At 39.7% G+C, this 72089-nt stretch overlaps 2 protein-coding genes across 2 annotated transcripts in view; one reads left to right on the plus strand and one right to left on the minus strand.

Moving 5' to 3' along the window:
• Positions 1 to 93, plus strand: part of LOC139158921 (cyclin-dependent kinase 4 inhibitor B-like) — a 4185-nt gene extending 4092 nt beyond the window's left edge. Inside the window, exon 2 of the mRNA XM_070736256.1 lies at positions 1 to 93. This exon is cut by the window's left edge and continues 1227 nt beyond it. The gene's annotated coding sequence lies outside the window, so the exon portion shown is untranslated.
• A 26668-nt stretch (positions 94 to 26761) lies between these two features.
• Positions 26762 to 53849, minus strand: MTAP (methylthioadenosine phosphorylase). The gene is made up of 8 exons (XM_070742502.1): positions 53455 to 53849; positions 51107 to 51193; positions 50039 to 50097; positions 47803 to 47970; positions 42030 to 42132; positions 38110 to 38349; positions 29619 to 29741; positions 26762 to 28009 (listed from the first exon to the last, which is right to left on the minus strand). Exons 1-8 carry the CDS (start codon positions 53485 to 53487, stop codon positions 27971 to 27973), a joined length of 852 nt encoding a protein of 283 aa, XP_070598603.1. The 5' UTR covers positions 53488 to 53849; the 3' UTR covers positions 26762 to 27970.
• Positions 53850 to 72089: the final 18240 nt, after the last annotated feature.

Below are 72089 nucleotides of genomic sequence, written 5' to 3' on the forward strand. Positions count from 1 at the left end.
AATTCTATTTTTTTCCCTTTTGTATGCATCATTTGAGACTTTTTGACTGCTTTTCATAGAAGTACACTTAATAAATACACGAGTTGGCCTTAATTTGCATTACTTGTATTAATGTTAAGGTTTTCCTTCTATTCCATAGAACAGCCACAAGATACATAAAATAGTTTTCAGCTGAATCAAGCAAGGATGAATAGCATTACAATTCGATATTGGGGAAAATCTTTCAAGCAAAAGTGTCACAAACTAGCCCACCTATCTAATCTAGGCGTGCTGGATTTTATCTAAAGCATAGCAGGCTGGGGTCTAAAGTAAAGTCACAAAGTACTGTACATACTATTGAAAAGTTCTTGCACGGATACAACTGCAAATCAATACAGAAACAGATGAGATAATTTAAATATTCTAAAATAACACAATGCACCATTCTTTAGCTTGGGTGAAAATACTGGTTAAGGCACCGGGCTTTCTTCATTTCCGTAAACTTTCCCATATACGAGGGTCTCTATAGAAGCTCGCCTTGCAAAAAAAATTAAGGCGCCGTCAGGCTGAGGTGTCCAAGCGCGCGCAAACCGGGAAAGGAAACCCATTGAAAAGAATAGGTGAGCGCCTTTCTAGCAACCTTGGGCCGCAGTTGCCTCCTGGCGCAGTGGAAAAGTGGGGGCGGCGGGGAGAAAAGGGCTTTTTGTTTTCCAATGGCAGTGACGTCAACCAAACCAAAGCGAGGCTCCTCTTTACCTATCTCTGATCTCCGGACGAAGTTCAGCTTAATTCCAGGCATGCATTGAACTCCCTTGCTGTAAGCCGGGAGCCCAGCCTTTTTGAACTGCCCCAACGCTGGGTGGGAATATGAGGGTCACCCGACGGTCACTCTAAGGGGGTTAGAGTCCCTCCCGGAGGCGCAGAAATCCATACAGTATATTCTCCAGGTTCCTGAGTTTTTCTTAGCCCTGCTGGTCAAAGAAGCACATATAGTTATAGTAGAGAGGGGTGCGCTTCTAAGAAATCCGTTCTGTTTAAAAGATTAGATTGAAAACATATAGGGAACAGCTGATGTAGTAGCTCAGAGTCACGTGGAGCCATCTCAATCAAATAATTTTTGTATTACTCAGTAATAGGAAATAGGAGGCTATGCTCAAAGAATCCCACGTTGCGCAGATCCACAGAAAGGAGTAAGATTCAACCTGATTCCTGATTGATTCTCATTCCAAACCCGAAGTCTCTCCCGAACTCAAATTGCCTTACCGTTGCCAAGAGAAAGTGGACCTTCCGAGCTAGCAAAGATCCTCCCCTTGATCCCTGAAGAAACAGTCAGGAGACTTTTGTGTAGCTGAAACCCCACCTCTAGTTTGAGCAACTCTGCCGCTACAAAGCATCCCATAGTTCGAAGATGCCTGCTTTAGACAGACTCGGTTAAATTAAGGGAATGCCATTTTAATTTAGGGATCTCAAAGGATGCTTTTAAGTCTATCTCAGCTTTGTCATGGAGGTGTAAAAGTTATTAATGGTATTAGCATAGAGATATCAGAATTATATGTCACCCAAGTGCCATTCTAACCTCCCTGAAATATATCAGTGGAATGGCAGGCAAAGATGACAGAATTAGCAAAGATGGCAAAATTAATTTAGGGAAAGGCCAATAACTGCATTCAGTGAATGGTAAGCCCTTATATCCTTTTTTTCTAAAATATATACACTGCTCAAAAAAATAAAAGGAACACTTAAACAACACAGTATAGCTCCAAGTAAATCAAACTTCTGTGAAATAAAACTGTCCAGTTAGGAAGCAACACTGATTGACAATCAATTTCACATGCTGTTGTGAACATTCAACTTTGTACAGAACAAAATATTTAATGAGAATATTTCATTCATTCAGATCTTGGATGGGTTATTTGAGTGTTCCCTTTATTTTTTTTGACCAGTATATATAAATGAACTCATGATTTATGGAGCTGATGATTAATAAGTATACACTATGGCAAGAAATTATGTACCTTTAGAGTGGATAAAATATAAATATACTTATAACTGATGTTAAGAAGTGGGAATCTATTTTTTATAACCTTTCATTTCCCTTTTATCTTATTTCTTTGCATTCCCCCCCTTCACTTCCAAAAGTTATATTGCTTTTACTCTTTTAACAATTTGTTGAAATGAACATTTGGATTCTAAATTCCTTTCTCCACTTCTTAAAAGCACAGTGCTTAAACCAGTATGACATTTCCTGAGACAAGGGAGAAAATTAGTTGGCAGGACATGTCATTGCCACAGGCAGGTAGATACTAGAGACAGTGTCCAAGAGGAGGGGGAAAATATAACCTTGTTTACATATGCATTCATTTAACTACAATTTGCTTAATTTGTCTAGCTACCATAGGTGTTGCCACCCCATGGTAAATCCTAAACTAATTTTATTGGATTGATTTGTACAAAAGCTAGTTTGGGAATAAGCTGAACGCTTACCAACTTAAATAAGCTTTTCTCACTTCCCATAACAAGTTTCTAAACTAATGACTCTCTCCAGGGCTGTTTTAAAAATCCACCATCTTTTAAAAGGGATCTTAAAAACTGCAGTGATTTGAGGTTCACGCACCACCAAGGACATTCAAAGACATGGTGGATGGATAGATAGATATGGGGTTTTTTTCTGTTGAATTTTCAAATCCCAGTAAGGGCATGGCTAGCTGATAAAAGCAAAATAGCTTGAAATAGATCTATACCCTTCCTTCTCATTATCAGCAAAACTATGTTACACCCACATATTTAGAGAGGGGGGGGGGAGAGAGATGAGCGAGAGTGTGACTGAACTAGTAGTGCCATAAATCTTCCACGCTTCTGGGAGAAAATATTTATCACAATTTGATGCACTGCAGACATGTTGACTACACTGCTCAAAAAAAATAAAGGGAACACTTAATCAACAAAGTATAACTCCAAATAAATCAAACTTCTGTGAAATCAAACTATCCACTTAGGAAGCAACACTGATTGACAATCAATTTCACATGCTGTTGTGCACATTTGTACAGAACAAAGCGTTCAATGAGAATATTTCATTCATTCAGATCTAGGATGTGTTGAGTGTTCCATTTTTTTTGAACAGTATATTTTCCTAAGCACTACTGAGCCCCCGAAACCGTTCAGTGCAAATTCCTTCTTGATCTCACTTTAATTTTTAACTGCGTTTTTATTTTGGCTTCCCGGAATCAACAAGATTTACTAAAGGGAGGAAGGATAGTAGTAATGGGAAGAGGAGGGGGGGGAGGGAACAATAGCACCGATCTCGTTTCCGTAATTGCTCAGCCTCTTCGATGGAAGAAGAAGAGGGGAGGGGAAATTGCAACGCTCTCCCTAAAATGAGGTAAGAAGGCGTCGTCCAACATTTACTAGCAGTTTCAGGATTTAAGACGCGGCTTGCTTTTAAGTCCATCATCCGCGGGGGGGGGGGGGGGCGCACTTGTTAGCGTGCATTTGTCTATCCAGGGCTTTTCTCTCTCTTATTTGTAAGGTGGAGAATTTGGCGCCACTTTCTTGAGTCGCGAGGAGGAGGGGGGAGTCTTCTCCATAAAAGGAGAGAGAAGAGCACCGGAATGGGATGGGCAGGGTTTCCCTTTTAGTCAAGTAAAAGTTGTGAGACAGGCAGTTATTTCAAACCCGAGTCGCCAAAAATGGTTTCGGCCGCGCCTTCATACACAGTCAGTTTTTGAACTTGTGGTCCATGACAGGGCAAACATACAAATGTTATTCATTTATTGCTACTACTGTACATGTTTGGGCATAACTCCGAGTCTGCGGAGAGGGGCTGCATACAAATCTAATAAATGAATGAATGAATGAATGAATGAATGAATGAATGAATGAATAAATAAATAAATAAACAGGGCAGCTTATATAATGATGACAATCATTAAGTGTTGTCCCTCATGATTCTTGACAAATCTATATTTTATTTTATGTACACTGAGCATATGCACCAAGGCAAATTTTTTGTGTGTCCAATCACACTTGGCCAATAAAGAATTCTGTTCTGCTCTATTCTATTCTACTCTACTCTAGTCTATATTCTATTCTATTTATTATATTATATCATATCATATCATATCATATTATATTATATTATATTTAGTGCACCGTGCCTGAATTGGTTCAGTGTCAAGGAGAGTCGTTCTGAATCCCCCCAAAAAATGGCTGCAAAAAAAATAACTGGGGGATTTGGGTTAGGTGGATGGTTGAATTAAGCTGAGGGTGGGGGTTAGCATAAGATGGTACAGGAAAGTGTGAAGGTTTCTCCCTGTTTTTGCTTTATCCCTTGTGTTTCTGCCTCTTCTATTAGAGTGTGGTATATGGAGAAATAAGTCTTTCCAGAGATTTAAATTTGTTTTTTTGTTTAAATCTTGTGAAGCGTAGCCTGAGAATCTAAGGTTGCTTATCCCACTCTCCAAATCTTGGTGGTCACAGTTCAATCTGGCTTTTCAGAACTCTGTCAATCTTTGCAGAGGGAAAATAAGTCTTCACATTTGTGGTTGGGTGATTCAGTCACTCCTTTTGCACAATACACCAACTTGAGAAGGAATGATTCCTCCCCACCCCCCAGCAACTGAGTCCCTTGATTGACTGAAGAACTTTGCAAAAGAAATATTGTGCTGAGAGTCAAGGGGCTTGAAAAAGGTATAATTGGGGGTTCAGGAGGACCCTGTGGATGCTGGGTCATAAAGAAACTGGGGATGGGGTGCGGGAAATAGCATATTGTGTTAATAAAAATCAAAAACTATGAGAGTTACAAGAACAAATCAAAAAAGTTGAAATCAAATTACAAAATGATCCACAGAACAATCACATAGGCCAAGAAAAAGATACGCTTAAACATATCAATTTTATCATACAAGAGGATATAGCTATACAAATAAAAAGAGTAAAACAAAACCATTTCGAACAAGCAAATAAAACAGGTAAATGCCTGGCATACAAATTAAAAAAAGAGAAAGAAAACAAATATATCCAACAATTAGAAGATAATAAAGGAGTAACACAATTTACATTAATAGAAAAAAAAGATAGCCATGGAATTTTACCAGAGATTATACCAGAAAGAAGAAATAATGGAAATAGATATACGTAACTACTTAGATAAATGTAACCCAGAGGAGATAACAGAACTAAATAGAGAACTACTACATAAAAATATAACTAAGGAGGAATTAGAAATAGCCATCCATAAACAAAAGAATAATAAAATCCCTGGACCAGACGGAATACTGGCAGAATGTTATAAAGAATTAGGAAACATTCTTAATAACTTGATGCTAGAAACATATAATGAAGTACTAACCCTAGTCAAATTACCAAATTCATTGACTGATTCTTTGATAACTCTAATTCTCAAAGAAAAAAAGGAAAAGGAAAAAATAGCTAACTATAGACCCATCGCACTATTAAACACTGACTATACATTTTTTTCTGCTATAATAGCGAACAGACTTAAACCGATCCTAAACAAATGGATACATCTGGATCAGAATGGGTTTCTTCCAGACAGACAAATCCAAAATACTACTAGAATAATTCTTGACACATTAGAATATTATGAGTCACACCCCGAAAAACCCATGGCAATAATATTTATGGATGCACAAAAAGCATTCGACAATTTAAATTGGGAATTTTTATTCGAACTGTTAATCAAGATGAAATTTGGACCAAACTTTATTAGAGTAATCCAAACAATATATTCAAAACAAACAGCCAAAATAATAATTAATGGAGACACTACAGATACTTTTCAAATATTCAAAGGAGTTCGCCAGGGATGCCCCCTGTCACCCTTGCTTTTTATTCTATGCATTGAAACCCTATTAAACCAAATACGTAACAACAAAGAGATAAAAGGGCTTAACTCCAAGGGTCAAGAATTCAAATTATAAGCCTTCGCCGACGATATAGTTTTTATTGTTGAAAATCCAGCACAAGCGGGCATAAAATTAATGGAAGAAATAAACAGATATGGAGCTTTAGCAGGATTAAAAATTAACAAATCCAAAACCAAAATTATGACCAAAAACATGACAACAAAAGACAAAGAACATTTAGCTAGAGAATTAGAATTGGAAATTACTGAAAGAACTAAATACTTAGGAATTAACATATCATCTAAATGCATTACCATAAAACAGGATCATTATGATTTGTTACTAAACAAAACAAAATCACAATTAGAAGGCTGGGCCAAACTTCCAATTTCATTACTGGGAAGAATCGCAACAATCAAAATGTCCATACTACCTAAATTTCTATATCTTTTTCAAACAATCCCAATTAAATTAGAAGGAACCTTTTTTAAAAAATCTAGAAAAATTAATTTCTAAATTTGTATGGCAAGGCAAAAAAGTAAGAATTAGACTTAAATGGATCCAAGACAACCCAAAGCAAGGTGGACTAGGCTTACCCGACTTCAGAATATATTATCAAGTGGCAGTTTTAACATGGGTCAAAGAATGGATACAACTCAAAAGTATAAGACTGCTAGCTCTGGAGGGCCATGACATACAGACTGGTTGGCATAGTTTTATCTGGGACAATAAGGCCACCACACATTCCTATTTCAAACAACATTTGATTAGAAGGTCGCTACTAGACACTTGGAATATAATTAGGAAACAACATTACACCAAAGTAGCACTATAGTTCTCAAGTATGGAGGCATTAACCTTCCCAAATACAATAAGCCTAGGGAAAATGTTAAAATATTCACAAGTACTAGATAAAGAAACAAATTTGAAACCACTAACACAACTAAAAGAGGAAGAAATTAAAATAGACTGGTGGCCTTATAACCAAATAAAATCCAGATTACGGGTAGACAAAGAAAAATATGGAATCCAGAAAAGTGACATACCATTAGACAAAATTTTATTAGGCCCAAATAAAAAAACAATTACAAATACATATAAACTATTGCTAGAACACCAAAATCTAGAAGAAATTGTCAAAGCAATATAATAGTCTGGGCTAAAAATATTGGACATTCCATTCACTTGGATCAATAGGAAAAATGTGGCACACTAACTATAAAATGACCAGATCCACTTCTTCTAAAGAAAATGCAATCAAAATGTTTTACAGGTGGCACATGCCCCCAGCTAGGCTAGCCAAGATGTATGCTAACCTCAAACCCAATTGTTGGAAATGTGGAGAGAAACATGGCTCCTACTTCCATATGTGGTGGACTTGTATGCAAGTTAAAAATCTGGCACAAACTTCAAAAATGGATAAAATAAATAATTGATATTAAATTAGAAATGAAACCGGAAATATTTTTACTTGGTATTATTGAAAAAAATATGAAAAAAGAACAATATTATTTGACCCAACACCTAATAACAGCAACAAGAATAACCATAGCCCAATTTTGGAAAAACGAATCAATGCCTAATGATAGAAATTTAATTTTAAAAATGCTGGACTGCGCAGAAGCAGACAAACTAACATTGGAGCTAAAAGAGCAAGAAAATACAAAATACTACCAGATTTGGAAAAATTTCTATATATATACTGTATGTATGTTTTTTATATATTGGGGTTTCTTGTTTTTTAGTCTTTTTAAATGTATTATTGATATTTTAGAGTTTAACTATTAGATTTGTCATTATATATTGTTTTTATCATTGCTGTGAGCCGCCCCGGAGAGGGGCGGCACACAAATCTAATAAATAAATAAATAAATAAATAAATAAATAAATAAATAAATAAATAAATAATAATAATAATAATAATAATAATAATAATAATAATAATAATAATAATAATAATAATAATAATAATAGTTGAATAAAAGAACAAATACTAGTAGTGCTGTGTGATAAAGAAACAAATTAAACCAAAAATGGTCAAAGACTTAAATATAACCTTTTTCTACCTACTATATTCATATAAGTTATAGAGTAAGAAATTAAAACCTAGTATTATAAATTACATACTATATATAAAACCAATGGTTACAATACCGTAAAAGAAAATAAAAGGAGGCTGTCGATGAGTTAGCCATGGGGGGGGGAGACGATGTGTATATTGTATTTTTGTCTTTCTGTATCTGAACTGTGTGTTTGTATTGTCTATATGTAAATTTAAAAAAATATTTTTTTTAAACATATTGTGTTAATGAAATTTGGATGCTCAAAAAGGCCAAAATGGCAGAAATGTGGGTTGTATTGCACTTTTGAATCTGACATGCAAAAGGGTGATGCTTGCACTGTGGAAGTGCTGAAGCAATCCTGGCCTTTTTCTTTTTTTAGCTTCTTCCTTCCACTACCTTCTAGGGACTGGAGTACCAGCAGTTTAGGAATTTTGACTAATAAATAACAGAAAAGGAAATTTTAAAGAATTACCGGTAATCAATTTGTAACTGATATTACCATTGGTCCCATATATTCTATCACTATACAAGTTTAAGGTGGACAAAAAGGAAAATTATGCTTGCATTCTCTGTGTCCCAAAATGAACTACAGTGTTCCCTCGATTTCCGCGGGGGATGCGTTCCGAGACTGCCCGCGAAAGTTGAATTTCCGCGAAGTAGAGATGCGGAAGTAAATACACCATTTTTGGCAGTATCACAAGCCATCCCTTAACACTTTAAACCTTTAAATTACCATTTCCCATTCCTTTAACAATCATTTACTCACCATTATTACTGGTACTCACCATTGAATAAGACACTTAGTGATCCTGATATTTATAAACATAATTATTTATTAACAATATTTATTTTTTTTGTTATTTATTTGCAAAAATTATTAGTTTGGTGATGACATATGACATCATCGGCTGGGAAAAACTGTGGTATAGGAAAAAAACCGTGAAGTATTTTTTAATTAATATTTTTTGAAAAACCATGGTATAGGCTATTCACGAAGTTCGAACCCGCAAAAATCGAGGGAACACTGTATAATAAAATATTCTAAACTTGGCATTCATGTATTTTTTAAAATGTAAGAAATTACATGGAACCTCACCTTATCTTGCAGTTTTGGGAGAGCAATAGGGAAATAGAAAAGGCCTGTAGAAATTACTTCTTGAATTATTTCTAACCCTCTGCTTTAGTTTGGATAAGAACCTTTGCTTCATACAAATGCAGAGGTTTGAGAGGTACACAGGAACAGGAATACATGCTGCCACGGACAGTTCAAAATCGTTTGTTCAAACCATGTTTTTCAAACTCAGCAACTTTATGATGTGTGGACTGCAACTCCCAGAATTCCCCAGCCAGGCTGGGAATTGAAGTTCATACATCTTTCAATTGCCAAGATTGAAAAATACTTAAAATGCCTTTAATTCTTAAAAATACTGGTTTAAACTGTACTTAAAAGGCTTCTCTGTCCATTTCAGCGCATTCAAGTATTTTTCTAATTACTGCTTTGTTTGAGTGTATGTTACTTTGTTTCCAATTTTCTGCAAAGGTAATTCTAGCTGCAGTGAAGATAAGTCCGTGATGGTGAACCTATGGCACACGGAGCCATATTGGAGGGCACATGAGACTTTGACATGTTTCAGCTCCAGCATGTATGTGCACGCTGGCCAATTGATTTTCAGCCTTGGGAAAGGCCATTTCATCCTCCAGATGCTTCAGCCCCAGAGGCAAAAAATAAAATATAGCCCAACAAACAAAGAGGAATGTTTTTTAAAAATACACTTCTGGTTTGCTGTTGTGCTGTTTTTTGCACTCTGGAGGGTTCAGGGAATCTTCCTGAAGCCCTGGAGTGCAAAAAACAGCATGATGGGCAAACCGGAAGTGTGTTTTCCAAACTTCCGGTTTGTCCATTGTGCTGTTTTTAGCACTCTGGAGGGTTCAGGGAAGCTTCCCGAAGCCCTGGAGTGCAAAAAACAGTACAATGGCAAACCGGAAGTGCATTTCCCGAACTTCCGGTTTGTCAGGTGTGCTGGTTTTTTTGCGCTCCAGAGCTTCAGAAAGCTTCCCTGAACCCTCAGGAGTGGAAAAAACAGCACAACAGCAAACCGGAAGTACGTTTTCCCAAACTTCCGGTTTGCTGTTGTGCTGTTTTTTCCACTCCGGAGGGTTCAGGGAAGCTTTCTGAAGCTCTGGAGTGCAAAAAACAGCACAGCTGGCAAACCGGAAGTACGTTTTCCCAAACTTCCGGTTTGCCAATATTGACTTTTTTTTTCACCTACCAGGCTTCAGAAAGGTCTGTACGCATGCACGAGCATGTACATGCCTGGGGGAAGGGAAGGGTTGTGGGCACATGCACACGTACCCACACACACCTTTTGCCATGTGAACCAAAAAAGGTTTGCCATCACTGGTATATGTAGTATAATATATTGACATTTCTTATTCATTTTCAAGTCTAATATTCCTAATAGGAACAGTTCTGGTTTCAAATCAATTTTTTGCTCTGTAATTTCTTCCAACCACCTCCAAATTTTACATCAGTGGACACATCCACCGCATGTGGTAGTATGTTTCAGATTTGCAATTGCATCTCTAAAATTTGGAGGATAAATTTTGAAACATTTTGGCCAATCTCGGCTCTGGGTAAATGCCACCTGTAAAACATTTTGTACAGGTTTTCTTTGTATGCTACCGCTGCCTTAAATTTATAGTTTCTTTTCCAAAGTTTATCCCAGTGTTCTAATTCTACAGTGAAACTTGAAAAATTAGAATATTGTGCAAATGTTCATTTATTTCAATAATGTAACTTAAAAGGAGAAACTTAATAGATGAGAGATATTCGTAACATGCAAGGCAAGATAGTTCAAGCCATGATTTTTCATAATTGTGATGATTATGGAGTACAGCTCATGAAAACCCCAAATCCCCATCTCAGAAAATTAGAATATTACATGCAAACAATACAAAAGGATTGTACATAGAACAGTATCGGATTTCTGAAAAGCATAAGCATGCATATGTACACAGTACTTAGTTTGGGCCCCTTTTGCAGCAATTGCTGCCTCAATATGATATGGCATGGATGCTACCAGCCTGTGCATTGCTGAGGTGTTATGGAAGACCAGGATGCTTCAATGCCTTCTACTCTTCTGCATTGTTCTGTGTCATGTCTCTCATCTTTGTCTTGGCAATGCTCCATAGATTCTCTATGGGGTTCAGGTCAGGCGAGTTTGCTGGCCAATCAAGCACACAGTAATTCCCACGGTCATTGATGCAGGTTTTGGCAGTGTGAGCAGGTGCCAAGTCCTTCTGGAAAATTTAAGTCACCATCCCCATAAAGCTCATATGCGGATGGAAGAATGGAGAGCTCCAAAATCTCCTGCATTGACCCTGGACTTAAATAAACACAGTGGACCAACACCAGCAGATGAAATGGCTCCCCAGGTCAATCCAGACTGGAAATGTTACACTGGACCTCAAGCATCTTCATTCTTCCTCCATACTCTGGGTCTTTAGTTTCCAAATGAGATGCAAAAGTTTCCACAATTTTTATATCTTAGTAAAAAATTATATCATTGTGTAATCATTTTTCTCTCCTTTCCTAGCAAAAATTTTATCTAGTTCCTATTGTTTGACATAAATGTTATACTGTTCTCAATCTTTTTTAAACCTTATTTTAATTTGTAAGTAAGGCCAATACCAATCTATATTTATTCCCTGCTTTTCCAAATCTTGAATTGATTTTAAATCTCCCTTTTCATCTAGAAGTTCTTTATAGCATACCATTTTACTAAGATCAATACTATTTGGGTATATCTTTGCATCCATTGTTGATATCCAGTTTGGAATGTTTGTATTAGGTTTTTTTAAAAATGTTTTTCCTTCCTAGAGAAACCATGCCAGCCTAATTGAAAGTCATGACTCTTTAATGCTAATATTCTTTTATTTTTGAGCTGAATCCAATCTCTAAGCCATGTCAAGGTGGCTCCTGATAGTAAAGCTCCCAATCTGGGAGTCCAAAGCCACCATTTTTTCTACTATCTTGCAGGAATTAAAATTTGATGAACAGTTTTTTCCCCAGCCCATATAAATTTGAATGCTATTTTATTTATTTGGTCAAAAAATTTATTCTCTAATTTTACCAGTATTGTTTGAAAAAGATATTACAGTTTGAGTAATATGTTCATTTTAATCATTGAAATTCCGCCAATCAATGATACCTTTAATTTATTCCAGTTTTCTAAATCTTTTTGTATTTATCTTAACAAGTTATTATAATTGTCTTTTTTAGTTGTGCTGCATTTTGCCCAATAGCCATATTTTCAAATATTTAATTTTCTTAGCTATTGAAATGGACAAAATGACCATGGAGTTGAAAGAGAGAGATGATTTGGACTACTGTGAAGTATGGAACAAAATATACAATTGACTTGAAAATAGAAAATGATATAGTAATTAATGAAATTTTAATTGGAGTAATAAAATAATCTCAAACTTTCAGATATACTATATACTATATATATATATATATATATATATATATATATATATATATATATATATATATAAATGAAAATCATTGGATGTGGGATTCCAGCAGATATCCAGGAGATATGAGTAATTATTCAGTGATACAAGACAGATACATTAAAGTGTATTAAAAAGCATTTTCTTTAGAAATAGCACAGTCAAGTTAAACAGTCCAGTCATACACATTCAAATCAATCAATATCTCTCAATACAATAATAATATTACAAGCCTGTCTTTATCTTACATATCAGACATATATTACATCTTACAAATACATCAAAATTATCACAGAGCTTACTACATCAGTCACAGTGAATCAGCAGAAAAAACAGAGAGCAGAGAGAGCGAATCATGCTTCTGGCTCCCTCTTCTGGCAATTTTCAACACTACCTCTTAAAGCTGTAGTACTTCAATACAAATAAACATTGTTAGCTTGTTTATATATTGAAAACCCAATTCTTTGGTACAGAGTACTAACATATTGTTTTGTTATATTTTATTTTGTTTTCTTTTTTGTATTTTTTGTTATTTTTTTAAAAAAAGAAACTTTAATTAAAAAAAAATTTTTTAAAGTTCTGTTTGCAACAGTATTATACAGTGGCGTGGGAAGGAAGCAAAATATAAAACATGGTGGAGGAGAAAGAGGAGGAGATGATGATGATAGTATGCTTTCATGACAGAATGATTGAGCATCACTTACTCTTTCACACACTAAAATCCTACTTGCTACCCATAAAATGATCCCATCAGCCCAATTTTACCTATTGCTTTAAGGCAGGGATGTGCAACCTTGGTGACTTGTAAGACTTGTGGACTTCAACTCCCAGAACTCACCAGCCACCAGGGGTCAGCCCTTCTTTAGCTAATTGTACACCCTCAAAAGCACTTTCAGCTTAAGTGCTTTCTATTCCAGAGGGTAAAAGGAAGACTATCAAGAATCTGGTTACAAGAAATGTTTCTCACACTTGGAGCAATTCACTTACATTCTTGGGTTTTTTGCTTTTTTATGCATACATCATTTTGCTCTATCCTATCTCTAAGTGCTGCTACACTTGGGGGTCTCCCACTTTTTGTAAATTGCAGCAATAAAATAGAACACTTCAAAGAAGAGTTACAATATTTTATTTGAGGTGGTAAAAAGGGCTGTTTTGCACAATTTTGCTTTAAAACTATTCTGGAAAATAATAAGATGCCAGACCCTAATGGATTACCTATAGAACAAAGAATTGCAAGATAGCTTAGGAGAAGCAAATATATTTCCATCATGGGAAGAGGCAAACTTTGCATTGATACCAAAAGAAAATAAGGATAGGATGTGAATTAAAAATTACTGGCCCATATCTCTTCTAAATAGAGATTACAAAATACTGTATCAATAATCTTAAATGAATTCATACATACTAACCAAAATGGTTTCTTACCACAAAGACAAATAACATAGGAATAATATTAGAGACTTTAGAATATTATAAGATACATTGTGGTAAACAGGTGACACTGCTATTTTTCGATGCCCTAACATTCACTAATGTTAAATGGGAATTTATGTTATATCAACTAAAGTAGTACAGGGAAATTTGCTATAAAATTTTAAATATTTATTTATTATTATTATTAATTGGACTTGTGATACAGTATGTCACAAAAGTGAGTAACCCCCTCCCATTTTGTAAATAAGTATATCTTTTCATGTGACAACAATGAAGAGATGATACTTGGATACAATCAGGGGTGGGCAGCAGGCAGGACGGGGCGGAACACAGTTCCACCAGCAGAAATGAAGATGCATGCAGCTCCAGCTGATGGGAGGCTGTCACTTCCTGGATTACTGCTCTCGGTTCGGCTCCCCTTTTTTTCCCTGCTGCTGCTGCTGCTACTGCGTCTGCGCTCCTTGCTTTTTTCCCTCTTTCTTCCTTCTTGGCCTCAGATGAGCTTCTTCTCTCCTGTCTGGCTCCCCTCCAGCCTCACGCGGCCACCTCGAACCTGAGGTGCAAGCAGAAAGCATGAGTGGAAGTGGTGCTGGCAGCATTTATGCTTCGCCTAGCTACCCAGCCTGAGGTGGGGGGGGGGGAGGAGGAGAGCGCAGGAAATGCGAAGCAAATTGTCACCCCAGCGAGCGACACTGGTAAGTCAAGAACTTAACAGCCACTTTAAGCCATTCCTAACCTGGTCACATGGCCAGCAAGCCACTCCTACCCAGTGACATGACCATTAAGCCACACCCACAAAGTAAGCCACACCCACAGTGTGGCAGTAAAAAATTTGGCTGCCTATGTGTTCTGTCGGGCTCTCTGATAGAATCCTCCCAAAAATTCACAGGTACAAATTTCAGACACACACACGTTTGAAAATTCAAAACAATGTTCTTTATAATGAAAATGCACTTAAACTAAGCCCTCTTTTGGTATAGCAAAGAGCACTCATCTCCAAACAAACTGGTAATTTATACAAGTCCCTTATCAGTCCTGTGATACTTAGCTTGCAGCTGTGAGGCAATTCAAAGTCCTTCTTTCACAAAGTGAAACACACTTTGCTCTGGTTTAGTTTCAAAGCAGGGAAAAATCAGCACACAAAAAGTCAGTCAGTAAAGACGTCATGAAACACAACGATCAGTTAATCCTCCACAATGGTCAAACCCACAGGCTGCTATTTATAGCAGCCTCACTAATTACCACAGCCCCCACCAACCACAGGTGGCTTCATTTTCTTTGATAATAATCTCTCAGTTGTTGTTGCCTATGCATCGCTCTCCACATGTGTGGCTGTATCATTAACTCTTGTTCTGAATCCAAGGAGGGAGCTAGATAATTGATCTCCTTCTGAGCTGTCTGCCACACTCTCCTCCTCCCTGTCACTCATGTCTTCTTGGTCAGAGGAGCCTTCATCATGCAGATTCCGCAAAAACAGGCCTGCAGCATGTGGATGTCTCCCCCACATCCCACAGTCCTTGGGGCAGGAGCTGGGCCAGAGCTAACCAGAACACTATGTAGTGAGTATACAGCTTGTATAACTGTAAATATGCTGTCCCCTCAGAATAACACAACATACAGTCATTAATGTCTAAACTGATGACAATAAAAGTGAGTACACCCGTAAGGGATAATGTCCAAATGGGACCCAAGTAGCTGTTTTCCCTCCCTGCTGTCATGTGGCTTGTAGGTAGTATAAGGTCTTGGATATGAAGGGGGAGCAGGGGTGTTAAATTTGGTGTTATCGCTCTCTCTCTCATACTGATCACTGAAAGTTCAACATGGCACCTCATGGTAATGAACTCTCTGAGGATCTGAAAAAATGAATTGTTGCTCTACGTAAAGATGGCCTAGGTCCATGATGGCAAACCTATGGCACACATGCCACATGTGGCACACAGAGCCATATCAGAGGGCACATTAGGCATTGACCTATGCCACCTCCAGCGCACATGTGCACACTAGCTACATGATTTTCAGCCTTGGGGAAGGCCATTTCGCCCTCTAGAGGCTTCAGGGAAGCTTCCCTGAAGCCTCAGAGTGCAAAAACCTCCCAACAGGCAAACCGGAAGTGACAGTGTAACAAATCTAATATTAAAAACATTCTAAAACCCAACATTGGAGCCATACAACACAATCATACCATGCGTAAACTGTATAAGCCTGGGGGATATCTCAGTTCCCCCATGCCTGGCAACATAAGTGGGTCTTTAGTAATTTATGAAAGGCAAGGAGGGTGGGGGTGGTTCTAATCTCCAGGGGCAGTTGATTGTAGAGGGCTGAGGCCACCACAGAGAAGGCTCTTCCAGAAGTCATCCAGAAACTACTTCATCTTGCAAAAGATCTTTGTGCTCTCTAGAATCTCAAATGAAAGGCAGGTAGACAAGAGGTGAGTTCTGGATCCTTTTGCTGCCGGTTTGCTCAGGATCGTGCTGTGCGCCCCAGCAATTAAGAAAAATAGCTTCTGCGCATGCACAGAAACAAAAAATTATCTTCTGCGCATGTGCAAAAGCAAAATCCAAGATGGTGGCGCCCACAGAGACAGCGACAAACAGTTCTGTGACATCATTGCCAAATTACTAACAGTTCTAAAGAACTGTTTAAGACTGGTAGGAACCCATCTCCTGAGGTAGATCTTTGACTTAACAATTGTTCATTTAATGACCGTTTAAAGTTACAACGGCATTGAAAAATGTGACCTATGACCATTTTTCACACCCACAATCATTGCAGTATCCCTATATAGTTACGTGATCAAAACTGACTCATACTTACGATGGTCACAGCATCCTGGGATCATGCAACCCTCTTTTGCGACCTTCTGACCAGCAAAGTCAATGGGGAAGCCAGGTGCACGTACTAACTTAACGACTTGCAGTGATTCACTTGACCCCAAAACCGTAACAAGCCCAAATTATAACCCTGCCCCCAAAACAATCTAACAAACATCCATACTAGCAAACATAATTCAGGCGCGTCTGGTGTTAATATTCACGGTCCCCAAGCCTGTCAGCAAAGTCAGGTTTTAACAGCTTTTCAAAAAGCCAGTATAGTGGGAGCAGTGCGAATATTGAGGGGGAGTTGGGGCGGCAACAGAAAAGGCCCTCCCCTGCGGTCCCACCAACCTACATTGTTTATAGTCCAGTGTTTCCCAACCTGGGCAACTTGAAGATATTTGGACTTCAACTTCCAGAATTCCCAGCCAGTGAATGCTGGCTGGGGAATTCTGGGAGTTGAAGTCCAGATATCTTCAAGTTGCCAAGGTCGGAAAACACTGGTTTAGTCGACAGGATCAATTGTAGTCATAAGTCGAGGACCACAATTGCAGGAACACTATATCTCCTGTTTCAAAAATCATCCGTCTCATCCATTCCTTCCTTTTGAGATTAAATCACATCTATGTAATAATCAATAATACTGTATATGATCAGGAAATGGAGAGCCTTCCTATTCATTAGCAAGAGAAGTTATTTATATATTTATTTCCATCTGCATGACTCTTGTCTTCTACTGTGTTTAAAAAAAATAGTTACCTTTTATAGGACACATAACATATCGGCCCTGCTTATAGGAATGATGTCAACAGGGGATTCACAAGTTTCAAATACATTGAGCAATGTTCCTTTCATCAAAGAGCAGCGAAAACAAGACTTTGGGAAAACCCCAGAATTAACCTTTCTAATGGGCATGAGCTCTGCAGTTTACAGAAAAGTTGTTAAGCAATAGGGGTGGGGTGGGGGGCACAAACCATTGGCGTTTGGTTTGACCTGAGAATATTCTCTTTTGTTGAAGGACTTGTGTGTCATAGTTTTTAAAAAAATAGATATATCCTCAAGAGAATGGTGACCCCAAGTGGCAAAGGAAAGCGGTGCAGGTTTCAGCCTTGTGACTGTTTCATCTAAAACATGTCACACTGTTTGTTTATTTAATTATTTTATCATACAAATATAGTATTGTATTGTAATATGTTTAACATAATATAAGTATAAAGTAGATAGAGAAAAGATAAAAAAGACATTAGGATAGGAACGGTAGGAACGGTTATGCACGCCCCTTACAGACCTCTTAGAAAAGGGGAGAGGTCTATTGTAGATAATGTAAGGTTGAAGATTTTGGGATTGGGGGAAGAAACAACAGAGTCCGGTAGTGAATTCCAGGCATTGACCACTCTATTGCTGAAATGGTATTTTCTGCAGTCTAGCTTGGAGCAATTTACATTTAGTTTGTATCTATTGCATGCTCTTGTGTTGTTGTTGTTAAAGGTGAAGTAGTCGCTAACAGTCGCATGATTGACTCAGGAATTCTGGGAGTTGAAGTCCATGAGTCATAGAAGAGCCAACTTTGCCTATCCCTGCTCTAGTCTGATTGGTAGGGACTGAATTTAATTTGTTTGAAATACACATTCTAGTTGCCCATTTGACCAGTTTTAAATGAAGGCACAAAGAAGGAATTTAATTAATTCTGAGATCGTTAGGAATGGCTGCGACCCTGGGCCTGATCAGTCAGGGTGGATTTGGACTCTCCATGCAGCACACAGAGATGACCGTTCAGGTAAGTCTTCTCCTTCTCCAGTGCGCTGCTTAGAAGAGTCCAACATGGGATATACCCAAGCTCAGTTGTCTAGGGCAGTGTTTTTCAACCAGTGTGCCGTGGCACACTAGTGTGCCGTGAGACATGGTCAGGTGTGCCGCGAAGCTCAGCAAGAGAGAGAAAGAGAGATAGAGAAAGAAAGAGAAAGAAAGCAAGAGAGAGAGAGAAAGAAAGAAAGAGAAAGAGAGAGAGAGAGAGAGAGAGAAAGAAAGCAACAGAGAGAGAGAGAAAGAAAGAGAAAGAAAGCAACAGAGAGAGAGAAAGAGAGGCAGGGAAGCAGGGAGAGAAAGAGAGGAAGGAAGAGAGGAAGGAAGAGAGAGAAAGGGGGATGGAGAGAGAAAGGAAGGAAGGAAGAGAGAGAAAGAGGGAGAGAAATAGAGCGAAAGGGAGGAAGAGAGAGAGAGAGAATTTTTTTGTCCAAACTTTTTTTAGCCCCCCCACTCCCCCCCCGCTCAAGATGCCCCATTATTTTGTATATGTAAAAAATGTGCCGCAGCTCAAAAAAGGTTGAAAATCACTGGTCTAGGGCAGGAGAAGCCCGGACCAGGGGAGCAGGGGTGTCAGCAACCCTCTGAAGAACCCTTCTGCTGAAGTACGCCTCTGCCAATGTGAAAGAGTCCAAATGATAATGTTTCACAAACGTGGGAGGAGAAGATCACACAGCTGCTTTACAGATGTCCTCAACTGACACCTGCATAGGCCATGCTGCCGAGGTTGCCACACTATGGGTGCAGTAATCCTCTTGGAAACAGGTCTATCCTGGCTCCCGTACGCCTTGGTGATACTGTACATGCTTTAATCCAATGGCTCAATGTTTGTGACGAGATCTGAGAATGTAAATTTCAAGGGCTCTACAAACATCCAGTTTTTGCCAACTGGGTTCTAGTTGTTGAGTGGGCTGAGCACAAAAGTCAAGAAAGTCAACCTCTTGTACTCTGTGGAACCATGTGTTCGCTTTCGTTGAACAGGCAGGATCTAGACCTAGGACAACCCTGTCCTGATGATGGAAATGGCATAGATCCTGTTGAACTGAGAGTGCTGTCAGTTCCGACACTCTCTGGGCTGATGTTATGGCTGTCACGCTGAATATTGACAGCCCCAGAGACATTCTAAGTCATTCAGTAATTAAATAGTTAACAGTGTGTATTGTATAAGCTCCACCTCATTATGATGTAAAATCCTGCCACATGATACATGCATCATTTCCTCCTTCTTGAAAATCTCCATTTTAAAACTCTCTTTCTCTTTTGTCTTCAACGATGTAGCACACATAGAAGATGCCTCTGATAGGCATTAGCTATATTTTCTTATTTTCATAATAAAAGTAACTTCATTTGAAAGCTGATTTTCTACTTTAATCCATCGACTCTCAGGTTTGATTTATTATAGTCCACGCGGACTGTAATTTATCTACTAAATCTGTCAATGGCCACCAAAAAGGCCCTTTTGAGAGACAAATGACAAAGTGAAATCAACGGTAGTGGTTCGACTGGCTGAGCGGTGAGTGCTTGCAGGACCAGGGCCGGATCCCAGGTGGGATAGCAATGGATCACCTGTGGTCGAAGGCTGGCCGCACCTCTTAGAACCCCTTGAATGCTAGGATGGTGGTAGAAGGAAGTGTCCAAGTGAAATACGGTTGAAAGCGTAGCAACATGACTTCGCAATGTGTTGGGAGCAAACCTTTGTCAAACCCTGCCTGAAGGAAGGCCAGTATCTGGCGAAGTGAGGCCAACAGGAGGTTGAGCTGGTTTCGGGTACAGAACCAACAGTAAGCTGCCTGAGTAGCATTGTATATGCGAGTAGTGGAGTCCTGTCTGGATGCTTTTTTAAAAAAATACATTTTATTGATTTTTATAATATAAACAAATACACACAACACAAAACAGTGCACAGTGATATGTGCTCCCGCCACCCAACAACAATCACTCGATCCCTCCACCAAATGAGGGTGTACTAATTTATATTATTTTAAAACCAGGAACATCAACATATTTACAAAATGTAGAGTGATTCCAATATGTTCTTTATGGCTCGGTCTTGGATTCTACTAGCCATAAAACCTCTGACCTTGTCCCATCTTCCCATCAGTTTTTCCACTATATTTTCATCGATAATATTCATTTTAATTTCCATAATTTCAAATTGAATGTATTCCATCATGTACCGATACCAGTTTTGTATTGTCCATTTTGTTGCATCCTTCCAACCTAAATCTATTACCGCTTGGGCACTTTCTATAGTTGCTTCCTTAGTTTCTCTGAAATCACCCATATCCCTCCTCATTATTAGTAGAGCCATCTCCTCTGCAATCACCCATTTTATATTCAGCATCCTATTAATCTCATCTTGCATCTCTTTCCAAAATTTCTGTACTACCGGACACTCTCAAAACACTCTCCTGACATCCGTGCCAACAGTGCCTTAACATTCTTAGAAATATGCGCAAGTTGTACAGGTGTATAATACCACTTATGTAGTATTTTCCTTCTCATTTCTCTAACCCTTGTATTCCTAATTTTCCTTATACTCTCCACTATATTCTTCTCCTCTATATTCTGGATGCTTGAATAGTGGCGACCACATTGTCTGGAAGAGCATCTCGCTTCAAGATGACCCCTTCAAGTGCCAAACAGTGAGGTGCCACCATTGGGGGTCTGGGTGGAACAAGACTCTCTTGGCTAATAGTCAAGATACTACGCTCTCTACATGGGGCTACCTTTGAAAAGTGTTCGGAAACTTCAGATCGTGCAGAATGCGGCTGCGAGAGCCATCGTGGGGCTTCCTAGATTCGCCCACATTTCTGCAACACTCCGCGGCCTGCACTGGCTGCCGATCAGTTTCCGGTCACAATTCAAAGTGTTGGTAATGACCTTTAAAGCCCTACATGGCATTGGGCCAGAATACATCCGGTACCGCCTTCTACCGCACGAATCCCAGCAGCCGATAAGGTCCCACAGAGTTGGCCTTCTCCAGGTCCCGTCGACCAAACAATGTCGTTTGGCGGGCCCCAGGGGAAGAGCCTTCTCTGTGGTGGCCCCGGCCCTCTGGAATTAACTCCCACCAGAGATTAGAACGGCCCCCACCCTCCTTGTCTTTCGCAAATCACTCAAGACCCACCTTTGTCGCCAGGCATGGGGGAGTTAGGATATTCCTTCCCCTAGGCCATTACAAGTTATATATGGTATGTTTGTGTGTATGTTTGGTTTTTATAATAAGGGTTTTTAGTTGTTTTATTAAATTGGATTGTTACATGTTGTTTTTTATCATTGTTGTTAGCCGCCCCGAGTCTGCGGAGAGGGGCGGCATACAAATCCAATAAATAAAATAAAATAAATAAATACTGAGAGCTCCACTAAGTCTGCAAACCAGGGTCGACAGGGCCAGTGTGGAGCGACTAATATTTCTGCTTCTTCTAGTATCATCTTCTGCACCACCTTTGAGATGAGCAGGGTGGGGAGAAGGCATATAGTAGACCCCTCGGCCATGGACTGCGTAATGCGTTGACTCTCTCTGCCCCAGGTGACGGGAAGTGAGAGAAGAAACATGGGAGGTGGGTGTTGAGATGGGTTGCAAACAGATCCAGAACCGGTTCTCCGAATTTCTGTGATAAATCCCTGAAGAGGCACAGGTGCAGGCACCACTCTACTGGGCCCACTGTGGAAAGGGTCAACCAGTCAGCCTGCACATTGGATACCGCCGATATGTGTTCTGCACAAATAGACTCAAGGTGTTGCTCTGCCAAATGGCCTATCAATTCTGCCTCTGGATCTCATACCCCCTTGTTGGTTTATGTGGGAACGAGTTGCTACACTGTCCATCAAGATGAGCACCTGGCGACCTGTCACCAAATGTTGAAAGTGTCATAAGGTGGGGTGTACTACATGCAGCTCCAAGAAGTTGATATTGGGATTTGTAACCTCTGATGGTGACCAGCGGCCCTGGGCCATCTGGGAAGATAATAATAATAATAAATAATAATAATTTATTAGATTTGTATGCTGCCCCTCTCCGAGGACACAACAGCAAAACACAATGTACAAATCTAATGTTAAAACTAATTAAAAACCCTTCTTATAAAAACAGTCACACAACCTAACGACCCATACATAAAAAAAACATAGTAACTAAGGCAGACCTGGGCAAGATGTGGCCCGAGGGCCGGATGCGGCCCGCCTGCCGTCTGTGACCACCCTGCAGAGGTCGGTCCAACCTTTCTAGATAAGAACCGAGTGTTCAAGATATAATATATAATTATATAATATATAATATAATATATAATTATAATATAATTAATTCAGTTCTACCTAATAATATACAGTATTGGGTAAACTGAGTTAATTATATTAGTCCGGCCCTCTAAAACCATCCCAATTTCTCATGCGGCCCTATGGCAAAATTAATTGCCCAATGTATCAGTTTCCCCATGCCTGGTGACATAGGTGGGTTTTTAGGCAAGCAGGGTGGGGGCAGTCCTAATCTCTGGGGGGATTAGGATATATGTGCTCCCCATCCCATAGGCTGGCCTCCATCTTGATGGTCACTCTATCTGGCTCTCTGAACAGGCAACCCCTCTGCAAGGCTAGAGATAGCTACCATGTTAGGGAGTGCCAGACCTTTATAGGTAGAGGGATCAAGGCTGGTAGTGAAAGAGACACCACTGAGTGCTTCTGAAAGGTAGCCACGCCCAAGGTACAATGTCTATGCAGGAGAGGAACTTCCCTAACAGATGGGAAAGGAGACCTGTTGGATCTGTTGAACTTGGTGCACCAACGCTGCTATATTTTCCCTACTTTTTGCAGAAGTGGCCCATTTTTCTGCAAAACTGGGGTGAGTAGAGGGTCTGGGAAGTCTGCAGAGGTCCTAGGAGCTGGGGAAAGACAAAATGGTCAAAGCAATGGAAACTGCAGTTTAATGTTTCCAAATGTAAAATAATGCACTTGGGGAAAAGGAATCCTCAATCTGAGCATTGTATTGGCAGTTCTATGTTAGCAAATACTTCAGAAGAAAAGGATTTTGGGGTAGTGATTTCTGACAGTCTCAAATGGGTGAACAGTGCAGTCAGGCGGTAGGGAAAGCAAGTAGGATGCTTGGCTGCATAGCTAGAGGTATAACAAGCAGGAAGAGGGAGATTATGATCCTGCTATATAGAGCGCTGGTGAGACCACATTTGGAATACTGTGTTCAGTTCTGGAGACCTCACCTACAAAAAGATATTGACAAAATTGAATGGGTCCAAAGACGGGCTACAAGAATGGTAGGTCTTAAGCATAAAACGTATCAGGAAAGACTTAATGAAGTCAATCTGTATAGTCTGGAGGACAGAAGGAAAAGGGGGGACATGATCGAAACATTTAAATATATTAAAGGGTTAAATAAGGTCCAGGAGGGAAGTGTTTTTAATAGGAAAGTGAACACAAGAACAAGGGGACACAATCTGAAGTTAGTTGGGGGAAAGATCAAAAGCAACATGAGAAAATATTATTTTACTGAAAGAGTAGATCCTTGGAACAAACTTCCAGCAGACGTGGTAGATAAATCCACAGTAACTGAATTTAAACATGGCCTGGGATAAACATATATCCATCCTAAGATAAAATACAGAAAATAGTATAAGGGCAGACTAGATGGACCATGAGGTCTTTTTCTGCCGTCAGACTTCTATGTTTCTATGTTTCTAAAAAGGCATTTTTTGTGAAAAATGGCTCATTTTTTTGCCCATTTTTTACAAAAACGGGAGTGGTTTTGCCTCCCTTCAGCCACTTTGTCCAGGCTTCCCAGGCCTTCTGCCCACCTCATTTTTGCAAAGAACGGGCCAGTATTTTTGCAAAAGTGGGATGCGGGAGCGGGGCTTTCAGAAACCAAAAATGGCTGTTTTCGGTGTATAATGGCTGTGTTCTACTCGCATGAATCCCAGCGACCGGTTAGGTACCACAGTTGGCCTTCTGCAGGTCCCATCAACTAGACAATGTCACTTGGTGGGGCTTAGGGGAAGAGCCTTCTCTGTGGGGGCTCCGGCCCTCTGGAATCAGCTTCCCCCCGAGATTCGTGCTGCCCCTACCCTCCTCTCCTTCCACAAGAATCTTGACTCATTTATGCCTCAAGGCTTGGGGTGATTAGACTCTAGCCCTATGGCCGATGTTAGGATTGGTTGTTGTTTGAGTGGGTATCATTGATCTTTTTAAATAATATTGGGTTTTATAGATGAGTACATTTAGTTTTTTTAATTAATTGGATATAGACAATTACATTGTATTGTTCTTCTTTTTATGTGTTGTAAGCCTCCCTGAGTCTTCGGAGAGTGGCGGCATATAATTCCAAATAAATAAATAATAAATAAATAAGACCCGTTGACACTTCCACCCTCTTTTTTGGGAGGGAAGGTGCGCCTTATATTCTGAAAAATACAGTAGTTCCTAAACAATGGTAGAGCTATGGAAATAAAAAGGATACTTTGGTCCAACTTCAGCTTGCAATCTCCAATTGGAAACTGCCTCTACTTGGGTATCCACCAAAATCACCAGAAGGCAGCACAAGAAACAATGAATAGAAACTACTCAAAGAGAGAAGCATTCTGGAATTAAGGAGAAATTTCCTAACAGTGAGGACAACTAACCAATGGGCACGGTATTGCTTTCAGAAGTTGAAGTCATTTCAACCCTCAACTACAAATATTCTCCTTTATCAATTGCTACATGCTTCTTGGATGTAGGAAAAGAGAAGTTTCTGGGATGTTTTGTTAGGGATGCTAAAGATATGCGCTATGATGCGGTATATACAGGGTGGACAAAAAAATGGAATCACTTGACTTTTTGGCATCATCATGTTTGAACATGTTCAAATCAATCTAACTTGACATATTTTAATGTTTTTTTAATTATGTTATTTGATATGTTTTTTTAAACTACCTTTTTTCTGTAAAGAAATTTAAGGAAATTGGTTATAACCTTCTAGAAATGGCAGACCTCTCAGACTTTCAAAGAGGCCAAATTATTGGTGCTCGAATGGCAGGTGCTAGTGTTACAGAAAGTGCCCGAATGTTTGGCGTTTCAAGAGGGAATGTCTCAAAAGTAATGACTGCTTTTGAAGAGAGGAAATGTCCTCAGCCACAGCACAGGTCTGGTTGAAAGTCGAAGTTGTCTGAGAGAGACCGTCGGACTCTAAAAAATTGTTAGAGCGGATCGCAAGACCACAGCTCTTAAAATCACTGCAGAGCTCAATAGACACGTACAGAACCCGCAAAAACTGTTCGAAGGGAGCTTCACAAATCTGGATTCCATGAAAGAGCTGCAATTAGAAAACCTCTGCTCTCAAAGACAAATGTTTCAAAGCCTTTAGAGTGGTCTAGAAACCACCAGAAATGGTCCCCTCGAGCAGTGGCAAAATATGATTTTCTCTGTCGAATCAGTGTTTACCATTTTTCCAACCTCCGGCCATGTTTACGTTAAGAGACAGCCAAAAGAATCATTTCATCCAGACTGCCTTCTCCCAACCGTCAAACATGGCAGGGGTTCAGTGATAATCTGGGGTGCTATTTATTGGAAATCTCCCAGGCCACTGGTTTCCCTTCATGGAAGAATTAACAGCCATCACTATTTAGGAATTTTGTCCGACCAAATTCATCCTATGGTTTAAGAATTGTTTCCAGAGGGGGATGCCATCTTTCATGATGATAATGCACCAATCCATAGAGCAAGAATTGTTAAAGAATGGCACGAGGAACATTCTAATGAACTTCAGCATCTCATCTGGCCACCACAATCACCAGACCTCACATTATTGAGCATTTATGGTCGATTTTAGAGAGTCAAGTAAGAAGTCGATTTCCACCACCACTGTCTCTAAAAGTATTGGAGGGTGCTTTAATTGAAGAATAGGCTAATATTCCTTTGGAAACAATTCACAATTTGTATGAATCAATACCTTGGAGAATTGAGGCTGTATTTGCCGCAAAAGTTGGAGCAATACCATATTAAAAGATATTTTGATGATTTTTCAAGGTGTTTCCATTTCTTTGTCCACCCCCTGTAGGTCTAAATGCTATTGCTATTTAAAATGTCATGTTAAAATGTCATATTTCCCTTTCCACAGATTGCAACATCTCTCAAATGGTTTGATGGGGACATTTACAGAAAGAAAGGATAATATTATAATTCAAGAATCCAATTTTTCTTTTTCTTTTTAAAAAAACCTGATAATTTTTCTGCTGATTCAGAGCAACCTAAAGAACACCTAGGAGTAGGCACAGTTAGTTTCAAATCAATAAGACACAGAAAAGGTTACATTGAGCTTTATTTGAGAAAAGCAGCATTGCATCCTTTTTTGGAAACAGAAAAGGGGATATTTAACATACGTAACTAAGGCATAATTTGCAAGGATGACAACAGTACAGTGTGCATTTGTAAACATTCAACAGCGGCGTTCAAACAACATGAATATGTTGTTCAGACATGGTAGTTGTTTTTCAGTGTTTAAAATATTTAGGAAAAAAACAAAGGGTATTGGAGTCATCAATAAAAGTGGTTGCAAAACAGAGGATTTTTTCTCTCTCAAGTGACATAGTGGCCTTGGTTTAGAGGAGCTACCACAGCTATAAGGATACCAGAAAACCTCTAACGGAAATGGAGTTGCTCAACATTCACTATTAGCAACTGAGAGAATTCATGATTTTGCGTGGTAAAGAAATGTTATATCCTGCTTTTTTGCTATTTAAAGCCCCCTCCACTCAAAGCCATTCAATTAAATACAACTAAGTCTACCCATCCACCACAAACTCTTTAAAAAGTGTATAAAAAGAAAATAAAACCAGCAATTCACGAAGTCCAACATATGAAATCGAGGACACAAAAGAAAATGGATTTGACATTCGTAATAAAAGCAAGTATTTTCTTAAGAAATACATAAATACCGTAGCATGGCACTCTGCAAAATCTTAGCCAGGAAATCTTTAACAACAAAAAAGTGCAGTTGGCTCTTATTTTTAAAAAGTCAGTAATTTTCTATTAAAAAGGATAATAAAAATGCATTTAATCCCCATTCAGAAGCATTTCTTTGCCTTATGAAAATGCTATTGAACGGCAATCCACCACTATAACCACTCTGAGGGGGGGGGGGTTATTTTGGGGGGGGGGGGAGCAAGGGCATATAAATATACCTTGTTATGGATTTTCCATTTTTGAATTGAGTTATGAATGAATATTTGAACTACAGCTAATAACCCTCTCTTTTTTTAACCTTTCACATCAGTGGGACATGATTATCAAGTGTCAGCTATTGTGTTCAGTCTGAAATGTCATTTTTAAGAATTAATTATTTTTCAAATCTGCTGTGAACGTTCTGTTCTTCAGCCTTTGCAAGATCTTATTTGAAAAGAAGCATATTTATTAGCAGATAGGAATGAAAAATGCTGCATCCATTAAAGGCATTCTTTAACAGTAAACACGTCTGTCTTCTGATCTTCAAGTACTGCAATTTGCTAGGTTTTCAATGTTTTGGTAGCATAACGGATAACTGCACAGTGTTCTGAAATACAAAATCAGAATGGGGGGGGGGGAGGGGAGATGCAGAATTACAAAACAATTCTTTAATGTTTGTAATCACTGTATTATACAGAAGTTATGATCTAGCTAAATAAAAGCCCTACAAAATAGGGAGAGATTTTTGGTAACAGATAACATCCAGGGTATGCACAAAATTGGGGTGCCAATTAGGAGCCTTAATTCACTTCAACCCATAACATGAAGACTTTGTTGCTTGAATCCTACTTTATACATAATACAGTATTAGTGTTTTATGTTAAGATAACTGGGACAGCCATGTTAACAAGGTTAGGCAATGAATAGGCATAGCAACTAAGTCAGCCAATGGGAGCTAACCACTTCTGAGTCTGTGCAGAGAATCGAAACTGAATATTTAAGCTTAAGGATAGGCATGGCTCAGTCTGCTCTCTCCATTCTGTATTCTCTGTGCTTGTCTGCCCTGCTGAAATGAAACTAACTGTTCTCTGCTGCCTATTAACTGCTTGAAGAAGAATCTATAATGAAATTGTAAATTCATCTGTTACTATGCTTTTAAAGAAATTTACGAATCCAGCTGAATCAGTCATTTGTATGTGCTTCTGGTATTGATTTTACAACAAACTGTAATAATTTCTATGAGTCAGAGACCAATACAGGTAAACCTCGACTTACAACAGTTCATTTAGTGACCAATTGAAGTTAAGCATTCAGCAATATACATTTTTGGTCTCATATATGTTGACAGCAGCAAGACGACTGTATGCACGAAAATGGAAGGACATTTTGTCTCCCTCCTCAGATGAATGGCTACAGAAGTTGATGAAGTTGGCAGAGATGGCTAAATCTACTGTTTTGATCAAAGCAAAGAATATAAGTACTTTTGCTGCTACATGGAAACCGCTTCTGGACTTTGTGCTTGAGGTGGGGGGGGGAAATGAAACTTTGATTTGGAGTTTTAATGATTACATTGATTTGTTGATACAGAAATGGCTAGTTCATATTATTATCTGAACTTCTAGATTTTATTAATGTTACCTGTGTTACTGCTGCAATGTTTTAGTATTACAACTATTAATAGTTTTACAACTATTCATTTAGTGATTGTTTGAAGTTACAATACTGAAACCAGTGACCTATGACCATTTTTCACACTTATGACCACTGCAACCTCCCCACAGTCATGTGACCAACATTCAGATACTTGGCAACTGATTCATATTTATGATAGTTCCATTGTCTTGGGGTCATGTGATCACCTTTTGTGGCCTTCTGATAAGCGAAGTCGATGGACAAGCCAAATTAACTGGGATACTAACAACTGCAATGATTCACTTAACAATTGTAGCAAGAAAAGTCATAAAATGAGGCAAAATTCACTTCATAGTTGTCTTGCTCAGTAACAAAAATGTTGCGCTCAGTTGTGGTTATAAGTCGAGAACTGCCTGTACTGTACCAACCATAATTAGTGTTTATTGTTTTTATTGCTTTCAATGTAATCTCTACTTACACTGGGGTAAGTGAGGCTGGGGCTTCCCTCATTAAAACTATCATGGAAACTTTAAAAAAAAAATACACACACCTAAATAATAAATTAAATAGAAACATCAAATTACTTTCAAGTTCTGATGGGTTTCTGACCATTCCATGCATCCAATCTGAGGTATGGCAGTGAGTAGCAAACTAGTCGCTTTATTTGCATTCTCCTTCAGTGTCTTTAGAACTCTGTCCACTGAGACCTACAAGAACAAGACAATCATTAGGCACTCTTCAGTCATATATATATATGCAAAAATATGCAACCCTTCCCTGGTGCAGAGCTGAAGGAGTTGGATACTGTAGCCTAGAGGATAATTCTGTGCCTTACAAGGCAAAGGTTGCAGGTTCAAGTCCCAGTGGGTATGGCTAGCTGATGAGGCCAAAATAAGGCCGAAATAGATCTATCCTAGTCTCCCTTAAATTCAGCAAAAAAACATGTGACACATACAGATAGAATTGTCGGCTATCAATAAAATTAACTGCCTTGGAAATGGCCCTGGGTTGGGCCGAGAGGCAAATAAGGAGCTGTGATGTTCCTTCAATACACCAGGGTGATTCGACACAAAAATATGCAACCCTTTCCTGGTGCAGAGCTGAAGGGATTGGATATGTAGCCTAGAGGATAATTCTCTGCCTTACAAGGCAAAGGTTGCAGGTTCAAGTCCCAGTGGGTATGGCTAGCTGATGAGGCCAAAATAAGGCCGAAACAGATCTATCCTAGTCTCCCTTAATTTTCAAATTCAGCAAAAAACATGTGACATATATATACTACATATATATCACATGTTTTTTGCTGAAATTTTAAAATTAAGGGAGACGAGGATGGCACCATTTCAGCCTTGTTCTGGCCTCATCAACTAGCCACACCTGATGTCTTCGGCACAAGCGGTGCGCCCTCCAAAACCGTTGTACGCAAAGGCCCAGTGGTGTGAGATTTTACTTCTGTGCCTATGCAGCAAACGAAATCACATGCGAGGACGTTTGCGAGAGTGAGATTTTGGCATTTTTTGTCGATATTTTTGCTTCCGCGCATGCGCAGGAGCAAAAAACAAGTGAAAATTGCCAAAATCTCTTCTGCACATTTTCACATGCGATTTTGCTTGCTGTGCATGCGCAGAAGCAAAGTCTTGCGCAGGGGTGCATGTGCGTGCGTCAGGGCGCATAGCTGTGTGTGCATTGCCAAAATCACTACCGGAACGGAGCACCTTACTGTTCCAGTAGCAGGCCTTCACTGGACATAATTTCAACCAAAGCAATTCATAAAAGTTTTCAGATAGATGCCGGCGAATGATCTTTATTGCAATAACAAGTAACTTTATTATGAACATCCTCAGCAAGCTCCTTATAAAGGAAAAACAAAACTTGCCCAATATATTAAGCATGTTTAATAGAATTTTATTTTAAAAATTCAATAGCCACAGTAAAAAAAACCTAAATAGGATTAAGATTAGGCAAAATGTAGTTATGTGCACAAACACGTATACCAGTAACCGTTAAAAGGTAGTCAGCACCATATACCGTAGTGGTTAGCATGGACTAGATAAATCAGGATTCAAATGTATCCTCAAGTACAAAAGCCTTCTAGGAGACTTTGTGCCAGTCACACACTCTGAGCCCAGCCTACCTCAAAGGGCCACTGAGATGGGGATAAAATAGGAAGGAGTGCCACATATACCATAAAGCTCTAGTGATGCATTGGCTAGAATGCTGAATAGCAGGCTCTCTCACTGCTCACTGTCAGGAGTTTGATCCTGAACGGCTCAAGGTTGAATCAGAATTCCATCCTTCCAAAGTTAGTAAAACGAGGACCCAGATTGTTGTGGGCAATAGGCTGATACTGTAAACCACTGTAATTACAATTTTACAATCATAGCTTTCTCAAATGGAATTCAACCAACATCCACTTACAATTTTAGCACATTTAAGCTCTTTACTATATTCTGCTAATAACCCTACAAAATAGTCCATGTTATCATTATAAATACGGGGCTAACAATAACTTGCCCATGTCACTTTATCAGTGAAAACATTTCACAATAAGTAGATGTGTTAGTAAAAATATTAGTATGGTAAGGACCCCATCCTCACTCATGTGAACTCTTAAAGGCTGACAGATTTACATGATAAGATTTTTTAAAGAAAAAAATGAACTTCATCAGTGATCTGAAGATACATGCACCCACAAGAGGATCACAGGAAAACAAAATGTAAAAAATACAGGCAGTGATCATCATATTATGGTATTAACTGTGGACATGGCCAAAACAGTATATGTAGACCACTCAAATTTCCTGGTGCCGAGTACTGAGGAGATAATATTAAACTGTTTTACTAATTGCAATTCAGCACTTTCATACTCTCCTCAAAATTTAATCTTAACCATGAAAGAGGCTGATTGCCTAAAATTATCCACAACAGTTTGAGAGAGCTGAGAGTGACACAAAGTTTTAGAGTTTGGAATACTCCTAGTCAGTTTGTAGTTCCGTTTCCATAGATTTTTTTTCATTTCTGTTCCCCTAACAGTAGGTGTGTATTCTGCAGCCAATTTTTCCTTGGATATTTTGTTGTTGCTTTTTAAAAAAGAGTTTATTGAATTTAAATAGTTAAAAAAGGGTGTGGAAGGGTAATAGGAATAAAGGGGAGGGAAAAGAAAAGCATTACATAATGAAAAACAGATCTTAAACTATACATAAAATAATCTATATCAATGTATTGTGACCACAGATCACATTAGAGAACCATCTTTCAGCTGTGGAGAGGGGGACGTTTGCCCAGGTTCACCTGGTGCACCAGTTGCGGCCCTATCTGGACCGGGACTCACTGCTAACAGTCACTCATGCCCTCATCACCTCGAGGTTCGACTACTGTAATGCTTTCTACATGGGGCTACTTTTGAAAACTGTTCGGAAACTTCAGATCGTGCAGAATGCAGCTGCGAGAGCAATCATGGGCTTCCCTAGGTATGCCCATGTTACACCAACACTCCGCAGTCTGCATTGGTTGCCGATCAGTTTCCGGTCACAATTCAAAGTGTTGGTTATGACCTATAAAGCCCTTCATGGCATCGGACCAGAAGATCTCCGGGACCGCCTTCTGCCACACGAATCCCAGCGACCGGTTAGGTCCCACAGAGTTGGCCTTCTCCGGGTCTCGTCGACTAAACAATGTCATTTGGCGGGACCCAGGGGAAGAGCCTTCTCTGTGGCAGCCCTGACCCTCTGGAACCAGCTCCCCCCAGATATTAGAACTGCCCCCACCCTCCTTGCCTTTCGTAAACTTCTGAAAACCCACCTCTGCCGTCAGGCATGGGGGAACTGAGACATCTCCCCCGGGCCTATACAGTTTATACATGGTATGTTTGCTTGTAATAATGGGGTTTTTGGTGTTTTTTAAATTATTAGATTTGTTTTTACATTGTCTTTATTATTGCTGTGAGCCGCCCTGAGTCTATGGAGAGGGGCGGCACACAAACAAACAAACAAACAAACAAACAAACAAATAAATAACAGAAAATATAAAATATGTGTGCACAGTATATAATAAAGCTGCTTTTTAAAATCTTCCCCACAGGTATTTTTCTTTCTGGATTATTTGTACTTTTGTGAACAGAAAGATTCGGTTAATACCACCCTCCTGTATGTGCTTTGGCCAAACACTATGTGGAGTTTAAGTTTAAGTTTAGTTTAAGTTTAATCAGATTTGTATGCCACCCCTCTCCGCAGACTCGGGGCGGCTCACAGCAACAGCAACACAAATCCAATATTTAAATTAATTTTAAAAACCCCACAAGTTAAAACCAATCATACACACTAGCGTACCATACATAAATTTTATAAGCCTAGGGAGAAGGAACATGTCAATTCCCCCATGCCTGACAACAGAGGTGGGTTTTAAGGAGCTTACGAAAGGCTAGGAGGGTGGGGGCAACTCTGATATCTGGGGGGAGTTGGTTCCAAAGGGTCGAGGCCGCCACAGAGAAGGCTCTTCCCCTAGGCCCCGCCAACCGACATTGTTTAGTTGACGGGACCCGGAGAAGGCCAACTCTGAGACCGGAAACTGATCGGCAACCAGTGCAGACTGCGGAGTGTTGGTGTGACATGGGCGAATTTAGGAACGCCCATGATAGCTCTCGCAGCTGCATTCTGCACAATCTGAAGTTTCCGAACACTTTTCAAAGGTAGCCCCATGTAGAGAGCATTACAGTAGTCGAGCCTCGAGGTGATGAGGGCATGAGTGACTGTGAGCAGTGACTCCCGGTCCAAATAGGGCCGCAACTGGTGCACCAGGCGAACCTGGGCAAACGCCCTCCTCGCCACAGATGAAAGACAGAATAGCGCACTCTAGTGGCTGGCAAACCACACTAGATATAGGCGACATTCTGTGATAAGTTCTCTGACCTGTATGATCTTTTGATCCGTAAGCACAGATCAATAATTAAGGTGATACGTGACATTCCAAATATTTCTCCCTTCCCTTGGACGACATGCTTCCTTATCAGTTGCAAACAGCTCTGGAGGAGACCTCCATAAAAGCACACAGGCAATTCAACAACACGATCATTCACTTCCATGAGGTAAAACACAAGCCCACCCATGCATTGAACCATCCAATAAGATTCTGTATTCTCCAATACTCAATGAGATGTAACTTGATGACTAATGGATGATAATAAAAAGGTGATGCCAGGCCTTGTCCAGAAAAGAAGGGCCTTCCCCACATGAAGCCATCTTGCCTCCTGCCTCTTTGAATGACGACACACTACTTGGCTGCAAATACCCAAGGTATTCTAAATAATACTGAACTACAATTCCCAGCATCCATCACCACTGTATGTAAAACACTTGACATTCTATAGACCAGTGATCCCGCAATCCTTGGTCTGCAATGCCGGGCAGCAGTCTGTTTGGAACTGGGCTGAGGAAGTAGTGGGTGAGCACACACATGTGTAAAGTTGCATTTGTGAAAGCAGCGTGTGTGCACCACCCCTCCTCCCCTGGTGTCCCCACCAGACTACCAAGCCAGAAAGGTTGGACACTTGCTATAGACCAGTGGTTCTTAACCGGGGTTCTATCGAACCCTAGGGAGTCAGGGAGTCGGTCTCAGGGATTCGGCGGAGCCTCCACCACAGAGGTCAAGACACACCCGACTCATTATGTAAATTCATGATGACACGCCCCAAGGGTTCGGTGAATGTGCATATGAAACTAGTGGGTTCTGTACCTCAAACAAGGTTAAGAACCACTGCTATAGACCAATGATGGTGAACCTTTTTTGGTTCGCATGCCAAAATAGGGTGTCAGACTAACCTCTGACTAACTTAACAACTGCAGCAATTTAACAACTGTGGCAAGAAAGGTCATACAATGGAGCAAAAGTCAATTAACTGTCTCACTTAGCAACAGAGTTTTTGATTTCACTTGTCCATCGAGGGTTACCCATGTTAAGAGAAAGTGTGCATGAAAATGTCTACAGGTAAAGAGGAAATAGATTTTATATGAAAAATGCAGTGATTCACTTCACAAAACAGGGCAAATATTCACTTTACAACCCTCTTTGATTAGCAACAGAGATTTTGGGTGAGGATTACCTGTATTGCTTAATTTACTACAAATAAAAGAAAGCTCAGGTTTCCCCCACCCAATAATTAGAGTGGACTGGCAATTGAGTCGGTCTTACAGTTGCTGACTAAAGCTTTGGATAAAAACAGAAGCTGTTGAAACCACAGACGTGAATGTGTGATGCTAATGGATGGTGATAGTGGTACTGCTGGAAAATTGTGTTTAAAAATTAACCTCAAGATTTAACTGCTTCTGGAAGGTGCTGTTCCCCTGGGGGCTTTGTATGCCATTTAATGAATCCTTTATTTAATAAAGACTTCATACTCTCTTGCTTATTTCTGTTATTCTCTCATCTCATTTCCCTCCAGGTTTGTTCCTTTCTTCCTTGGTGCAATTAATGCTCCCACTCTCCCCAGCCTCTCATTTTGACCACTTTTTTTACTGTATGTGTGTGTTTATTTAAAGGTATGAGAGCAACCTGTGTATTATTCATGAAATTTATCTAACTGCCTGAAACCAACTGGATTCTAGGCAGCATCCAGAATGTACGAAGTATACATAACACAACACCACACAGACATCATAAATGTGTTAAAGGAAATCATGTTACTAAAAGACGAACACAAAGTCAGACTATAAGAAGTCAAGTAGTAAAATAAGAATAATTTTAAAGGCCTTCTGGAACAACCATGTTTTCATGTTCTTGTAAAAGAACGTGAGGATGGAGCCACACAAGCTTCAGATGACAAGTTGTGCCACAGCAAGGGAGCTGCTACTGAGAAGGCCTCCAGTCCATGCAGTAAGCTTATTGTATACAAAGACTGAATTATAAAATTAACTGAACATACAGAAATGGTGAATCTGACCAATCTGGTCAGGGGGGGGGGGGGGGGAACAAACAGAAAAATCTTTTTTTGTCTTTTTGTTGAAGGATGAAAAGACTGAATTGATAGCTTGGGAATTAAAGAGGGCCAAAAAGGATGAGGAGAAGCATAATTTGAATCTATTATTGTATTTTGTATTTTTTATATGTTTTAAGCTGCCCTGAGTCCTCAGAGAAGGGTGGCATATAAGTCCAATAAACAAACAAACAAAATAAGTAAACAAATAGATAAATGTTAATGACTTATAAAAAGAAGGGTGGAAGGCATAACTAAATGTTTTCTTCTTTTCATTTGCTTTTTTTCTTACTAACTTTGTTTTGTATACAGTATTCCCTCAATTTTTACGGGTGATGCGTTCCGAGACTGCCCGCGAAAGTCACATTTCCGCGAAGTAGAGATGCGGAAGTAAATACAGTATTTTTGGCTATGAACAGTATCACAAGCATTCCCTTAACACTTTAAACCCCTAAACTGCAATTTCCCATTCCCTTAGCAACCATTTAGATTATTACTCACCATGTTTATTTATTAAAGTTTATTTTAAAAAATATTTATTAAAGGCAGACAAAAGTTTGGTGATGACATATGATGTCATTGGGTGGGAAAAACCGTGGTATAGGGAAAAAACCCGCAAAGTATTTTTTAATTAATATTTTTGAAAAACCGTGGTGTAGACTTTTCGCGAAGTTTGAACCCGCGAAAATTGAGGGAACATTGTACTTTTAAAATATCAAAAATCCTCTCTCTCTCACACACACACAGCTCTTTTCTGGCCGTGCGGTTTGTAGCAAGCATACATACACGACCACAATGTACAAGACATGCATATATATTTACAAGTATGTCATAGGCATTCATTTCTTTCTCACATCTGGAAAGCTGGAGGTTGACATGTGGGGAAAAAACTGAGCCCTATACAGATTGTCAGCATATTATTATTATTTATTACATTTGTACGCAGCCCCTCTCCATATGTAACCTTTCTAATTTTTTTTTAATTTGAGAGGGACTCATAAAAAATGATATACAGTGGAACCCCGACATAAGAGCTGCTCTACTTAAGAGCAACTCGAGATAAGAGCTGGGAGGGGAGAGATATTTTTGTTCTACTTACAAGCCCAAATTCGAGATACAAGCGCCAAGGAGCTGTCTCCTGAAGCCAAACGCTAACTTCCGCGTTCGGCTTCAGGAGACAGCTGCGAAGCGGCGCGCGTGTTTTAAAAGGTTGCAGCCGGCCTGGGGGGCTCGGGGGGGTGCTTGCAGCTTTCTTTCTTGCTCTTTTTCTTTCTCTCTTTTACCTTCCCTTCCTCTATTTCTTCTTTTCCTTCTCCTTCCCACCTTCTTCCCTCCCTCCCTCCCTTCACTCATTCCTCTCTTACTCTCCCCTTTCATAAGTTTCCTTGCTTCCTTCCTCTGTTCCTGTCCCTTCCCCCTTTCTTTCTTTCTTTCTTTCTTTCTTTCTTTCTTGCTCTTTTTCTTTCTCTCTTTTACCTTCCCTTCCTCTATTTCTTCTTTTCTTTCTCCTTCCCACCTTCTTCCCTCCCTCCCTCCCTTCACTCATTCCTCTCTTACTCTCCCCTTTCATAAGTTTCCTTGCTTCCTTCCTCTGTTCCTGTCCCTTCCCTCTTTCCTTCCTTCCTTCCCACCCTCCGTCCATTCATTCACCCATTCCTCTCTTGATCGCTTAAAGCCGGTCCCTGGTGCAAAAAGGGTTGGGGACCTCTGTCCTACAGGATTGGGTGGCAGAGAAGTTGAACATATGTAAATTTAAAAGTTTAAGAAAGTTTACAAGTTAAGTGAAAGAAACTTCATTATTCATTTATATGTACATGTACATTTCTTCATTAAAAACATGTCTTTCTGCATAATTTAGACTAACTTTGTGAGTTTTTTGAGGGCTGGAACCAATTAAAATTATTTACATTAATTCCTATGGGGAAAAGTCGTTCGAGATAAGAGCTGCTCGACTTAAGAGCCCAGGTCCGGAACGAATTAAACTCGTATCTCGAGGTACCACTGTACAGAAAATAAATAACTCAGCCAAGCTATTTGGCAAGTAGCATCATTTCAATTTTTGGGTCTATGCTAAGTGCACGCCCCCAAGAAAAACAGCAACTTTCACTCACGGTTTCCTCATGTTCTTTCCAGCAGTCATAATCTGTTGCCATGGCGATACTCGCATAGCAGATTCCCGCCTCCTTTGCCAGAATGACTTCTGGCACTGTCGTCATATTGATAACATCAGCTCCCCAGCTGCGAAACATCAAGCTTTCAGCCCGAGAACTAAAACGTGGTCCCTCGACTGTAATTACTGTCCCCTTTGAATGACACTTGATTCCAAGCTTTTTGGCAATATCCAGGAGAACCTGAAATCAACAAGGGAGATAAAAAGTCACCACTATTTTATCCCTCTGGTGTATATGTGTGTGTGTGTGATTTGAGCCCCCTCCAAAAATTAACTAATTTCTCATGTGAAATATCAAGGTCATCTCTATTGTCTCATTTTTTTCCCCTGGCCCTGAAATGATGTTCAAGTGTATAAAAACATAGCTTGAGAACAAAAACAAAAATACATTAACTCAATAGATTGATGCTTTAAAAAGAAGTTATTGCTTTATTTATCCTGGGAATAGACTTGGTTTTCTGTCAAGCCAATAACAGGCTCATTTGACCTGGAAATGATAGGCTAGGAACAAAAATAATCAAGTGGCTGGGGCTAAGAAAAAAAGGGAAGTTGACTGAGTTGATTTTAATTGAAATGTGAACATTAATTCCCCATTCTTCTATTTCTGTTGCTTTGAGAATTTGAGGTTCATTAAATTGTTTGGAAGGCTTAGGATCAGGTTATCTGAGGGATTGTTTGTTGCCAGTCATATGGAAGGCCCATGGGGTCTTTTGAGGTCATGCAAGGTCAGATGACATAACCCCAGATCAAGACCATCAGTATACATTATGTCATAATTTTCTTCAAGCAAATGCAATTCTTGTATTATTTTTATTTCTTAGTTCAAAAATGTTTGTAAATCGTATTGCCACATGCTGAAAATCTAAAGATGGATGAATATAACTACTATTTAATTTATAGCAGTTGATGTCGTAAGCCAAGGTATTCATTCTTGCAAGGCTTAAGACCAGAGAATCCTTTTAATACAGGATAGATAATTCAATGTTTTGGCTTCTGTCCCAAGTTTTCTATGTTGTGTGAAGAGACTTCTGGATTTTATAGAAACAACGTAGCAGCTGCAATGTTGCTGAATCCCTACTCACAGTCACTCATGCCCTAATCACCTTTTGACTTGACTACTGCAACAGGTGCTACATGGGGCTGTCCTTGAAAAACATCCAGAAGCTCCGGGGGGGGGGGGGGGATTGAAGCCCACATGGTTTTGTATAGATCTTGATAGCCGGTTTGCTTCTGGGTGTTGGATGACAACGTGCTGGTTGTCATCTTTAGAGAGCTTCGTGGCTTAGGATCAGGTTATCTGAGGGATTGTTTGTTGCCAGTCACATCTACCCAACCCACTACAGCGGGGAGACAAGGAATAATGCATGTCCATGTACATCTAATGGGACCCATAAGAAAAGCCTTCTTCGTAGTGGCCCCTTCCCTCTGGAACATTATCCCTCTAGAAATTAAGACAAATCCCAACTCTGACACTCTTTTGGAGGGCCCTCAAGATATGGTTCTGTCAGTGGAATTGAAGAATCCAAAGCCGGATGGAGCCCATTAAATGGCTGGTATGAGTGTGTGTTGATGCCAAGCTGGAGGTTGTTGCTGTTGTTATTATTATTATTATAATAGTAGGCGGCAATATAAACTTACTAAATCAATCAGTCCAGGTAGGCAAGTGGGGAAGGGACTGGGAGAACTATAGTCATAAAGGAGGTTTGGAGGATCTTACATTACTTATTGCAACATTTTTCAACCATTAACACAATCTGAGGTTAGTTGGGGGAAAGATCAAAAGCAACATGAGAAAATATTATTTTACTGAAAGAGTAGTAGGTCCTTGGAACAAACTTCCAGCAGACGTGGTAGATAAATCCACAGTAACTGAATTTAAACATGCCTGGGATAAACATATATCCATCCTAAGATAAAATACAGAAAATAGCAGACTAGATGGACCATGAGGTCTTTTTCTGCCGTCAGACTTCTATGTTTCTATGTTTCTAAGATGTGTGGACTTCAACTCCCAGAATTCCCCAGTCAATATTCGAGGGAATACTGGGAGTTGAAGTCCACACTTCTTAAAGGTGTTAAAAATTGAGAAACACTGAGCTAGAGATTACTGACTGCCCATCTATCTCACTGCTATAATTTTTGACACATAACTAAAGGGAGAACCAGTTTTAGTGCAATTTTAGTGCAATATGCAAGATTGTAAGATAATTAATCTAGCACTATTATGTAAAACAAAGAGAGAGAGTACCATATTTTTAGGAATATAAGAAGCAACTTTCTCCCCTCCTAAAAGAGGGTGGAAATGTCGGTGCGTCTATTTTTGGCCTTCTGAAGCCCCGCCCTCGCACCCCATTTTTGCGAAAAACGGCCATTTTTCACACAAACAGGAACGTTTTTGAGTCATTCTTTGTCAAGTGGACCAGGTGAAATTGAAGCCTTATTTGAAAAGAAACCACCACAAAAACAACATATATGATAGAAAAAATGTGCTGTTTCTAATGAAATAAAAATGAAGATGATTGAAAGTGAGAAAACAGAGAGCAATAAAAAAAAGCTTGCTCTTTCTAATGAAGATGATTGAAAGTGATAAAATGGAGCTCTCGGTTTTCTCACCTTCAATCGTCTTCACTTTTATTTCCTTAGAAAGAGTACATTTTTTTCTATCATATACAGTGGTACCTCGACATACGAGTTTAATTCATTCCAGACCCAAGCTCGTATGTCGATCAACTCGCATCTCGAACGAATGCCTTTAGACTTTGTTTTTCGCGCCGAGATAACTGGAAGCAAGGAATTCTTGCGCCACCTAGTGGAAGCTCGGCTCATATCCCGAATTTGAGCTCGGGTGTCGAACAGAAATTTTGCTCGCGTCTCGGCTCGTAACTTGGAATACTCGCATGTGGAGCAGCTTGTATCTAGAGGTACTACTGTATGTTGTTTTTGTGATGGTTTCTTTTCAAATAAGGCTGCAAAAATCAGTCAAGTGGACACCTAGTCCACTTTACAAAGAATGACCATTTTTTCTTTCCCCAGCTCTCGGGAACACTCTGCAAACCTCTCAGACCCTCTGTGTGCCCCATTTTTTTAAAAAAACAGGTGAAAAATGCGTCCGTTTTTGCAAAAAATGGGGTGTGCAGAGGGTTTGGAAAGCCTGCAGTGTGCTCCTGGGACTGGGGAAGACAAAATCGACTGTTTTTGCAAAAAATGGGACATGCAGAGGGTTTGGGAGGCTTGCAGAGTACTTCTGGGGTCCAGGGGGACAAAACCTTTTTTTCCCTTACTGACCTCTTTGAAATCTTAGTGCATCTTATAGACCGGTGCATCTTATAGTCCGAAAAATACAGTAAATGTGTTATCTAGTATTCATCTAGCTTCATGTTAGTAGCCGAATGCTAGGAAAATGGGAATGCTATTCATTTTTTCAATTACAGATTGAATCCTATACAGGTAGTCTTCTACTTACGACCACAACTAAGCACCACATTTTTGTTGCTAAGCAAGACAGCTGCTGAATGAATTTGCCCCATTTTACAACTTTTTTTGCCAGTTGTTAAATGAATCTCTCTAGCTATTAAGTTAGTAACACAGTTGTACGGTAAATATGGCTCCCCCCTTGATTTTGCTTGTCAGAAGGTTGCAAAATGTGATCACATGACCCCGGGGCACTGGGACAGTCATAAATATGAGTCAGTTGTCAAGCATCTGAATTTTAATTGCATGACATAGGTGATGCTGCAGCTGCCATAGATATAAAAAACAGTCATAGGTCACTCATGCTGTTGTAACTTTGAATGGTCTGAATGGTTACAACATAAATGGTTGTAAGTTGAGGACTACCTCCATAATATAACATCTACTAACTTCTCTTGTTTTGGCACAGAAAGGTTCCGCCATAGAAACATGGCACACTCCAGGGAGGCAGGAATTAGTCCCGTCATAGAAAGTGAGATGCCTTTTTGTTGTCCTGCAAAGATAAAAAAAATTATCAGAGAAGACAATGAAAATTGTGAGTGTCCATCCTTTTGGCTTGCTTTGATTGAACAGGACTTGTCTTCGGCTGCATATAAACTATACAATATAGCTAGTGTTTGATGATATAAATCACATAATAAAGAGTTTAGGATCTTGTGGCTTCCCCAATGAATTTGCTTTTTGAAAAGTTGCAAAAGTTGCATTTATTTATTGTATTTATATGCCGCTCACTCCAAAACGGACTCAGAGTGACTAACAACAATCATAAATACAACAGCAATCAACAATGCGATAAAAAATATCATTTACCTACTTTACCCCATACCTACTTGTAGTCAATCCTAATTCTAGGCCTGCTGGAAAAGCCAGGTCTTAACGGCTTTCCGGAAGACCGGTAGGGTGGAGATAACACGGATCTCTGGGGGCAGTTGATTCCATAGGGTTGGCTCTTCAACCAACATTGTTTGGCGGATGGGACCTAGAGAAGACTGACTCTGACACTTACTGGCCACAGCGAGGTATGAGGGAGGAGGCGGTCCCATAAATAGTCTGACCATGAGCCATTTAGGGCTTTACATGACCCCAGGATACTGCAATCGTCATAAATATGCATTGGTTGCCAAACACCTGCATTTTGATCACGTGTCTATGGAGAAGCTGCAATGGTTGTAAGTGTGAAAAGTAGTCATAAGTCACTTTTTGTCACTTCACACAATCACTAAACAAACTCTTGTAAGTCAAGGTCTACCTGTATCCTTAAGGTTAGAAGAAATTAGATCTCTCCCTCCTGCAACCAACAAATGTGTTTAGAATAATCTACGGATTGAATGAATGAGAATTGAATGTTTTTAAGCTTATAGTATGTTTTTTAAGTCTTTTAACGGTTATTAATTGGATCAAATTGTTTTATTATGTATTCTATGTTTGTTGTGCACTGCCGAGTCCACAGAGAGGAGCGGCATACAAATCCAATCAATCAATCAATCAATCAATCAATCAATCAATCAATAATTAATATTCTCAGAGGCAAATTAATACAAAGCAAGGGAAACAGTACTTTCCAACTGAAACCAGACATTCTGGAAACAAAACATACCACATCCTTCGAGTTGGGAAGATTGTAATAGCAGAATTACAGTTTCTTCAAGGGGGGGGAAATGAAACATATTCGGACAGACCCTTAGAAAGAGGCCTTAAACTGAAACGAGACTATCATCTTAACTGGTGATTAGTAGACCAGAAGAAAAAAAAAGAAAAGATGGAAAGAAACAAAATGTTTCTCAATTTGTAAACCAGAACTGGCAAGAAAAACCATAAAGACCGTGTTGCGTCCTAAAAATGCATAAAGAATGCTATTCGGTCAGCAAAATTCAGCTCAAACATTCGTGAACGGGGGGGGGGGGGGGGGAGAGCTTAACTAAAAATAGTCTCAATGCACTCCTGCCAAGACGTCAGAACTTTAACTCTCACCAGCCCTGTCGACACTACCAAAGTCAAAGAACAGGAACAGTTGTTGAATTCAGACATCTGGAAGGGATCAGGTGGCCGCTCATAATGTAATGTGTAAGGAATAAACAGGAACATATGCCAATAAGATATGGCATCTTGACAAATGACTCTGCTAAATGAGTAAGAAACTTTCAATAGTAAAGTTCTGAACAACTGTTAGTCATTTGAGAAAAACACAGGCGTGTAATAAGATGATAACACTATTCCAATGGGATTAGAACTTGCAGAATTCTCTGGCAAAGGCCGTGCTTACTAGGATCCTGGGAATTGCAGCTCTAACATTGGCTGGATTATTAGGGAAGGGGCATAATGTACAGCTGCAGCAATAACAGCATGATTGGGGGAGTGAAGGTATTACCATACTTCATACAGCAAGAAAACTAACGTGATGCAGCGCTTGTTTTATTAATAAAGCTGCATAATATTTTTTTTTATTAATAAAGCTTGCTGTGACAATAAACAAATTCGATTACAGCTGACTCTTGGGTTGCAACCTTCTTCAGAAGTTTGCATTTACCCTGGGAATCAATTATTTCAGCTCATGGTTTGATTTTCAAGAAGCTGAAGTTAGGTTTAAATTGATTGCTTGCCTGTGGCCCAAGAACTCTGCTTGGATTTTTAGTGATGGGATGTGTATCTTTAAACTAGAACCTCTCAATTTCACTTCAAAATGTAGCCTTTGCAGGAGCCAAACAACAGAACACAGACACACCCCAACTATCACAAATGTTAACTTTTAGAAACAGGATTTTAAAAATGGATATAATGGAGACTAGCCATTATAAATAGTTCTGCCAGCTATAGGTAGTGTTTGACTTCTGACCACAATTGAGCCCAGATTTCTGTTGAGTTGTTGAATGAGTTTTACCCCATTTTATGACCTTTCTTGCCATGAGTACATTGCCGCAGTTGTCAAGTTAGTAACAAGGTTGTTAAGTGAATCTGTCTTTCCTGCTGACTTTTTTTGGTCAAAAGGTGTCTATATGGTGTAAGAAAATACTTATATTTATATTTATACTGTACTTTGGAACATCTTATACTCTGAAAAATGCGGAACCAGACACAAACAGTATAAGAAGATAGAAAATCCTGAGGAAGGAGTATGGGAGAGGTGCCAAGAGGCAATGAATAAATTAATGCTTATTTGTTTATTTTGCTCATAAAAGTCCCCTCTCCCCATTTTTGTGAAATTTTGTTCATTTTCATCTAGATTAGGCTGCAAAATCTGACTTTTTTGACCATCTTTGGCATTGGGAAACTAATTTGAACATTTCTGAACATAATGAAATGAAAATTGAAATGAAAAAAAGATGATTATTTGTTTATTCCCCCCCCCCCCCGTGTGCAATTATTTCCCAGGCTTCCAATTTTAATTTTTTTGAGAACCTTTGGCCTTTGCATACTAATTTGAACATTTCTAAACATAATGAAATGAAAATTGAAATGAAAAATTTGATGCTTATCTGTTTATTTTCAAGTATAAGACCATATTTTTATACTCCAGGTCTAAAAGGACCCTGAGGGTAACAATTGTATAGTAAATGCGAGGAGAATAGCAGGATTAATAAATACCACAATACCAATACTCTACAGAATAATAAGTGAAAATTGACAACTCAATTCAACTTTTCATTTTGGTTCTTCCCCCCCACCCTCCACCTTATTTCTGCTGTCTCCTAACAGTAATTCCTTTTGTGCAGAAGTAAAGGGAGGAAAATTAGATCAAGAGCTGGTATCAATGTGCTTTAAGCCACCTAATCGAAATACACAGGCTGTATTGTGCAGTAATCTTTCCTTTCCTGTGCATCAGATATATTGAAAGCTAAATGGATAAAGCAGCATATGAAACATTTCCCTTGTGACTGGCTTATTAATAATTCATATATTAAATAAAATATATCTATGAAAAACAATAAATTAGGAAGTCTGTAGAGATTCTCAGTCATCCAGGCCTTTTTAGCTAAACAATTTGGGATGATCACCCTTGGAATGGTATATTGAAGGAACGTCACAGCTCCTTTTTGCCTCTAGGCCCAACCCAGGACCATTTCAAGGCAGTTAATTTATTCATAGCCGACAACTATATTCTGCATGTATCAAATGTTTTTAGCTGAAATTTTAAAATTAAGGGAGACTAGGATGGATTCGAATCCCAGTAAGGAAGGGTGTGGCTAGCTGATGAGGCCATAACAAGGCCAAAATGGTACCATCCTAGTCTCCCTTAATTGTAAAATTTCAGCTAAAAACATTTGATACACACACACACACACACACACACACATATATATATATATATATACACACACACACACACACACACACACATATATATATATATATATATATATATATATATATAGCAGACTAGAGGAAAGAGGAGCATTACTCAGGTGAACCTGAGGACACAGATAAACCTCCATTGAGGACTGCATCAGAGGTATGTTTAACCTCAGGGGGACAGAGTGAGTGCGGTCAACTCAACATCACTTGTATTGGGGCACCTTTGGTCACCTGAGCACACTGTCAGCGAAAATGGATTCCCGAGCTTTATTTCCAGCTGCGATGGCCTCCTCTGCAACCCTCTGCTAGGGAAAACAGATCCTTGGAGGGCCACATGTGGCCTATCCAACTCCATTTTTGCTGGAAGAGGCACCGCGGGCTGATCCTGTGCTGTTTCCAGGGCAGCCCCGTGGGCCAGATATGGCCCCCGTGTCTTGAGTTTAACACCTCCGCTCTGAAAGGATGAAAATGACCAGCTGTCTGCACGAAATGTAAACCCTTCCATTCCCAACTATCCTGTCAGAGCTGAAGAAGTTTCTTGGATGAGAAGTGAAACATCTTCAAAGAAAAAACAAAGTCCCGAAAAAAACAAGAAAGCCTCCTGAAAAAGCACCTTTGGAACAGTAAATTAAGAAGAGTCAGCTTTTTATAAATTACATCTATGAACAACAGTAAAATAAAAAGAGTCAGTGGATTGTCAGAAAAACATCTTATGCTCTCTGCTCGCAAAAAGGGGCAAAGTTGTCTATTCCACAATTATTTTGCATTGGTTGCATTGGTTGCCGATCAGTTTCCGGTCACAATTCAAAGTGTTGGTTATGACCTATAAAGCCCTTCATGGCACTGGACCAGAATATCTCCGGGACCGCCTTCTGCCGCACGAATCCCAGCGACCAGTTAGGTCCCACAGAGTTGGCCTTCTCCGGGTCCCGTCAACTAAACAATGTCGTTTGGCGGGACCCAGGGGAAGAGCCTTCTCTGTGGCGGCCCCGACCCTTTGGAACCAACTCCCCCCCAGGTATCAGAGTTGCCCCCACCCTCCTAGCCTTTCGTAAGCTCCTTAAAACCCACCTCTGTCGTCAGGCATGGGGGAATTGACATGTTCCCTCCCCCTAGGCTTATAAAATTTATGCATGGTACGCTAGTGTGTATGATTGGTTTTAAGTTGTGGTGTTTTTAAATTAATTTAAATATTGGATTTGTCTTACATTGTATTGCTATTGCTGTGAGCCGCCCCGAGTCTGCGGAGAGGAGCGGCATACAAATCTGATTAAACTCAAACTCAAATTTTAAAAATACATTCAAAATATCATGTTGCTTTTAAGCCTTCCATTCTCCCTGTTGTCCAACTATTCTATCCTCTTAGTCATAGGCATCTCCTGCTTCCCCACACTATTGTACTTTTCTTTTCTGCCAATTTGGCAGAAGAGCTGGGGAAATCTCAGCAGAATAGACTTATCCAAGACAGTTTGTTCTCTAAGAAGGAGAAAAAGACAAATAGGAATGCAATAAGATATTTTTCTACACCGCCCAAGGACAGAAGTCTTTCAATAAGGCAGGCAGCAGGATGGATTGTTTTTCTGGGGGGAGGTATCATCATATAGTGATATGGAGGAATGTACGGCAGTTTTTTAATCCACTGAGACCTCTCCTCCTCTTCCTGTCGGTACTTCTGCATGAGAGGTTGGCTCTCTTATTGGAATAAAACAATGCGTTTGCCATTACTGATTAAAAATAGTGCTTAATGCATTTGACAGAAGTGGATTTTTGGAATGATATCAAAGTTTGCAGAATCTCTTGCCAAATTAAGACTTGATCCTATTTCTATTAGTTCTAACTCTACACAGAACCAGATTTCCCCCTCCTACCTTACCGGTCTATGAACTGGTCAATTATAACAAGATCTCCAGGCTGAATCTCTTCTCGTAATGAACCACAGGCAGTCGTCACTAATAGGTGAGTGCAACCTTCTTCTTTTAGTGCCCACATATTGGCACGGAAATTGATATTTGTTGGCATGATGGAATGATGCCTCCCATGCCTAGGGAAAGAAAAAAGAGAGAAGGAATCTGGTTAAACCCAAAAACATAATATAAAAATGGAGAATAATAAATGGACAAGCTACTTGGGCAATTAAATCTGCACTGCGATCAGAAAAATGATGCATCAAATCATGATTTGCTCTGACCCATTTCAGCTAAAGATGCTCAAGCTTTTTTTCTGGCTGAAGATTCATACCTGGTCTTTTTGAGAGGCAGGACTATAGGCGTATTCAGAAAGCTGAGGTGGGATAGAAAAATTACATTTCATTTCATTGCAACTGCATTGCAACTGTGTCATTGTTCCCTATATGACATTAATTGGATAATCACGAAAGAATCAGCAACACTAGTTAAACATGGGGAATTACGAGAATTTAAAGAAATCAAAACAGCAGCTTTGGAAAGCACTCAAGCAGTAGTGGTATTAGGGTGGAAGGACAGCAATAAATGGACAATCCAGAATTGGTACTGGTACATGGTGGACCACATCCACTTCGAAATTATGGAAATAAGATTAAATAACTTTGATGAAAATAAATTGGAGAAGCTGATGGCACGATGGAATAAGGTGAAAGATTATATCTTAAGTAGAATATATGACGACAATGTGAAAAATAAACTCCAATCACTTTTTGTATGTAAAGAAATGTAAACCGGAAGAAATTGAAATTTACTGTAAATAATTTAACCCCCTAAATGGTGGAGGGGTTATTGGTGTTGGGCACTTTTTCTTTAAGATTTTTTTTGTTTGTTTGTTGTGATAAAAATTTAATAAAAAATATTTTTTTAAAATGTTCCCTATATGACAGATAAGTTATTGAAAGGATTCCCCAGACCACTTTTCTTAGGGGCTTGGAGTTTCATCGGCGCTACAGATAATTTATTCCAACTTTATGCAAATATGAGTTGAGGAGAATACTAGACACCCAAGACCAGGTTGAGAAGAAGTCAAACTGCAATCTAAACATGACGGCCCATTGTCAGAGTCCCTGAACTCCCTTATTAGTGCTTGATGCTACAGCTACAATTTGGAGCATGGGGAAGGGAGCTGATGGGGGGGGGGGGAGAGGAGAAAGCAAGTTTATGAGTAAGCAAGGAAAAGCTTCTACAGTGGTCAATCCAAAATCACCAGATTATCTATATTACCTGGTAGACCACACGAGGAGCCCTGATCTGCATGTTTATGAGGTTCTTGGTTCATATCTTATATTTTTGTTTTTTAAAAATGTGTTTGGACTAAGAGCCTTTATCATGCTTATGCCCACAAGAGGACTTTTTAAAAAAAAATTAGAGTCCTTGGATTCTCTATCCCAAATCACAGTTCCTTTGGCAAGGAAGCTCATGAGAAAATTAAAAAACCCACATTAAGAAACTTAATACATTCAATAAAGTAAAGGTTTCTTGTCTAGTGATATCCGACTTTAGAGAGTGGTACTCACCTGCTTCTTGGCTGAGGGAGCCACTGTTATTTGAAGACAATTTCCATGGTTTTATGTGGCCAGCACGATTATACATATAGTGGCATGGAACCCTGTTACTTTCCACCAAAGTGGTACCTATTTATCTACTTGTATCCTTTCGAACTGCTAAGTTGGCTGCAAGGGACGAGAGTTTATCCCGTCACACGGTGCTCAAGCCTTAAAACCAGACTGTCAGCTTTCCAGCTGATAAGCTCAATGTATTTAACCACTGCACCATCACATCCCCCAGTTCAATAAAGTATACAGTCCTATATTTGGAGGAATTTCAGGAGTAATTGGTCTAATCCTCAACCTTGAAATGGGCAATTCATGGTGATTATGTAATTTCTTGTGAAAGTTGCTACTTTCCTCCATCTATACCACCTATACTGTGCCTTCTTATCAACTGCCTGATTGCTGAGTCTCTAGCAAACAAGAACAGATGATGGCACAAGAAACTCTTGCAGAGCTCCTTGGTTGTCTGCCAAGCAGTTCTCAATCCAATCTGCATTGTTAGCAAGCTTTTGTTTGGCTTGGTTATGATTAATGGCACATCATATTTTCTAATGCAATTTTAAGTCACGTGTTTTAAAGGAATTTCACATACCTGGATAGAAGCACACAGTCAACATTTTTTATCTTTCCTGAAATCAGTGCATCTGATGGCTAGAATTAAAAACAACACACAAAGTAACATCTACTACATCATAAAATTCCACCAACGTTTTTTTTAAAAAGAGCCTGATTTGCTACTAATGCAGTAATCAAAGTGAAAATCCATCACGCACTACAATCCTGCGCATTAAATCACACGTTAGAAATAAATCTCAATAAGATCTTGACAGATTTTGCTGCCCGCCCAAATTTGATGTACAAGAAAACAATTGCAAAGTTATATTGTAGATTCTTCAGAATATTACAATTACAGCAGGGGTCCCCAATTTCCCTGGTCCATGTCCTGCTGCCAGGCAGCAGCCCATTTGCAACCGGGCTGTAGAAGTGGTGGGGCGGGCTAGCATGCATGCATGCGCTTGCGTGAGCACACACACACACACATACTTGCACAAAGTTGTATGCCCCCCTCCCAACTCTGTCGAGCTGGAAACATTAGAGATCATTGAATTACTGGATCAATAGCAGCAGGCTACAAATCAGTAGTGGATTGGCTATTCTGGGACCTGACTGCTTGGGTTTCTTAGTGAATGCTATGGGACTAAATCAAAGTACAGAATATCCCAGAAAGACAATTTTGCATCATCATTAGGCAGCTGGATGGGGATCAGCTCTGATTCTATGAAAAATAGTCTATGAGGAGTAATGAAAAGGACAGTAATCTGAAACTTATATTAACCTATAAACATAAACACACACACACAAAGTCACACTTTGTGAATACACCTGTCCCACTAAAATATTCAATATATACATGTGTACATAAAGAGAAGAACTGAATTCATGGATCCATAACCATTTGCCAAGAAATTAAGAAATAATTTGTGCATCCGAAGAACACATGGGTATTTTATGAGGACTTTCTTATCTTTCTTCATACAATCAACTGGGTGTTTTTTCATAGAAACCTATAAGGAATTCTTGGAAATATAGCTCTATTTCAGGTGTTTTCCTTAGCACACTATATACATAAAAAACAGATGTCCTAGTTACCTATACGCACCTTTCCGAATGGTGTATCAATGTATTTCTCTGTTCGACCTTCTAATATCTCAGGATCATCCAGCCCCGTCCCTCCGATAATTCCAATCTTCCAGAGAAGAAATACAGATTAGAAGACAAGATAAAAGGATAAATTCTTCATGAATGTACCACTAACATCACAATGTCTTTATTGCTTTATTTAATTTGCTAAGGCTGGCTAACATATCTCTTTAGGCTTAGGCAACTCTCTTAATCACAATGCAGGACAGATGGAAAAAGTACTGGAAACAGAGGGCCATCAAGAATTTCTACAGGACGTTCCTATCAAAACAGGCACAGTAGCAAACCTCACTTCCTTTGTAACTTTTCAGAAGAACAAATTCCACAACAACATTGAGAGGAACAGACCTGCCCACTTATCTCTGTTCTCGGTTCTAGATTGCCCAATCAACCCATAGAGTTAGCAACGCTGGTGAAGTTTCCATCTAATGAACAGGAAACTTTAAAAACTGCAAGACTTCTGGAAGTCTCTAATGCAATCTTCTCTAACCCTTATTACGGAGTCTTACAAAAATATTTTCTACTGTCACTGACTTAACCGCTCCCAGATAATACCATAAAAGACACTCTGCATTTTAATCCCAGGTAGTCCTCCACTTACAAGCATTTGTTTCATGACCTACTGAAAAAGGTGAGTAATTTTTCACCTTTGCAACTACTGCCCCCAACAATCTGGGTCCTCATTTTACACTTGGCAACTGGCATGCATAATATTTATTGTCCTGGGGTCATATGTTCACCATTTGTTAACTTTCTGTATCTGTATAGTATTTTGTTTTTATTCAGATTTGCTTTGTGCATCAGCAGAATGGCAGGAAAAATAATACAATCTCAGAATTAGGGATTTGTTTTTATTGTATAGGTAGTCCTCAACTTTACAACCACAATCAATCCCCAAAATTTAGGTTGCCAAGTGAAAAATTTGTTAAGTGAGTTTTGTCCCCATTTCATGACTTGTCTTGCCACATTTAAACGAAATCACCGCAGTTGTTAAATTAGCAACACGGTTGTTAAATGAATCTGGTTTCCTCATTGACTTTGCTTGTCAGGAGACTGCAAAAAGGAGATCATCCGATGGGGGACAACGCAACCGTCATAAATATGAATCCGTTTTCAAGATGCGACCACAGTGTGAAAAATGGTCGAGTCACTTTTTTCCCAGTGCTGTTGTAACTTCTGAATAAGTGAACTATGGTTAAGTCGAGAACTACCCATATTGCTTTCCAAGGTTTCTAAAGAGCCTCTAAATCCAAGTATCTTAGATTTGGAAACTTGGGTGATCCCCAGTTTCAGACTCTAAGGAGGTTGGGGAGGAAAACCAGACACTCTCTGCCCGTTACATTGTGCTTGAAGGAGGCAGCCCCACAATCTTAACTCCTGGCTCTTCTTCCATCTGAACCTTGGACAAAATCCAGCATTTAATGGATGATCCTTAGAAGGATCCAAAAGAGGTGGGGGAAAGACAGATAGAACAAAGTCCAGCACAAGCAGGGCAAAAAAAAAAAAAAAAGGTTGTTACAGTGGGGGGGGGGGGGGGATCAATCATGCAAGCTCTGGCCATAAAGGATAGGCATGGTTTTATTGTCAGTTTCTCTTTCTGGATATTTTAATACTAATGTTGCATTTATTGTTTTAGTTAGTTGTGAGCCTCCCAGAGTTAGGGAGTTGGGTGGCATACAAATTGAACTAACTAACTAACTAACTAACTAACTAACTAACTAACTAACTAACTAACTAGATAAATAAATAAAATTAAAATTAAAAAAATTAAAACAATTAAAAAGAAATTTTTAAAATTAAAAGGAAGGAAAGAAAGAAAGACGGTAGGAAGGAAGGAAGGAAGGCAAGCAAGCAAGCAAGCAAGCTCAGAAACCCTTTTCGAAAACCGGATTCCTCGCCCCTCTCTCACTGCCACCCCAGGATCGACGCGCTTTCTCTCTCTTAACAAACGTTTAACGCAACTCACACTTGCGCGCCTTTTGCTCTGCAGTAAATCTCCCTGCGTTCAGCCAGGCTGCCTCGGTTTGCAGCCCCGGGAGAAGCGGAAAAGGCCGCCTTCCGCCTCCTCCTCCTCCCGCGCCGTCAGCGGCGGCGATAAGCGCTGATTTTTTTTAGGCCGGCCAAAAGGTGCGGGGAGCTTCTCCCTCGTGCCGAGGCCGGGCGGGCGCCTCTTTGCAGAGGCGCTGGAGCCCTGAGGAAACCACTCGGGAGTGAGGAAGAGGGGGAGAAGGTTCCCCCCACCTTGCAAACGAGGGGAAGCCTCGGCTTTCCCCCGCTGGACGAAAACGGTGGCAAAAGGCGCCTTACCTTTACGGCCGAGCAGACGGCAGCTGCAGCCATGTTCGCCCTGAAGAAAGAGGAAGGAGGCGGTGCTGACTTCTCCGCCCAGGGATGGTGCCTGGCGCCGGGAAGCCTGGAATAACGGAGGGGGTGGGTGGGAAACAGCGTTTCGCCTTTGCGCCGATATCGTTGCGCGAGTCCCCCACCGCCACCCTTCCCCGGTTTTCTTTCTTTCGGTGGCGGAGGTTTTGCAGCGCTTAAAAAAAAATATTATTATTTGACGGAGCTCGCTTTGCTTCGCGTAGCCGTCCTAACTGAGGGCGCGGCGCCTCGTCAGGCCGAGGCGATTTCCAACCTCAGCACACGTGGAAAGCCGCCCAAGTGGGGGGGAGGGGGCGGGATTTGTGTGTGTGTGTGTGTGTGTGTGTGTGTGTGTAACCGCGATCCAGTGGACGTATCCTAGCTTTGATTTTCTCCTGAGCTCAGTTGGGACGTTGAAGTTGCTCAACAATATACAATAACTGCATTTATTTATTCAGATAAGCCCAAATTCGTAGGCTTAACATATGGTACCTACCTATTCTAGATTGAAGGACAAAATACAACTTCGGAGAGGGGCGGCATACAAATCTAATAAACTATAAATCTAATAAACTATAAGTTGACTTTGTCATGGGGTCCCTGGGGTTAAAACCAAGAGAGAGATGGTGCATCTTTACACAAGCACACAATAGATTCAAACTCAATGTAAATTCTGCAGATTGCATTGGTTGCCGATTGGTTTCCGGAAACAATTCAAAGCGTTGATAATGACCTATAATGCCTCAGATGGCATCAGGCTAGATTACTTGTGGGACTGCTTTCTGGTATATGAGTCTCAGCGACCGGTGAGGTCCCACAGAGTTGGCTTTCTCCAAGTCCCATTGACTAGACAATGTTGCTTGGTGAGGCCAAGGGGAAGAGCCTTCTCTGTGGGGGCCCCGGCCCTCTGGAATCAGCTCCCCTTGGACTCGGAAATTTGCATTGCCCCCCACCCTCATTGGCTTCTATAACAGTCTGAAGACTCACTTATGTCTCCAGGCTTGGGGCAATTAGGTCTTGGCCTAACTGCAGAAAATACGACTTTGACAACAGAGAGAACAATGACTGGAGTGCACTACCTGACAGGTTTCTTCCCCAAACCCCCAAAACTTTATTTTTTATTTTTAAATTTTTTTTATTATTTTCATAAAAAGACAAACAAATACAAACAAACAATGAACATAAAGTGGGGGTGTATTTCCCCCGCTTCTTATGAAAGTATAAATTCAAATATAGAAAAAGAATACATATGTATTAACTATTATAAAAAAAAGAAAAAATTAATAATTTTTTTTTTTTTTCCGAAACCTACAAATCCTTAGTTTTTTGACTCAAACCCCCAAAACTTTAACCTTACTCCATTCCTAAGAGGTCTGCAAGGGGTGTGTATAAGTGCACCATTGTGCCTACCGTCCCTTTCTTACTGCCCTATTGTCCAAATTTACCTGTACCTACTTTGCTTTTGTTTATGCTTATACCAATACCTGCTATCTTGTATATGTTTTAAATAAATAAATAAAACAATAAAATAAAATAAAATAAACTAGTTCTAGGGGGAAGAAAGATTTCCCTCAAAAGCTTGTGTCGGGGGTTTAGTCACAACTTCCTTAGGGTGGTCATGGTCAATCGTTGACCAAGGAATAAAACAAAGGGAAAGCTTTATAAGCAAACAATAGTTGTGACGTTGTACAGTGTTTATGGGCATCTGGGATAATCTAATATATGGTAGTGTTTTGATTTTGTGGTGTGTAAGCTTGTTCTTAAAAGTTTGTTTTATGACCTATTTTATTTTGTTATTAAAAAGGCAATTATTTCTGTTCCTGGGAAAAAAGCATTAAAGCAGAAGTGGTTAATGCTTAAATGGAAGAATCTTGAAAAATCCCATAGTTGTAGCAGGAACTCAGAAAAAAATCCATAAGATGGCAATAGCCACCTATGATTGCATTTTTTGAAGATGACAGATAGAACAGCTAGGTGGCATGCTTGACTGATGTGAGATACTGAAAAGGATTGGATCTGGTTAGTATTTAGATAGGAGATTACTTAAAAATCATTCTCTAATGTATGAGCAGCCTGTTTCTTGCGTATCAAAGGTATCAACAAATACCACCTCTGGCTGGCCCCAGAATGAGGTGGGAATGGAGATTTTGCAGTAAGCTTCCCCTTCCACAAAAAAAGTAAAAAAAATTGGATTTCACCACTGGTATCAACCCAAACAATTGAATGTATATGATTCGCATCACCCCCAAAATACAGTACATGAAATAAAGGATATAGACTGCAGGAAGGCAATTTTTCATTACATGTTACAAAAATGTTCTTACGGCAAGAACAGTTTGGCAGTACAACTGATTATTCAGAAAAATGATAAGAAAAGAAATGAAGAAGCTTCTTGAATGGGAAACACAATGTCTTCAAGGAAAAACAAAGAATGTCCAGTTGCCTTTTGAAAAATGATCTTTAGAACAACCATGACCTCGATGACTGAGAATCTCCCTAGATAATAAGATCTTTACTATGGGTGTTCAAGCAGAGGGTAGGCAGCAGGAAACTGATATGGAATAATAAAAATAAATTATTATAAATCATAATAAATCAGGGGTATAATAAGTATAAATCAGCAGGGGTGTCAAACTGGTAGCCCATGGGCTGAAACCATCAGGTGCGGGCCATGCCCACCCCAGCTCCATGAATGGCAAAAATGTCACAAAACATGATAGCAACATGATGTGGCGACATAGCAATGTAATAGCAACATGACCTGTGGACTAGAGCCACGGTTCTGCCGGGAAGCCTGGGGCCGTTGAGCAGGTCCAACCAGCCTGGCCCAAGAAGTATAAATGTTTGCTGAATTATTGTTGTATTTGGGGGTTTTAACTGTTTTACATTCCATTGTTTTTATTATGTTATTTACTACTGTTTATATTGCTTTTATATCATATTAGTTTTATTACTATACACTGCCCAGAGTCCACAAGGAGTTGGGTGGCTTAGAAATCAAATAAATTAAATTACATTACATTCTCAGTCCCACATAGTTTAGAAATGTTTTAATATTGCTGACCAAAGCTTGTTTCCTGATCTATCAATATAACTCAGGAATTTCCATCCTGAAGACTGTGAATAGTTTTCAAGTTATTTAATTTGGCAAGCTCATCTGTCTTGTTGTAACAACAATTTTGTTTTCCCCAAAATAAGACCTTCTCTTATATTTTTGTGAACCCTGAAATAAGCGCTTGGCCTTATTTGCCATGCACTCAAAAGCCCGATTGGGCTTATTGTCAGGGGATATCTTACTTTAGGGAAAACGGTATATACAAATGGAATACATCAGTGCAATTTGTTCACTTCCAGAAGTGGCATGACCATATCCATGCCATCTTTGTAAATGGTGAAAAGACTAGAGGAACTTTTGGAATGGCTTATCTTATAATACTTTTTGTTACATCAGTTGTCAATCTAGCCATCAATAGCATTATTTCTAGCTAAGCCCAGTCAGTAGAATCCTCCCTAGTAAAGAATAAAGAATCTAATCCCCATCTAGATGTCATTCAAGGGATTGTCAAAGGCCAACTGGAGAATTTTCTTCATGTATTTTGGGGATACTACTGTCTTTTTGAGCTTCTCTGTTAAGGGATGAATTGTAACTCATTGTAATACTTTGTCCTTTTCCCCACATGAATATTTTTTAAGTCTTCTCCTAGCCCCAGTCAACCTTTCAAAGAAGGGAAAAGTATGAAGAAGTGAGTTGGCCAAAGATCATCCAAATGTAGCTACTTAGCTACATAGAGAACTCAGTCCTCATTTTCTGATTCCAAGTCCTCTTCTCTATCTTTACTAGCTGATTTTTAAAGTGAATCATTTTTAAAGAGAATCATCCAATTATCAACCTTTCTCATGCTGTGACCCCTTAATACAGTTTCTCATGTTGTGGTGACCCCCAACCATAAGACTACTGCCAATTCTCCCAACAGAGCTCTAAGCTGATTGGCAGGAAGGTCAGGGGGACACCCCCACTGTAAACACCTGATTGGTCGGATTGTAAAAATATGTTCCAAGGCACCAGGATAGAAGCTTTAGCTCCTATCACCATGGGAAATTATTGTTTCAACTCCTTATGACATAGAGGCCTTATCCAGTTATCTCTGATTTTACTTGGTATCTTACCTGCAAGATACCTATGTTCTCCACGTCAACCATAACTCCCTAGTGGGAAATGTTATGAGAATGTTTGACAACTAAAAGAATAATATCCTTTCTTCATTTTGTGTATGCCTTCCTTAAAAGTAGTGTCTTTGCTGCCTAACCCTTCACCATTTCCAGAGTGACTCTGTTCTGTCGGGCTCTCTGGTAGAATCCTCCCAAAAATTCACAGGTACACATTTTCAGACACACACACGTTTGAAAATTCAAAACAATGTTCTTTATAATGAAAATTCACTTAAACTAAGCCCTCTTTTGGTATAGCAAAAAGCACTGTCTCCAAACAAACTGGTAATTTGTACAAGTCCCATATCAGTTCTGTGATACTTAGCTTGCAGCTGTGAGGCAATTCACAGTCCTTCTTCTTTCACAAAGTGAAACACACTTTGCTCTGGTTTAGTTTCAAAGTGGGGAAAAATCAGCACCCAAAAAGTCAAAGTCAGTAAAGCAGTCACGAAACACAACGATCAGATAATCCTCCACAATGGCCAAACCCACAGGCTGCTATTTATAGCAGCCTCACTAATTACCACAGCCCCACCCAACCACAGGTGGCCTCATTTTCTTTGATAATAATCTCTCAGTTGTTGCCTATGCATCGCTCTCCTCATGCGTGGCTGTATCATTAACTCTTGTTCTGAATCCAAGGAGGAGCTAGATAATTGATCTCCTTCTGAGCTGTCTGCCACACTGTCCTCCCTGTCACTTATGTCTTCTTGGTCAGAGGAGCCTTCATCATCAGATTCCACCAGGGGGGCAAAACAGTCCTGCAGCATGTGGATGTCTCCCCCACATCCACAGTCCTTGGGGCAGGAGCTGGGCCAGAGCTAACCACAATAGACTGTAAAAGGTAGAATATCAATTTGAGGCATTACTTCCTTTTCCTGCCAGTCTCCCTCCCAAAAAAGGGATGGAATACAGGTAGTCCATGATTGACAACTAAAATTGAGCCCAAAATGTCTGTGGCCAAGCAAGACATTTGTTTAGTGAATTTAGCCCCATTTTACAACCTTTCTTGCCACATTCGTTAAGTAAATCGCTGCAGTTACTAAATTAGTAACATGATGTAGTCAAGTGAATCTGGTTTTTCCCATTGATCTTGCTTGTCAGAAGGCCACAAAAGAAGGTTACATGACTCCAGGACATTGCAACTATCATAAATATGAATCAGTTGCCAAGCATTTGAATTTTGATTACATGACCATAGGAATGTCGCAACGGTTGTATGAAAAACGGTCATGTGACATTTTTTTCAGTGCACTAAACAAACTGTTGTAAGTTTGTAGAACATTTTATTATACAGTGTACCTCTATTTAGGAACTTAATTCGTTCTGTGATCAGGTTCTTAAGTAGAAAAGTTTGTAAGTAAAAGCAATTTTTCCCATAGGAATCAATGTAAAAGCAAATAATGTGTGCAAACCCATTAGGAAAGAAATAAAAGCTCGGAATTTGGGTGGGAGGAAGAGGAGGACGGTTGCTGCTGAAGGAAGAAGGTGAGGTAAGGTGAATCAAAAACATCCAAAACTTTAAGACTTAAAAAAAAAGAAGGACTTTGAGGCGGCAAGGAGGAGTACGTGCCTCCCATACACCCGGCGTGAGGCTGCCTCCCATACACTGCGCCAGAGAGAGAAACCCAGGTGAGCGAGAGGGGGGAACCTCTTGCTTCTTTGACTGAAAGGTGGCGGCAGCTGCTGCTGCTACCTCCATCCTCTTCCTTCCCATGCTGAAAGGGCTCCCCTCCCCTCTCAGTTGTTCGCTCGCTTTGTAGCCAGTGCCTTTCCTTCACTGTGGTGGCTCCTCGGTTTGGCTGAAGCCGAGTTGATCCTGCCGGGGCGAAGCACCCTCTTTTGCCTTTCCACGCCCAGATACTCCGGGAGGCAACCTTGCGATAAGTGTATGGGAGGCAGCATGAGAGAGTCACCACAGTGAAGTGATTTATTCCCTCTCCAAGCCCCCAGAGAAAGGAAAACGCTCCATTCGCTCTGGACTGCCAAAGCCTCCTTAAGCACCACCGAAAGGCTCCTCTGGAAGCTCAGAAAAGCCCGAGATGGCTGGAATTAAAGGGGGAATGGCAGGAAAACTGGCTGGGTCTTCGTGCCACTCTCAAATTTCCTTGGAAATTTTTCTGGGCTCGGTTTATTAAGTAGAAAATGGTTCTTGAGAAGAGGCAAAAAAATCTTGAGCACACAGTTCTTATCTAGAATAGTTCTTAAGTAGAGGTGTTCTTAGTTAGAGGTAACACTGTATCTGATTTTTTTAAAGGAATGTCAACCTCTGGAACTGCTGCTTCCCCTGTCTACAAATGTCATTTCTATTCAACTGTCTGAACATTGGAAGAACATGGTACAATAAAAATTCTCACATTAATTTGGGGGCCCTAATCTATAGTGGGATAATGTGTTTAAAGAATTGAAGTTTAGACCTCTCGTATGGGCTCCTCTTACTACTGACCAATTGATGGAAACAGATCTCCAACGCCTATTTTTAAATAATTTTAAAACAAATTCTTGCCTATTCTCCCCCCCTCCGCCCAACAATGTACAGGTAATCAAGGAATGCATGAACACAACTGACCCCAAAAATTTTGTTGCTAAGCCTCATTTTATAATCTTTCCTGCAATTAAATGCATCACTGTAGTTGTTAAATTAGTATACTAGACTAGAATATAGAATATAGAGTATAAAATGAATATAGAATATAGTATATAGAATATAGAATAGAATTCTTTATTGGCCAAGTGTGATTGGAGACACAAGAAATTTGTGTATCACTCATGCCTTTATCATCTCAAGGTTCGACTACTGCAATGGTCTCTACATGGGGCTACTTTTGAAGAGTGTTCGGAAACTTCAAATCGTCCAAAATGCAGCTGCATGAGCAGCTATGGGCCTTCTAAGACATGGCCATATTTCTCCAGCACTCCGCGGACTGCATTGGCTGCTGATTAGTTTCCAGATGCAATTCAAAGTGTTGGTTATGACCTATAAAGCCCTACATAGCATCGGACCAGATTACGTCCAGGACCACCACCTGCCGCTTGAGTCCCAGCGACCGGTTAGGTTCCACATAGTTGGCCTTCTCCAAGTCCCGTCAACTAGACAATGTCATTTGGCAGGACCTAGGGGAAGAACCTTCTCTGTGGTCCTGGAATCAGCTTCCCCAGAAATTTGTATTGCCCCCACCCTCCTTGCCTTTCAAAAGAGTCTAAAGACTCAACTATGCCGCCAAACATAGGGATATTAGAAACTGCCCCCTGGCTAATGAATGTATAATGAGTTTGTTTGTGTGGATATGTGTGTATTTTAATAGGTTTTTTTAGTTTTTAAATGTAACTTTCTTAAATGTAACTTTTAATTTAAATTAACTGTGTCTCGATGCATACTATCTTTTTTATATGTTGTAAATTGGCCTGAATCCTTGGAGAGAGGTGGCATATAAAGCTAATAAATAATAATAATAATAATACAACCTGATTCGTCCATCACATTCATACTGTCGGTCGGAGCAGAGGGCCATGCTCAATGGCTCCAGGACCGCTGGCACAGGTGTGTTTTTAATGCATTCCGAAAGACCATGAGAGTGGGAGCAGTGCAAATCTCAGTGGGGAGCTGATTCCACAGCGTTGGAGCTGCCACAGAGAAGGTCCTTCCCCTAGGGCGCACCAGGTGGCAGGTGTGGGCCCTGACTGGCCACTGGGATGCATGATCATAAGTCACTTTTTTCAGTGCCATTGTGACCTTAAACAATCACTAAAATGGTTGTAAGTCAAGGACTATATACAGTATAACTCAGACTTTGGGAGATCATGTTCTCGTATATTAAAGAAATAGGCATTGCCACCAAAGTCCACTAGATGGCTCCCTCTGCAAGTGCTGGCATATTGGCTAAATTCAAAAACTTCAGAATGAAACGGATTTATATACAGTACTGTATATGCTGACAAAGGTGGAGGTGATATTCAAACTTCTGCTAAAAACTATCAGTGCAGGCACCAAGAGTTGGCAATGACTTGATGGTACATAATAAATTAGAAATGTGTTTAACTAATTATTAGAAACATAGAAACATAGAAGTCTAACGGCAGAAAAAGACCTCCTGGTCCATCTAGTCTGCCCTTATACTATTTTCTGTATTTTATCTTAGGATGGATATGTGTTTATCCCAGGCATGTTTAAATTCAGTTACTGTGGATTTATCTACCACGTCTGCTGGAAGTTTGTTCCAAGGATCTACTACTCTTTCAGTAAAATAATATTTTCTCATGTTGCTTTTGATCTTTCCCCCAACTAACTTCAGATTGTGTCCCCTTGTTCTTGTGTTCACTTTCCTATTAAAAACACTTCCCTCCTGGACCTTATTTAACCCTTTAATATATTTAAATGTTTCGATCATGTCCCCCCTTTTCCTTCTGTCCTCCAGACTATACAGATTGAGTTCATTAAGTCTTTCTTGATACGTTTTATGCTTAAGACCTTCCACCATTCTTGTAGCCCGTCTTTGGACCTGTTCAATTTTGTCAATATCTTTTTGTAGGTGAGGTCTCCAGAACTGAACACAGTATTCCAAATGTGGTCTCACCAGCATTCTATATAGCGGGATCATAATCTCCCTCTTCCTGCTTGTTATACCTCTAGCTATGCAGCCAAGCATCCTACTTGCTTTCCCTACCGCCTGACTGCACTGTTCACCCATTTTGAGACTGTCAGAAATCACTACCCCTAAATCCTTTTCTTCTGAAGTATTTCCTAACACAGAACTGCCAATACAATACTCAGATTGAGGATTCCTTTTCCCCAAGTGCATTATTTTACATTTGGAAACATTAAACTGCAGTTTCCATTGCTTTGACCATTTATCTAGTAAAGCTAAATCATTTACCATATTACAGACGCCTCCAGGAATATCAACCCTATTGCACACTTTAGAGTCATCGGCAAATAGGCAAACCTTCCCTACCAAACCTTCCCCTATGTCACTCACAAACATATTAAAAAGAATAGGACCCAGAACAGACCCTTGTGGCACACCGCTTGTAACCTGACTCTGCTCAGAATACTCGCCGTTAACAATAACTCTCTGATGTCTACGCTTCAGCCAGCTGCAAATCCATTGAACTATCCAGGGATTAAGTCCAATCTTCACTAATTTATCTATCAGCTCTTTTTGTGGAACCGTATCAAAGGCTTTGCTGAAGTCCAGGTAGGCAATATCCACGGCACCACCTTCATCCAACACCTTTGTGACATAGTCAAAGAAATCAATGAGATTAGTCTGACATGATTTGCCTTCAGTAAAGCCATGCTGATTTGGGTCCAATAAGTTATTGTTTTTTAGGTGCTGATTTATCCTCTTTTTGAGTAGAGTCTCCATCATTTTAATTACCACTGATGTCAAGCTAACTGGCCTGTAGTTACCAGCTTCTTCTCTACTGCCCTTCTTGTGGATAAGCACAACACTGGCCATTCTCCAATCCTCAGGAACTTCTCCTGTTAACAAGGATTGGTTAAACAAATCAGTCAGGGGAGTAGCAATGACAGATCTGAGTTCTTTAAGAACTCTGGGGTGGATGCCATCTGGACCCATTGCCTTATTTATCTTTAATCGTTCAAGTTCTTCTAAGACATCAGCTTCTAAGATCACTGGAGCTGAATCCGTACAGCTGGAAGCAATGCTATATCCCTCTATAGTATTATTTTGTAAGAATAATACTATAGTCTTTTGAGAAAACTGAACAGAAGTAGCTATTGAAATGGTCAGCGATCTCCTTATTCCCATTAATGCATGTATTATTCCCGGTACTAAGCTTCGTGATTCCGCAGTTTTTCTTCTTATCACTAATATATCTGAAGAAGGTTTTATCCCCCTTCTTTACAGATTTGGCAATTTCTTCCTCTTTTGAGGCTTTAGCAGCATATATTATCTGTTTCACCTCCTTCTGTCTCATTTTATACACCTCCCTATCAGCTATACTTACTCTCCTATTTTTTCCTCTGCAATCACCCCTCTGTGAAATAGGCTGGACTATTGTATGTAATACCCCAAATCATCCAGTGAGATATTGTGGCTGAGTAGACAGGACTCTGGTTTTCTGGTGTCAACACATTTAAGCCTATATTATTTTTCCCCTTGCCAATGAAGATTGCCTCCTTCAATAAACTTTTTTCTTTTACTTCAGCTAGGAGCAAACCCCTCCGACCTACAAAAAATTAAGATATGCAAGTCAATGTGCTAATGTTGAGCATCTTTTAATCCGAGGACAGTTTTTATTGGATCAAATTCAAATAATTCCGCTTCCTCATGCAGCGGCTTTCAGAAGCTTAATAGAGAAATGAGGAACACTTTTCCGACATTACAGAACGTTTCAGCAGCATTGCTATTAGTGAGAAATGCCAGGCATCGCAGTGCAAAAAATGTGGCAGGGTTCAACTTCTGGGGGCATCTGGTTCAAATCCAAAGTATACTCTGAATGCTCCCTGTGTAACTTTCATCAATCACTGCCTCAAAGTCTTGTTATGGGAATTAAGTGAAAAGAAGGAATATCTCTGAGGGAGATAGGCAGTTTAGAAATAGGAAATATAAACAAACTTCTAAACAGAAGTTTATATTGCTTTGAATTTCTGGGTGAAAGCCTTCAACAAACAAATAACAAATTATGGGAGCTTGTCATGGCAAAACTTTAAAAATTGCATTTGTAGTTCCTAAAATATACACCTACACATTAGCAGCCTCTATGCTTCCAATCTGAAAAATGGGTCAAAGCGTTCACAAACATTTTCAAAGGGCTTGGTTTAGCCACTAGTATGCTGCATATACTGAATTTTGGCATGTAGCCATTCTTGTTTTTGATAATTAGCATATATATTGCATTGTTTTGATACAGTATATAACACAAAGGCGTTGGTGCTAAGGGATTTGTAAATTTGTGGGAGAATTGCATATCAAACAGAATATTTTTTAATGAGAGCCATTGTCAGGGTTCCAAGTAACACCCCCCAATGAAAGAAAACTCCCAGGCTTGAGTTCCATTCTATTAGAGATGTCCTATTGGCACATCTGGGAAAACCCAAATTTGAAATCTTCCAGGAAGTCATCTTTTGTATTGGGCCTTTAGGCCTGCCAGCCATATTTGCAATGCTCGCAGGGATCTACAAACTAGAATTTTCTTTTTTAGACATTTGTAGTGTTTGCATCTTACAATCAGAGGCGTCCAATGAAAGAGATTCCTACCTACCTACTTCTACCCACCTACAACCAATAGATCATAATGCTTGCAAAATTATCTGAAGTTCTTGAAGTAACAATTTCCTGAGTAAAAGTGCAACCTGCAGTCATATTTAAATAACGTGCAAGGACGGAAAATTCAGCTACGTATCTCTGTATATAAATAAGTATTTTCCTGAAGGTGGCACTAAATTTACATATTATTGTATTATAAATGAAGGCAGTATAATAATTTGTCTTTAGTTTATTAGCACATTAAGTTGACTAAATAATATTGTTTAGGGGTTTTTTTATGCAATTTATTTTTAATATCTTTGTCTAAATTCCCCTAGAACAGAGGTCTTCAAACTTGGCAACTTTAAGACTTGTGGACTTCAAATCCCAGAATTCCCCAGCCAGCATAGTAGCCCTATAATATAATGCCTATAATATATAATTCTATAGTTTTCTCCAGCCAGAAGACCTCTAAATATATGGCAAAGGATTCTGGAAATTGTAGTACAACTGACTACAAGTCAGTACACTACAGTAAATTGTTGCAGTTCATAACTGTACTCCTATGTACTCTAGGACAGTGTTTTTCAACCAGTGTTGAAATAAGAAAAAGCTTTGCCGGCCTCCGCAGAGAAGAAATATATAGAGAGAACAAGAGAGAGAAAGAAGGAAGAGAGAGAAAGAGAGAGATAGCAAGAGACAGAATGAGAGAGAGAGAGAAAGAGAAAAAGAAAGAAAGAAAGAGACAGCAAGAGGGGGGGAAGGAGGGAGAGAGAAAGAGAGCAAAAGAGAGAGGAAGGAAGAGAGAAAGAGATAGCAAGAGAGACAGAATGAGAGAAAGAGAAAGAAAGAAAGAGAGAGAGAGACAGCAAGAGGGGAGAAGGAGGGAGAGAGAAAGAGCAAAAGAGGAAGGAAGGTAGAGAGAAAGAAAGAGATAGCAAGAGAGACAGAATGAGAGAGGGAGATAAAGAGAAAGAAAGAAAGAGAGAGAGAGACAGCAAGAGGGGGAAGGAGGGAGAGAGAAAGAGCAAAAGAGAGAGGAAGGGAGAAAGAAAGAGGGATGGAGAGAGAGAGAGAAAGAGGAAGGGAGAGAGAAATAGAGCGAAAGGGAGGAAGAGAGATTTTTTTGTCCAAACCCCCCCCCCCCCCCCGCTCAATGTTCCCCAGGATTTTGAAAATGTGAATAATGTGCCGCGGCTCAAAAAAGGTTGGGAAACACTGCTCTAGGAAATAAACCACACTGAACACAGTGGGACTTAGTTCTGAGCTGAGTATCTGGGATCAGGAGGCATACCAATTTAATAGATTACTATTATTTTGGAGTAAACAGAAAACTGATCATAACACTCCACCTGGGACACAGGACCAATTAGTAGAGCAAAATTAGTAGAGCAAAATTCTAAGTCTTAAAAAAAGCCACCCAAATATTTAAAGGAGCATTAGCGATTTGCAAACTTATTTATTTGAAAAGTCTGCAGAACTGTGATCTTCTGTAAACTTTCTGTTTCAAATTGCATTTCTTTTTTCTTTAATACCATACCAGCAAAACGGATTCTTGGAGTTGGGAGTATTATGAAGTTACAAGATATCTTAAATATAGTTGCTTAAAAGTTCTTATTGATTTTAGCACTCTGATTATGAATTTATTGGTGCTCTGATTATGAATTTATTGGCAATTTATTAGATTATCTCTAAAATATATTGGAAGAAAGCCTGGTCACAATACATATCTAGATTCCAAAGACTTTTTATAGCCTTCCTTTGTCATGCTTAGCTGATAAAAAGTATGTCCTTTGTTGTAACTTAGCTACCTCACCTTATTACCATCATCTATAGAGTTTATTGCAGATTTTGTAATAAACGCAGGCCTACTGCACTGAGATTTGAACTCCCCCAAACATCCTTATTATATAACTTAACTTAAACAATAATTGTGAAATGGGCTGCAATCCATGAAAATTAAATCTTAATAAATTTCTTAGACTTTAAGGAGCCACGAGTCTCTTTGTTGTTTATTTGATACTCTGTCGTATTAACAGAAGGGAAGATTTGGCAGGTACAATGTGTTCTTTGTATTTCATCTCTGTTCAGAGGTATCATAAATTTTGTCATAGATTGCAACGTGGTGCAAATTTGCTTGATGATTAGATGCAGGCTTTGTCATTCTGCAATTGTTTCTCAAAATAGTTTTCACGTTATTTTTTTCATCTTTTCATAAAAGAAATAGTAGATACAGGGACTTCATTGGACAATTAAATCTGCTTCTTTAGAGCAAAAAACTAGAATAAGTTGGGTTCAAAAGGATCAACAAAAAGGTTCACTACCAAAAATGTTGAAAGGGAAGAAGTCTGACTTTCTTTGGGACCCATTCTCTTTTGCCCCACTTCCAGCATCCGTCATTCCACATTTTCTAAGCATACTCTGTTTTTCTTGAGAAGGGTTTTTCTTGTAGTGAGTAAAGTGTTGTTGCTTTAAACATATTTGGAGCAGGATACATTTGTTCACTCTTTGGAGTTTCCTTGAGACTGCTGATGCTTGTTTATAGATAGTGCAACTAGGCACTGAAAGGAGCAGTGAGTTAAATCTTGATGGTCCATGGTTACAAAAAGGGAGTCAAGGGTAAAGAAAAGGTTGAGAACCACTGCAGTAGTCCATAGGCAGGATTACCAAGGCACAAGAAAAGCATTCTTCCTGGTGCAAAAATGGGGCAACTAGTAGACAAGGTGTGTCTGTGTGCAAAGGGCTTCTTGACCATAGCTGCCACCCGCTCCTCAAGCAGGAACCAAAATTCAGCAAGAGTCCCAACTTGGGCACTAACCAGAAAAGAGTCCTATCATTCAGAACCAAATGTCACCTAAGTTGGGGGTGGAAGCAGTCACAGTCATTCAACCTCCTACTAACACTCTATAATGAAGTCCTAGAAAAAGGCCTAATGCCCAACTCATGGATGGAGGCATTCACAAGTCTGATTCCTAAAAATGAAGAAGAAAAGCATAGAATCCAAAATTATAGACCTATCTCCCTGCTAAATGTGGATTATAAAATTTTTATGTGTTTAATGGCAAACAGACTAAAAACAGTTTTAAATAATAAGATACATTCCGACCAAAACGGCTTTCTACCCGGCAGGCATATAAGAAATAACACGAGGATAATACTAGACGTATTAGAATTTTATGAAAAACACTCAGACAAACAATTAGCTCTTATTTTCTTAGACGCCCAGAAGGCTTTCGACAATCTAAATTGGGGATTTATGATAGAAGTAATAAAACATATGAAATTTGGTGCCAAATTTATAAGAATGATCGAGACAATTTACCACAAACAACACACAAGAATAGCAATAAACGGAGACTTAACCGATAGAATTCAGATTGAAAAAGGAGTTCGGCAAGGCTGCCCACTTTCCCCATTACTATATATTCTCACTACAGAAACCATGCTAAGACAAATTAGAGCCAACTCTAAAATAAGAGGATTAAAAACTAAAAGACAAGAGTTTAAATTACAGGCATACGCGGATGATTTGGCCCTGATACTAGAAAACCCACTGGAATCGTGGAAATTTATTATGAAAGAGGTGGAGGATTTCGGCGAGGTAGCAGGTTTAAAAATAAATATGCAAAAAACCAAAATTATAACCAAAAATATGACAAAGGAGCAGGAAAATGATCTGGAAGAAATTTTGAAAATTAAAATAGTCAAAATAGTTAAATACTTGGGGATCTTACTTACAAAAAAATGTAGTACTATTAAAGAAGATAACTATGAAAAATTATTAAAGACAACTGAGAAACAATTAAGGGACTGGGACAAGTTGCAAATTTCATTACTAGGTAGAATAGCGACAATCAAAATGTCAGTACTGCCGAAATTCTTGTACCTCTTTCAAACAATCCCAACAAAATTAAACAACGACTTCTTCAACAGATTGAATAAAATCACTTCTAAATTCATATGGAACAATAAAAGACCCAGGATCAGATTAAAATGGCTACAAGATAGAACTAAACAAGGGGGTTTAGGATTACCGGACTTTAAGATTTACCATTTATCTTGTAATTTGCTATGGATAAAAGACTGGATAGAGCTTAAAGCAGAGAGAACACTAGCTCTAGAAGGCCATGACTTACTCTCTGGCTGGCACAATATGCTATGGAATCAGCACCAAAAGATTCCGACTTACTTTAAAAACCACATGATCAGAGATGTTTTAATAACAACATGGCTTAAATTAAAAAAGGACCATTATACAAAAATACCTAGATGGTATTCCAGTCTGGAAGCTCTTACTCACCCGAACACTATTGAATTAAAAAATATGATAACTTATAACCACTTATTAAATACAGAAGGAAATATAAAAACGAAAGAAGAGTTAGCAGAGCAGAACATAACCCTGAACTGGTGGCCATATAGGCTAATATTTTCAAAATGGCAAAAAGACACTAAAGAAGAAGGAATAGCAGCACACAACACTCCCCTGGATAAACTTATATTAGGAAGTGATAAACATTTTATTACAAGAATATATAGTTACTTAATAATGTATGAAATGGAAATGGAAATATCTAAAGACCCAATGACCGGCTGGGCAAAGAATTTCGGCTACAATATCCATATAGAACAATGGGAGACAATCTGGAATAAAAATTACAAAATTACGAAGTCAGTATCATTCAAAGAAAACATCATAAAAATGTTCTATAGGTGGCATATGTCGCCATCAAGACTAGCACAGATCTTTCCTAAAACCAGACCAAATTGCTGGAGGTGTTCAAATCCGTCGGGAACCTTTTTCCATATTTGGTGGAGCTGTCCAAAGATAAAAGAATTATGGTCTAAAATAAAACATTGGATATTCGAAATTACGGGCACAAACCTACCTCTCAAGCCAGAGATCTTCCTATTGGGAATAATAGGCATAAAAATAAGGAAAACAGATTATCATACAATCCCACACATTATAACAGCAAGCAGAATATCAATAGCTCAAAACTGGAAAAGGGAGGAGGTACCATCAGACAGAGAAATAATCAAAAAAATATTTGACTGCGCCGAATATGATTCCCTAACACAAAAACTGAAAGATAACAAAGAAACAGAAAATGTAACCACATGGGATAAGTTCTATAACTGGATTGAGGAGAGGGAGAGAGAGACAGAAACGAAAAGAAACTGAGTAAAGGAGAACAAATCACAAAGAGACCAGGAATGAAGAGAAAGGAGGAGAAGAACAAGACAAAACAACTTATTTGATTGCTCGCCGATATTCTATTCTTTTATTTATTTATTCAATATGAAGGAATACAGTGATCCCCCGGTTATTGCGTCCCCAACCATTGCGAACAGGCTAATTTGCGGTTTTTGAACCCGTAAGTCAGAACACCATCTGCGCATGCGTGCCCTTTTTTTCTATGGGCACGCATGCGTAGATGGCGCCGGGCAGATCAGCTGCTGGGCGGCTTCCCTAGGTCTTCCCCCTCTTGGCGGGCATCAGCGAGGAGTTTCCCCACCGCCCACGCAAACTCCTCGCTGCTGCCGCTTCGCTCGGGCCGCTTCCCAGCTAGGTACTCAGCTGGGAAGCGGCCCGAGCGAACGGCTTGTCTGCAGCCTGCCCACGCCGTTCGCTCCCCCTCTTGCTGGCGGGAGAGCCCTCCCCAGCTCCCGCTCGCCCGCCCTTCGCCCGGCCACCCGCCATTCGCTCGCTGCTCACCCGGGTTCGGGGGGGTGCTGGCAAGCCGCCCATGCCGGCGGCGACGTTTTAAAACAGCGGCGCGGCTTTCCAATGAGTCCCGAAGACAAACGCGGAAGTTTGACGTTTGTCTTCGGGACTCATTGGAAAGCCGCGCGGCTGTTTTAAAACGTCGCCGCCAGCATGGGGGGCTTGCCAGCACCCCCCGGACCCCCAACCCGGGTTTGGGGGGCTGCTAGGAAGCCCCCCATGCCGGCGGCGACGTTTTAAAACAGCCGCGCCGCCCCCAATCTTCGGCTCCTCGCTAGCGCTGCGGGAGTAAAAACACCATCTGCGCATGCGCAGATGGTGTTTTTACTTCCGCAGCGCTACTTCGCGAAAACCCGCTCGTTGCGGGGGGTCCTGGAACGGAACCCTCGCAACGAGCGGGGGATCACTGTATACCAGAAACATAACAATTAGAATTTTAAACGCAACACCTAGAAAAGGAAACACTAGACTAATAGATTAAGCAAATTTTAAGAAACAGGATACCACTGAAAGTATAACCGGAAAAATGAAATATAAATATAATTGCAGGTTGGCAGAGGGGGGGGGGTAGGGAAAAGGGGCGTCCTACGTTTTTTTTTTGTTAGTGTTAAATGTGGTTTGTTCGACCTTAATGAAAATAACAATTAGACACATATGATAAGAACACTTTGTCCTGTCCATACTGTTTTGTATTGTCTTTGTATATAGTTTTGTATGTATATTCAATAAACACTATTTTTTTAAAAAAAAAGAATTGTACTTCAATTCCAAAGCACTGAGACAAGACCTGGACAACACGAGTTACAGTCAGTGTTCCCTCTATTTTTTTTGGGGGGGGGGGTGGAAAAGTATAGTGTCTGAGCAGCAGTCCCTTCGGGACTGGGTGGCACAGAAATAATAAATAAATAAACAAACAAACAGATAAATAAATAACTAACACCCCCCCCCCTGTTTTGCCTCAGAGAATTTCAAAATAAAATACTGTACTGTGTGTCTATAACAGTGAGCTCATAATAGGGCAACTCTATCAATATCAAAATGCCACTTAAATAGTTGAGCTAATTTCAAACTAGATTTTGATTTTCTTTCTCTCTTCCTTAGTCCCATTCTTTTTCTTTTTCTTTTCCTTCCTCTCTTTTTTCTATCTGTTTCTCTCTCTTCCTCTCTCTCTCCTTCCCTCTCACTCTTTCCCTCTCGGCTTCTGGGCAGGTTTGAAAAACTCTGAGTTGATGATGATTTTTAAGTGCGCCATGGCTCACTGCTCAGCTTAGAGGGAACTATGGTTACAGTATATGAGTGTGCATCTCTATCCGTCTGTACAATTGATATTAGGAACCTGCATGAGATGTGAAGAATTTTATTTTGAGCTTGAAAAGAACCATCCTTTGGCAAATGATTACCAGGAGCTTCAAATTCCAGTTTTTAGAGTTGCA

The sequence above is a fragment of the Erythrolamprus reginae genome, chromosome 2 (assembly GCF_031021105.1).
Source record: "Erythrolamprus reginae isolate rEryReg1 chromosome 2, rEryReg1.hap1, whole genome shotgun sequence".
Taxonomy (NCBI): domain Eukaryota; kingdom Metazoa; phylum Chordata; class Lepidosauria; order Squamata; family Dipsadidae; genus Erythrolamprus; species Erythrolamprus reginae.

Excerpts from the sequence above, each read along its gene's own strand:
- MTAP (XM_070742502.1), bottom strand. The coding sequence starts at position 53,487 with ATGGCTGCAGCTGCCGTCTGCTCGGCCGTAAAG. Across the intron at positions 47,971-50,038 it reads GACTGTGTGCTTCTATCCAG|GCATGGGAGGCATCATTCCA; the intron begins GTATGTGAAATT and ends TTCTTTCCCTAG. Across the intron at positions 42,133-47,802 it reads ATTGACCAGTTCATAGACCG|GACAACAAAAAGGCATCTCA; the intron begins GTAAGGTAGGAG and ends TTATCTTTGCAG.